The 59,687-nt window shown below is 35.8% G+C and overlaps 1 protein-coding gene and 2 pseudogenes across 1 annotated transcript; 2 read left to right on the top strand and 1 right to left on the bottom strand.

Annotated features, from left to right (window-relative positions):
* Positions 1 to 2,813: 2,813 nt before the first annotated feature.
* Positions 2,814 to 23,388, bottom strand: LOC110573980 (complement factor H-related protein 2-like). The gene is made up of 5 exons (XM_021682595.1): positions 23,189 to 23,388; positions 20,125 to 20,319; positions 18,908 to 19,084; positions 4,115 to 4,297; positions 2,814 to 3,660 (listed from the first exon to the last, which is right to left on the bottom strand). Exons 1-5 carry the CDS (start codon positions 23,244 to 23,246, stop codon positions 3,464 to 3,466), a joined length of 810 nt encoding a protein of 269 aa, XP_021538270.1. The 5' UTR covers positions 23,247 to 23,388; the 3' UTR covers positions 2,814 to 3,463.
* Positions 8,044 to 8,485, top strand: LOC110573981 (annotated as a pseudogene).
* A 15,631-nt stretch (positions 23,389 to 39,019) lies between the features above and the next one.
* On the top strand, positions 39,020 to 47,252 carry LOC110574206 (annotated as a pseudogene).
* The last annotated feature ends 12,435 nt before the right edge of the window (positions 47,253 to 59,687 follow it).

The following is a 59,687-nucleotide window of genomic DNA, read 5'->3' on the forward strand; positions in this document are numbered from 1 at the left end:
ATTAAAGTTATACAGAGGTCCATTTATTATCTACTAAACAGGAAAGATAGTCAAAAGGTTGACAATATTCTCAGTTGACAAGGCCAAGAAAAAGTAGGCTCTCTAGAACATTACAGGATACCATACAACATCCCTGTGAAAAATAATATGAAATACCTAAGAAATTATCTCATGATCCATTAATTGCACTTTGAGCAGCATATCCTGACAATATGTCCACAAAGTGTATTCATCATATTATTTGTTATCTGTAATAGTAAAAATATCAGAATGGTCTGAGTGAGATACATTCTAAAATGAAAATAACAAGGGACAGATAAATGTGTAAAATAATCTCTATAAAAAAGAGATTAATAGGGCACCTGGGTGGCTTAGTCAGTTAAGTGACCAATTCTTGAGTTCAGCTCAGGTCATGATCTAAGTGTTGTGAGATGGAGCCCCGCGTTGGGCCCCACGCTGAGCATGGAGCCTGCTTAAGATTTTCTCTCGCTCTCTCTCTCTCTGCCCCTTGACATCTATTTGTGTGCTCTCTCTCCTTCTCCAAAGAACAAAGAAAGAAGAAAGGAAGAAAGGAAAAAGAAAGGAAGGAAGGAAGGAAGAAAAGAAAGAAAGAAAGAAAAGAAAGAAAGAAAGACGAAAGAAAAAGAAAGAAAGGAAAGAAAAAGAAAGAAAAAAAAGGAAAGAAAGATTAGTCTTTCTTTTCTGACACTGGGTAGGATGTCAGAAACTAATAAAATTATAACCTTATTCAATGAGGGAACAGATAGGAGAGAAGGAAGACTACTCTGCATAAAGACCCTTCTCATATCACTCTGCCTTATAAAACACGTAGATGTTTTCCATTGTTTAAAGTTAGATTAGAGAGGCACCTGGGTGGCTCAGTCGTTAAGTGTCTGCCTTCGGCTCAGGTCATGATCCCAGGGTCCTGGGATCCAGCCCCGCATCGGGCTCCCTGTTCGGCGGGAAGCCTGCTTCTCCCTCTCCCACTCTCCCTGCTCATGTTCCCTCTCTCCTGTGTCTCCCTCTGTCAAATAAATAAATAAAATCTTTAAAAAAAATAAAGTTAGATTAGAAAAGTAAGAAGGAGCAAAATCTAAAATTGAAAAAATTGAAAAAAAAACTAACGCAAATAATTGTAAAACTCTTAATTTGGTAAGAGAGCCAATCAGAGATAAGAATCATTTCAAGTTGCTTTTTAAGAAAGTACTTATACTCAGAGTCAAGCATCCTGGGACAAAATAAACACAAGACATTTTAACCTTCATCTGATAGTTTAACTGGTGATAGTAATGTTTGCATGACACTTTTGATATTGTTTTCATGGATATTGAAATATAAGAATATATAAGTAAAGAGAATAGGGGAAAATGTGTTAAAAAGGTTTTTTTTAACCCTATATTATTAAACTTGAATTGGAAAATCCAATAGGAACTAATGAATTTGAAATTTCATTTCTATTTCGAATTTCTGACAACTGAAAGACCCTGGAAATAAAGACACGTCAACAGTATTGAACACTCCCAACTACCATGAATAGTACAACTTGGATTCTAAGCACTGCTCTCCAATAAAAAGAATCAGAACTTCTTGGAAAGATATGTGATTATGGGTGTTGCACAGTGGAAATAGACAGTGAGCCTGGAATGTCATGTTGTGCTAAAAAGAAGAGAAATACTCAAAGACTAATGGGGATATAACAAAGCAATCAAGAGCCAGTTGCAAGGCACTCACTAGTCAAATGTGGGATCATTTGTGCTTCAAAGAATAATGATTATAATTGATTGTGAAAAACTGAGCAAATAAAAATTCATGAATCCAGGCTGATACCATGTTTAAAAAGTCTTTAAAGCGATCACAGAAGGTCACTGATACATCAAGTCCTTACTCCAAAAATTGGAAATAAAGGGCAAAAATAAAGATTTATCAAATCTTTTTAGGTGAAGGTTTAATTTAAACAGAGTTGATAAATTAACACTCATCCTTACACAAGAATGACAATAAGTGCAAAAAAACGATACGATTGATCTTAAAAATCACTATTTTGAAATAATTGATTATATACAAGTATCATAAATACATTCCACAAACATTAGGTGAAAGGTTTTGGAGAATAGTATATACACAAGCATTAACATTAACAGCAAACATAACTTGCCAATTCTAACAGTGTTCCTTTATATGTGAGAAAACTGGCTGTCACCAATGATTCACATTTAGATAAATTGACTCCATTGGTGACAGCCAGGTTTCTCATTCTAAGCAAGAATGCCACTTGATTTGATGCAATGCAAAGTTACAAGATATCACCTTAAAATATTTTTATCTTAATTATGTATATCTTGATTTTCATCTTAAAGTTGTGTTTTTGTAGAAATTTAAAATGTTTATAGTCAACTGATTTTAATTATGCTGTTCGAAATGTATGAACATAAAAATCATATATCAGACTCTTGTCATTGAATGTTTCCAAAGCCCTCCATACCAGCAAAATCATGAAAATGTTTTTAGATCTGGAGATAATCACCAGAGGTCTTTATAGTTCTTGATATGTTTTGTCTTACTTTTTACATATCTTTATTTTAAAATAACATATCCTATGGTTCAAAGGCGATACATATTAAAGATAGAAAAATTGGAGAATACAGGTAAGTGTAAAAGGAGCTAAAGAGCCACTCTTCCCTCTATTATCTCTAAATTCAATTATAGTTATTATAAATTTTTGTGCTTTCTGCCAGCTTTTATTCTATAAACATTTATTCAGTGTTCAAAGCATAGTGTGTGTGTGTGTGTGTGTGTGTGTGTATGTGTCTATACTTGATATTGGACTTTTGAAATCACTTTTAATGTAATAATAGTTATGCACCTAATTAGATTTGAATTCCTCTTTATGATTTGTTTGAATTATTATGTTTGCTAGATAGACATCTTATAGGAGATCATGCATTTCATCATTTTTTGGCATATATATCTATTGAGAGATAAATAAAAGTAAATGATAATTTCATTTATCTTATTAATAACATAGGTATGACACACTTAGGTTTCTATGTGTTTGTGAAGTGATATGATTTTGAAGATGGATGCAAGCATTTTTTTCCCCCATTTCCTCTGAAATGGAGGGCCTCAGGAAGCCTCAGGAGTTATGAAGAAACCTTTGAGAAAGTTAGGAGGATGGAAAGAAGCAGGCATGGAAGTGATCACAACTAATTTCTTGACACAGATATTTTATGAATAGGACACATAGCATTTTGGTTCACCAAGTTTTAATATGGTGCTTTTTAAGAAGTGATTCATTTGTCTCTCAGGTTATATCATCCACATTCTATTTAACACAAATTCTGATTTATGAATAAAAATGAGTTAAATAATAGTTGAAAAAATAACTGAGAAGAATTGGATTCATAATGAAAACTTGGGATAAACGTACATATTTTAATTTTAGGACTGCATCTTAACCATTGCTTTATACACAAGTGGGATACATCAGTTTCCCTTCCCAACAGCTTACTCGAAATGCATGACCTGGTGACTTTCTATGATATCCAGCTTTACATATAAATTCAATATTATCCCCTGTTTTAGAATAAAATTTTTTCACATGTCTCCATCGTAATTGTATGTTATGCTTTTCCATGATTTCTTCTGATACCACACATGCATCTGAAAGTACAAAATGAACATAAAACATTAAGTAGCATACAAATATTTGCCACAGAATTTCAGACTTTCAAGTAGATTATTCTACATTGGCCTAGCACTTCATTCTCAAACCTTGTTCCAAACCAACTCACTGAAAATCCATCATGTAGATTTAAGTCATTTTAAACAAAGGATGTAAAAATGAGGTACTGGGTTTAATGTATAATAATTAGATATTATAATCAAAATGCAAAATGTCCGCTATCACATGAAGAACTTTTATTAAAGAATCTTTTGTTGCTGTTATTGCTTGAACAAGAATTTTTCCAACTTGATTTCCTCATATATTAATATTTGGTAGTCAAGAATTCAACAGAATTGTTGTTTGTTAATCCATGAAAATTCTATAAATAGGAAAACATCATATTCCATACACAAATTTTCCCAGGATCTATGAGAATATGAAAATATTTACCCAAGCATTTTGGTGGTTTTGACCACTGTCCATTCCTACATATTATAGTCCTGTTTCCCTGAAGTGTGTAGAAGTCCTGGCATCGGTACTCAACTGATGATCCTGGAGCATAAGCTGGTAATGGGAATGAGGTAATGTCTCCATTGTCAATAGGCGGAGGGGAACCACATTTTCCTTTAGGGTCTAAAAAAACATTACTTGATTTATTGAAAGACCAAAGGAAAACACAGGCAAGCAATAAAGATATAGCACAGTCCTTCATATTAAGACATGTGATTTCTGCTAACATAAATGATTCATTGAAGAAATTTTAATCACATAAAATGAGAGTTACATTTTTGAGCCTTTCCTTTTACCCCACATGAAAGCACACATAAGGCATTAACAAATATGTCTGCTTTGCATTATTTCAGTATTAAAAAATGCTTTGCTTAGAGAATATATGCTGAACAGATGGATAGCTTAGACACAGAAATGTTGTTTTTATATACAACTTATTGTAGTATCTACTGGATCTCTCGTCATTTTTTTTTTTCATTATGTTCAGTTAGCCAACATAGAGCACATCATTAGTTTTTGATGTAGTGTTCAACGATTCATTAGTTGTGAACAACACCTGGTGCTCATTACCACACATGCCCTCCTTAATACCCATCCCCCAGTTACCCCAATCCCCCAACCCCCTCCCTTCTGAGACCCACAGTTTGGTTCCAGGAGTCCAGAGTCTCTCAGGGTTTGTCTCCCTCTCTGATTTCTTCCCATTCTGTTTTCCCTCCCCTCCCCTGTGGTTCCCCATGCTATTCCTTATGTTCCACATATGAGTGAAACCATATGATAACTGTCTTTCCCTGACTGACTTATTTCACTTAGCATAAACCCCTCCAGTTCCATCCATGTCGATGCAAGTGGTAGGATCTCTAGTCATTTTTTATTGATTTTCATTTTTATTACAAAATAAATATCCCCCCTTTCCTAAATTCAAAGAATTACGTTTGTATAAAGTGAAAGGCAACTGCTAGCTTCCTGTTCTGGACAAGATCTGGTCAAAACATTTCTGCTTCCAACATAAAAAGAGATTGTCCAGAGGCATTTCTTACAACACCTGAACTACTCCAGAGAAACACCATAGAAGAAACCTAAGACCACCCCTTTCTCCACCTTGATCAACAGAGGCCAGGTGAGGAGCCTAGACTTCTACCCACACTCCTAGAGAACAAGACACCACTCCCTTTTCCCGTGATGTTGGTGGTAGCCAAGTGGGAAGTCTGGACTGTACCTTCCATGGTAGTAATGATGGCCTAATAAATAAAACATTTCCAAAAAATGCAGAGTTTTGTTTATTTATTTTAGGATTTTATTTATTTATTTGACAGAGAGAGACACAGTGAGAGAGGGAACACAAGCGGGGGGAGTGGGAGAGGGAGAAGCAGGCTTCCCGCCAAGCAGGGAGCCTTACACAGGGCTCGATCTGAGGACCCTGGGATCATGACCTGAACCAAAGGCAGGCGCTTAACGACTGAGCCACCCAGGTGCCCCAAATGCAGAGCTTTAAAACATAATACTCAAACTGTCCGGAATATAATTGAAAATCATAGCACGGACCAGGAAAATCTCAAAAGAGAAAAGAAAATCAACAGAAGACCACACTGAGATGACACAGATATTGGAAACATTTGACAGTGGCTTTTAAAAATTCAGTGGGAAGTATAGAACTGAAAACTGTAACCATTTCTTTTTGAACTCACTGGATGGGCTCAATAATAGATTACAGACGCCAGAAGGATACATAAACTTGAATTTAGAGCAATACAAATCACTCACTTTGAAAATAGACTGAAAACAAGCAAACAAACAAACAAAAAGGGACAGAGCTTCAGGGACCTGTGGGAAGATAACAGAGTAGACACTCAGAAAAAGAAAGAGGAAGGGATTGGAAATGAAAAAAATATTTCAAAAAAGTGGCTGAAAATTTCCCAAATTGGTCATAAGACATAAATATGTATGCTAAAAAAGCTGAGAAATCTCCCAACGGGTTACACCCAAAGAAATTCATGCCAAGATACATCATAATCAAACTGCTGAAAACTATTAAGAAAAGGAAAAAAGTATCAAAAGCTAGATAGAAATTATGCAAACCAATGGGGGAGAAAGGACTCAAATATCAGTGGGGTGCTCATCTGTGACCATGGGGTCAGAAAGAACTGTCAACCCCAAATTCTACATGCAGTGACACTGTCTTGTAGGATTTAAGGGAGAAAGGAAGACATTCTGAGGCAAAGAAAACAGAATTTGTCTCCAGCAGACCTGTTCTTAAAGAATTTATAAAGGAATTCTCTAAGTAGAAAGGAAAAGATAACAGAAGAATTAAGACTTCAGGAACGAAGAAAAAAATGGAACTAATAAAAATAGGGTAATATAACAGACTCTCTTTTTCCTAGTTAGTTGGCTAAATTATGTTTGATGTTTGTACAACATTAAATCATTTGATATGATTTGATGTCTGAGCAAAACTATATCACATGCTAATTAATGTATGTGGAGGAAATACCTAAGAGCTTTAGGTTAAAAATGTGGGGAGAGTAAAAGGACCTAAATGGAAGCAAGGTTCCCACATTTCACTTGATGTGGTAAAATGTCAATCCTGGCAGGAGTAATAAGCTATATATGTGCATTTTCATACCTACAGAAACACTAATAAAACTACACAAAGAGATACACTCAAAAACAATATAAATATATCAAAATAAAATGATTTTTAAATGTTCAAAAAATCCACAGGGAAGGCAAAAAAACAGGAATGAGAAACAGAGGAAACACACATAAAACAAATAATAAATGGCTGATACAGTCCCTAATCTATCAATAATTACTTTAATTGTAAATGGTTTAAATACTTCAGTTAAAAGACTAAAAATGGGGCACCTGGGTGGCTCAGTCGATTAAGCATCTGCCTTCAGCTCAGGTCGTGATCCGAGGGTCCTGGGATCGAGCTCCGCATCGGGCTCCCTGCTCGGTGGGGAGCCTGCTTCTCCCTCTCCCACTCTCCCTGCTTGTGTTCCCTCTCTCGCTTGTCTCTCTCTCTCTGTCAAATAAATAAATAAAATCTTTAAAAAAAAAAAGACTAAAAATGGCAGGATGACATAAACAAGACCCAGCTATATGGCATCTATAAGAAACTCTCTTCAAACATGAAAACATAGGTGGGTTCAAAGTAAAAGACTGGAAAATATATATGCCAGGCAAAAGTTTATTTGAAATACTACAAAGGGTTAATATAATTACACTTTTGTTGATTCCCTTTATTTCCTGAACTCTAAATACTAGAGAGTTCTATGACGAAATACTCAGACTTTTTTTTTTTTTCCTGTATTCACTAGTCCCTGGGATAAACTCAGGTAGTAAGTAAGCTACCTTGAAATATAATCCACATGCTGAAGAAACCCAAATTTATATCACCTTCTATGATCACACCCCAGCTGCCTATTCCATGTTTCAAAGTGGAATTTCTTGGGTTGTCAAATGTATTTCTGGTAGCTTTAATACATTTGTTTCTCAGGAAATAACTCAGTGTCTAATGCTTATGACAGGGAATTTTCCATGATTCCAGCTGTTCTTTTAATCTGGCCAAATCTTTCATGAAACAAATATACTCCATTACTTAGTTCAGTCTGCCCCCCAAAAGTTGAATTTTAAGTACCATCATTTTATTTGTATTTTAAAAAATATTCCATAAAAGAGAAATGGCAGCTGATGGTGACAGTGGTTCAGATGAGACTGAGGACCAGAAAGGGAATATGGCCTCCCCAAAGTCACAGAGTAATAACTGGTAGAGCTGGACAAGAACCCAAGCCTGTAACTGAAGAAACCAGAGGTCTTTCTGTTATACTCTTGGGAAGCAGATGATCTTTGCAAATTATCTTGTGGGAAAAATGCCTAAAGTCAAAAGAAGCCAGGAAGCTCTCCCAGATGGTTGGGAGTTGATGGAGCCAACCCTGGATGAATTAAATCAAAAGATGAGAGAAGCTGAAACAGAACCTCATGAGGGAAAGAAGAAAGTGGAATCTCTGTGGTCTATCTTCAGGATCCACCACCAGAAAACCCACTATATTTCTGACCTCTTTTAGAAGCAGAAAGCCATAAGCAGAGAACGATATGAATATTGTATTAAAGAAGGCTATGATAAAATCAGATAAAAACCTGATCGCAAAATGGAAAAAGCAGGGGTATGAGAATTTATGCTGCTTGTGCTGCATTCAGACACGGACACCAATTTTGGGGAGGAACTGCATTTTCCGGGTCTCCAAAAGCAAGCAGGAAGTGGGCCGGATCATCGCCTGTACACACTGCAGCAGCTGGGGCTGCTCAGGCTGAGGACCTCAGGCCCTGACCCCTGCTTACCCTGAACTTTGGACTTCCCAGGTTTCTGCCTCTTGCGCCACCCTCTTTCCTGGGAGCGTAGCTCTTCTCACAGAGCGAAGCTCCCAGCCTGAGTTGGAGCATGGTCTCTACAGGTAAAGACTTTGGTGTTTATCAGTTGTGATTTGTAGAAATAAAACTTTAAACCTTTAAAAAAAATTCCATAAGTACTATTTCATGACATATTTATAGCAACATACTTTATCTTTAAAAATAAATAAAACTTGGGGGGAAATGAGATAAACTTCCTTCACACTGAGGTGGTTCTGTCCAGTTCCATTTAAACATATCACTTTGGGGTCACCTGAGTGGCTCAGTTGGGTAAACATTTGACTCTTGATTTCGGCTCAGGTCATGATCTCAGGGTTGTGAGATTGAGGCCCACATGGGGCTCCCTGCTCAGCAAGGGAGTCTGCTCTCTCCTTCTGCCCCCTTTCATGCTCTGTCTCTCACAAAACAAAAACAAAATCATATCACTTCTCCTTCACCAAACAAATCTAAAGGCTTGATGAGTTCATAATGTACTGTCTTACTAGAAGGATACCACCCAGGCATCTTATTTGGTAGAATAACATTTTCCACTATGGGTGGAGTCACACCAGAAACATCGATTAGAAAATAAATGTATATCCAATGTAATGATAATTTGAGTAGCCGTTCAGCAAATGGGATTCCAAGTCTATTTCTTTTTTTTTTTTTTTAAAGATTTTATTTATTTATTTGCGAGAGAGAGAAGGAGAGAGGGGAGGGTCAGAGGGAGAAGCAGACTCCCCGCCAAGCAGGGAGCCTGATGCGGGACTCGATCCAGGGACCCCGGAATCATGACCTGAGCCAAAGGCAGTTGCTTAACCAACTGAGCCACCCAGGCGCCCCCCAAGTCTATTTCAAGCAGGATTTAAAATCAATAATTAAGCCGTCATTTTAAAAAACTGCTAATTTTAATAAATTTACATGTAAGATTGAGGAAAAGGAGATAAAACAATATTTTTTATAAGATTTAAGTTTCTATACCTTAAATTTCTCTCCCATCCTTCACTAGAAGTTTGATAGACTTTTTTTTTTTTTGGTAGAGATCCATTAAAAATGAGAGTTTTTCTGGATATTTCCCTTTGGGTTTAATAACATAAATATTATAAATTATATAAACTTTAAATGAATTATAAACCACAAGAAAATTATTTTAATAAAGGCTGTAGCAACTGGTCTGGCTTTGCAGGGTTGAGAAGGTATACAAGCTTAATATTTCTGTCACAGGGAGAAGCAAGAAGTGTGAAGTAGGCACAACCACAAAAAGATCTGAGAAATCATCAGAATCCCTAAGATGGCTGACAGAAGGTATTCCTCAGCTGAAATCAATCACTAAAGGCGACAAAAGGTGAATGCTACTTCAAATGTAAAGGCAACACCTTAAAACTTCAAGAAACATAAAAAAATCAAGGAAACATGACACCACCAAAGGGACACAGTAATCTTCAACCCTAAAGATTGGAGATCTGCAATTTACCTGATAAAGAACTCAAAGCAGCTGTCTTAGAGATGCTTAGTGAGGCACAAGAAAACACGGAAAGACAATTCAATAAAATCGGGAAAACAATACACAAACAAAATGAGAAATTTAGCAAAGATATAGAAATCACAAAAAAGAACCAGACAAATTCTGCACTTGAAGAAATGAAATTGAAAATGCAATGGAGAGCATTGACAACAAAATAGATCAAGTGATTTTTTTTCTAATCTTTCACTTTGAGTGTAAATATGTTTTCATATTAGAAGTGAGTTTCTTGTAGACAGTACATAGTTGAGTCTTGTTTCTGTGTTCACCCTGCCATTCTCAGTCTTTTAACTGAAGTATTTAGACCATTTACATTTAAAGTAATTATTGCTGTGTTAAAGGCTGTGTCAGTCATTTTATTATTTGGGGGCTATATGTGTGTGCGTGTGTGTGCGTGTGTGTGTGTGTTCTCTGTTTTTAATTCCTGTTTCCTTTTCTTGCCTTCCCTGTAGGTCTCTTCAACATTTTAAAATAATTTTATTTTGATACATCTATATTGCTGAGTATACTTCTTGTATAAGTCTATTAGTGGTAGCTCTAGGTATTAAGATGTACATATATAGCTTAGCATTCCTTTCTGGTATTCACACATTACCACTTCAAGTAAAATATGGAGACTTTACTCCATTTGGGTCCATTTACTCTCCCCACATCTTAAACTTTGCATATAATGAATAGGTTCTTTCTGTTATCACTTATTGAGTTAGACACATTCAGTCACATTCAGCCAGAAACCAATCTAGCTATTTCTCCCAGTGAAAATTAAATATAGGTAATTAGTTGCAAAGGTATAGAAAGGTCTGCCAGGCCAAATGGGAAAATGAAGAAGCTGGAGGACATAAAGAGCAATAAGTATAATATCAAAAAGCAAAAGATTCTATTGCTTTCAAGATGGCACCTAAAACTTACACATGTTGCTCTGTTATTGGAAGGAGTTTTGCAGTTAGTTCTGGGTCTAGGGAAGAACGGGAACAAATAGCAGGACTTCCAAAAGTAGTATTCCCTCTGGATCACCCAATCTCCACTTGAATACATCTGTTTCTAACTACTGTTGGGAACTGCCACACTGGTAAAGCCAAAATGATCTTCCTTGTTTCTGATTTCTGACTACTCCTTCTATGGGTGAAACTCAATGAAAACCAACAAACAAAGAATAATAGGAAATGTAGTTTATATGCTTTAAATCTTAAGAAATTTGGATGTGGTGCTTGATGACATCAATGAAATAATCAGCGTAATCCACCACTGTCCATCACAATAACAGTAATGATAGCTCCACATAGCAAGATCAAATTTGCCTTCCTATAATGAAGATGTCTTTGTTCTCTTCCTATAAATGGGAGTCAGAACTTTCAAGTCATCCTATTGATATTTGGTGATGTTATTACCTTATTTTAGTCACAAGCCCACAGAGGTATTCTGTATCTTAAAAGCTAAATCATTTCTTTTCACAAAAGCATAAGGTCAAGCAAGAGAAAACAGCTAAAAATATGCAAATATATCTATAAGAATCAAAACAGAAGTATATTGTCATAGTCCTCATGTAAGTTATTGATCATTAGGCTGTGGTTGATATTATAAATCTTTTTCTACACCCCATTCACTATATGTTTCCTTCCTCTTCAGCCAGCATCCAAACTAGTCCAGGTCCTCTACCTGATGGGGTTAACCACACTTCTCCAAATTGTCGGAATCCACAGCAACCTTATATTTAGTAGTTTGCTGATGTCTTCTATTAACCTTTATTGATACACAGAGAAGTGCAAAAGGAGGAGCCTCAGAGAATTTTCTGCATTCAAATATAATTTCCCTGCTCTCATCAGGTAGTAGTAAACAATAACCCTTTGGCAATTCAGTTTAATATCCCAGCCTGTGTACACAATCCACTCGTATGCCTGTTAGTTCAATGACATGAGAGGCCCAAGATAACAACAGAGTTACCATCAACTTCCAGTAAAGGGAAATATTGATTTGGTCCTGGTGAAAGCATTTTATCTTATGACCTACCTTCTAAACTAGCAGCGTACAAACTTGTAAACCTGGAGAAAGAAAATTATTAGTGGTTAAGCATCTTAACAGATGTAGATAAAGTGATAATCCAATACAATTCAAGACAAATAGTCAAAAAAGAAAATACAATAAACAAAATTCTTGCAAACACAAAAAGAAGGAAATTTCTTTAAGCAAACAAAGCAGAGCTGTTGAGATACTATGCTGCCAATATGCTACAATCCCAATTTACTTGCAACAAAGTTAACAGTGGTGATATTATGATTTATAATAAATATATATTTAGTCCTTGTCCCCACATCTAGCACAGAGCTCCTAAAATGCTTGGAATTTCCTAAGTGATGAGTGTGATAAAGGTGTCTTTCGTTATGTTAATGAGGTGACTTCTAGAAAACTCCAAGGATAGGGTCTTCTTGCCAGAGAGGAACCAGCCCTATCTTTAGAGAGTTGGAACTTGCAGTCCCACCATCATGACCTCCAGAGAGGGGAGAGGGACTGGAGGTTGAATCAATTGCTGATGCCCAATGATTTAATCAACCATGCCTATGTAATGAAGCCTCCATAAAACCCAAAAGGACAGGGTTCTGAGAGCTTCCTGGGTGGTAAGCACATGGAGCTGCTGGGAGGGTAGTGAACTCAGAGAAGGCAAAGGAAGCTCCATGCCCCTTACCATATATCTTGCCCTGCGCATCTCTTTCATCTGGCTATTCCCAGTAATATCCTTTATAATAAACTAGTAATCTAGTAATCTAGTAAATAAAATGTTTTTGTTTGTTTGTTTTGTTTTGTTTTTTTAGTTCTGTGAGCTGCTCTACTAAATTAATTGAACCTGAGGAGAAGGTCCTAGGAACCTCTGATCTATAGCTATTTGGTTAGATGACACACTGAATTTTTGCAATTGTCTTGTGAAGGGGATAGAGGCAGTCTAGTAGGACTGAGCCCTTAATCTGTGGAATTATGCAATCTCCAGGTAAATAGTGTCAGAATTGAGTTGAATTGTAGGACACCCTCCTGGTGTCAGATAATTGTTTGGTGGTGTGGAAAAAACACACATCATAATAGGAAAGATCATCATACCAGTTGAATAGCAAATTTCAGTCAGGATTACAAATAGACATCTTCAGTGGGCCTAAAATAAAAGTCATATATGATAACTGAAAATTTTCAGTTTTACAACTTGGTTTTGCACAATTAAAATAAAGCTAGTTTTCTCCCCTCCCTTTATTTTGATAGGCCTTAAGGAATTGTTGGTAGTCAGGGACCTGGGCTGAAGCGAGTTTGCACAAACATCTGTGGGTCAAGCTTTCCATGCCTAAAACCGGACAAACAGCCACTGAACAAAGAATCCACCAAGGGACCTAAAGAAGATAAAAAAAAGTTGACAATAGACCATGTAAGGCTAAACAATGGCCCCAGATAACAGGAAGCTAGGACATAGCACTATGCCCACCAAGTCCATAGCGCCATAGTCTTATATAGAAAAGTTCTTAAACTGACCAATGGGACAACTGTTGGAGGAGGGGGTCACAAACTCTGCCCCTTGCCCAGGTAAAACCCGTAAAGACCCCTAGACAACATCATTGCCCCGGCTTAACTCCCCTAAACCCCTCCCGTGCCAGAGTCTTTCTTTCTGCCCAATAAAGCTCTTGCTTCTCACCCTCTATTTAGTTGCCTTGTCTGTGAGTCTCGTGCTTCAGGCGAGCTCTCTCCAATGAGAATCTGGTAAACATGGACGCAAGTAACAGTTTCCTTTCTATACACCATCCACTCCTGACAACTGATCTTGTCAGAGTAATCAAACTGTGCCACCTTTTAAAAGTATTATGATAGAACCCTACTTTGACTTGCTTCTTTTAATGTATTGGTATGTTATGTGAAATTATTAGGAATTATATACAAAATATCCTGTATATCTGAGAAGCAGCACAATAGGTAATTTCAGGACTTGTGTGATTCTGAGGAAAGAAATAATTTATTGGTGAAGTTCTAATCATATAAGGTGAGGATTGCAATATCTTGTAGCCCTTCCATTCATGCCACATTAAATCACACATACACTAGAAATAAATATTTCTGCTTTGCCATATTCCGGTATAAAAATGATGTTTGCAATGACTAATGATGGGCAGTTGCATAGTTAGCCATCATATAAAGTTCCCGTACCTTTTCTTTTTTAAAAATATTTTATTTATTTATTTGACAGAGAGCACAAGCAGGGGGAGTGGCAGAGGCAGAGGGAGAAGCAGACTCCATGATGAGCAGGGAGCCCAATGTGGGGCCCAATCCTAGGATGCTGGGATCATGACCTGAGCCAAAGGAAGCCACTTAACCAACTAGCCACCCAGGCACCCCTAAAGCTCCTGTACTCTTATACAACCTACTACAATGTCTCTTGGGACACTAGTCATTTAATTTTTTTTTGTTTTTAAAAATCAACTCCTTGCAAAAATTAAAGAAACAAATTTATAGAAGGTAAAAAGGGTATACTAACTTCCTGTTTCAGAAAGATGGAATCTAGAAGCATTTCTAACTCCCTCTGCTAAGTATAACACAAAAGTCTGACATATTATATAAAACAAACTTAAGGAAACTCTGAACAATGTAGAGAAGTCAGATTTGCTAGTGATATAGAAACAAAAGGAGCAACACAGCTGTGAATTGCTTGGGTTTCTTTTTACTTCTTGCATATCCCAGACATGTGATGAGAGAAACTTTCAACCTAGAGCCATAAAATTTACACCAAAAAAACAAAAAAAACAAAAAGCCCCCAAAAGAATAAAGAAAGAGAACGGTCTCTTTCTAGGCAAAAGCCAAGAAAAACAGCCTACAAAGACAGATGCTTTTTTTTTTTTTTAAATAATACCTAACTTATCCTAGAAAAACACCATAGAAACACTGCAGTCTGCCTATCAGGAAAGGCTAAGTGGGTAGATTAGATTTTCAACCTGCCCTACCAAACAAGGTGCTCCTTGCTCTTCCCATGATGTGAGCAGAGGCTCACTGCTTATGCTATACTTATGTCCACAGTTGCAGCAATAAATTACCTCTTCTCTCCCATGGTATCAGTGGAAGGCAAGTGCATAGTTGGAAATGCACCTTGCTTGGTAATAAGGTGGCACCCCAACCCCAGTCCAGGGAGATGTCAGCAAAGACAAGTGATAGGCCTTTACCATCCAGCACTAATAAGGCATTGCTTCCTTTACCTGCAAGAGTTGTATCAGTGGAGGCCTGATCAAATAGAAGGTTTAAATAAATTCCCAATTCTTATGACATTACACCCCAATGGTCCAGGATACAATTGGAAATTACTCATCACACCAAGATTCAGGAAAATCTCAAAAGAGAAAAGAAAATGAACAGATGCTAACTTCGAGATCACTCAGATTGTGGAACTCTTTGATATCTAATTTAAAGAACCAAATAAGAATTATACATTGAAAAATACAATAAGACAACATTTAAAAAACCCTCATTGGAAGGAGCTCAGTAATAAATTAGAGATGATGGAAGAATGAATCATTGATGTTGAAGATAGATGAATAGAAATGATCTAATCTAAAAATAAAATGTAAATGTACAAAATTAACAGACTGCAGGGACTTGTGGGAAAATAAATAAGACTGGCATTCCATAAAGGGGAAAGGGTATAGAGCTAAAAAAAATATTTAAAGAATTGTGGTCAAGAATTTCTCCAAATGCATGTAACATATAAATATACCTCTTCAGGAAACTGAAAGCTCTACTCCATGTCAAGATACATCATTATCAAATTGCTGAAAATTAAAGGAAAAGAAAAAAAATTCCTAAATGCAGCTAGAGAAAAATAATGCAGAACCAATAGGCAAACAATGATTCAAATGAGAGTGAACTACTCATCCAAAACTAAGGAAGCCAGGACAAGTGGCCCAATATTTTAAAAGTGGTGGAACAAAAGAATTACCAACCTCAAATTCTATATCCTTTAGGAATATAGGAAAATAAGATAGTCTCAGACAAAGGAAAACTGAATTTGTTGCCAGCAGAATTACCCTTAAAGTATGACTGAAGGTGAAGTCTCTAAGAAGAAAAGAAAATATAACAAAAAAGAGAATCAATGGACTTGAAGGTAGGTCAAAAAAGAAGCAGTAAGAAAAAAGAATGAAGAAAAATGAGCAGAATGAAATGATGAAAAAATGAACCACTATTCAAATTAATTGGTGAAACCTTCCCAAATTTGATAAAAGGTATTATCTTCACATCCAAGAATCTCAACAAACTCCAAGGAGAAAAAAACTCAGATGCAGAGGTCTATACTGAGATACATTAGAATCAAAGTATCAAATCCAAAGATAAAGAGATAATCTAGGAAGTAGCAAAGAAGAAGCCGCGCATCGCATATAAGAAGTCCTAATTAACATCAAGAGTCAATTTCTCCTTAGAAACCATGGAGGCCAGGAGGCAGTGATAAGAAATATTTAAAAGGGAAAAAAAAACTATCAAGCAACAATTTTATATTGGGCCATAATATCCTTCAAGATTGAAGGAGAAATGAAGACATCCTCCAATAAACAAAAAGTGAGGGAATTTGTTATAAGTAGACATGACCTATAAGAAATGCTGAAGGCTGAAGTATAAGGACATCAGACAGTAACTTGAAGCTAAATGAAGACATAGAGGACAATGGTAAAAGTCACTATAGGTACCATTAGGTAACTATAGGTAATAAAGGAAAATATAAAAGCCATTATTATTGTGTTTATGTTTTTAAATTATTTTTCTTATATGATTTAGAAGACAAATGCATGAAACAATAATTCTAAATCTATATTAATGGGAACACAATGACAAAGATATATTTTGTGACAATAACATATAAAGGGGAAGGAATGAAGATGTACAGGAGCAGATTTTTAGATGCTACTTCAGCTTGGCTGGTACTAATTCAAACTAGGTAATTGTAAATTTAAGATGTGATTTGTAATCCCTGGAGAAACCACTAAAATAAATCACTAAAGAATAGAAAGAAAGGCAAATGAGAAGGGAATCAGATTGGTTCACTACAAAAAAATCCATTAAACATTAAAAAAAGGCATTAATGGAAAACTGAGGACAAAAAGATATGAGACATACAGAAAATAATTAAAATGGCAGTGGTAAGAACTTCGTTATCAGTAATTACTTTAAATGAATTAAACTCTCCAATTAAAAAGCAAAAGTTTTGGAGAAAGAGGTCTAAAAATGTTTGGAATCATGTATATGCTGTCTACAAGAGACTTGCTTCTTTTTCCCCCAGCTTTATTGAGATGTAATTGACAAATAACATTACATAAGTTTAAGGCATTAAGATTCTTCTTGATTTTTTTTGTTTTCCGTTTATTTAAAAGTATGCTTGGCATACTGTAATATTCAGCCTGTATCAGACAGTTCAATTCTCTCCTTTTCTACATTGCAAATAACATAAACTGCAACTCCAGAAAAATGCTTCTTTTCTCCATTTTATTGTACCCCAGAACATGCCACATCTAGATGATGGTGATGTTTTTACTGGCACTCCTCCCTTCTTCTCTTCTTGGTCACTTCAGATTCATTTTCAAAATAGCATTCATAATGATCTTGTTTTAAATTCATTTTGTGTCATTTGCCTGCTGAAAATCTCCCAGAGGTTTCTAATTGCACATAGACTAAAGTCCAAAATATGTGGTATGGTTTATAACTTCTAAATTAATTCAACACTCTGCCTCATCATGAGCCAGCCACATTGGCCTCCTTGTTTTCTTTCATTGAGTCCAAGCCTTTTGATGCCTTCAGATGATTGATCTAACTCTTCTTCAGGTGCCATCCTTAAGGTTGGAGAAGATTCAAAAACTATCTCGTGAAATATGAACTCCTTCCAGTCACTTTATTATTATTATCTTTTATAATGTGCATGATTCATCATCTTTTTCTATTTTCTTCTTTGTAAAATTATTATTTTTACCATCAGTTTTCCACTTGACATTATAGTCTATGAATAAAGATACACTGACTCTTGTAGAGCACTAATCTCCAACAGTTGTGGTACCGCTTGGCATACACAAGTTCACAATACTGATTAGATGAATTAATAATGAGTGGGAAAATATGGAGGGCTAGAATAGACACTGTTCCCTTAGAGGCTTTGACTATGCTTTAGGAATCTTATTATTCCTGAGACCCTTATTCACATCTAGCAACTGCTTTGTTTCCATTAAAAGTATGAGAAACTCCAACTCAACTTCAGTTCCAATATATTCCTGTTTTTGATGTGGTTTTTTATGAAGGAGTTTTCCATGTTCTAAATTATACCCTGGAAATCTGAATTTCAGAAATACAAAGTTCTAACAATGTGGAAATTATCAATACGTTTGTGCTAGTCTTTAAATGAGATCAATTTAGCACTTGCCAAAAAAGATAAGTGCCAAGTAGCTATGTTTCCTAGCAATAAGATCTTGCACATGCAGTATTTTAACAATTACACTATGTAAAATTTAATTTATCCTCATGCTGTGTCAACTGATTTTGTCTAATTTCACTCTAAACATTAAATTTGTGTTACTAAAACATGCAAGGATCTTTCAAAGATTTTCATTGTGTTCTTGACTAGTGTTTTCTAATATTGCCTACATTTAACTCATGTAAGGGGACAAAATGATTTTCTAGTGATTATCCAGACTTTCATACCTACTTAGACACAATTGGAACCCTAAACCTAAAAGGGGGATAATCACAACAACAGCAATGCTGCATATCTTTCCTGCTGCTAAGTCTTTATAAAATAGAAAAGAATACAGGATCTCAAAGGACAGTATTTTACTTACCTCGCTGACTGCATTTAGGAGGAGTGGACCAGCCACTTTCTGTGCACTGGATGCTGCTCTGATTGTATAGAACGCTGTAGCCCGTATCACAGACAATTTGTACGGTGTCACCTTCCTGGTGTGTCTGTCCTGAAGATGCTGAATGACCATTTTCCACCCAAGGGAAAAAGCACTGCCCTAAAACCCGAAAAGATGACAAATACAAATCTTGCAAGGAAGAGTAGTACATTTTGCAAACTTCAAAAGAGAAATCAAGCGCAAAAAATTCGATTCTTAAAAATTAGTTCATGCAAGTTAAAAAGAAAAAAACATGTAATGTCATCAATCACCACATGCATATATAAAACTTTTTACATTTGTAAAATTCCTCTAGATATCAGAAAAATTAGTTTTTATTTCTCATTTGATTGTCTAAATTGATTTTTGAAGGAAGAGATGACTTTTCTCTCCTTTGCCTTTGTTACTTTTCTATTTCATGACACTGTTTTCTTCTCTGCTTTTTCTCTGTACTCATTGAGAGGGTAAGACAAATATAATTTTAAAAAACAAAGATATAATCAGTAAAAAACACAAAATTAAGGAAAATAGCTTAAAAATGCTTCTTGAATATTTGAAGGAACAGCACATTTTGAATCAGATATTACACATACAAATAAACTCTTTTTTAAGATTTTTCATTTTATTTTTTTAAAGATTTTATTTATATATTTGACAGAAAGCAAGAGAGCACAAGCAGGGGGAGCAGCAGGCAGAGCGAGAGGGAGAAGCAGGCTCCCTGCTGAGCAGGGAGCCCAATGCAGGACTCGATCCCAGGACCCTGGGATCATGACCTGAGCTGAAGGCAGTTGCTTAACCAACTGAGCCACCCAGACGCCCCACAAATAAACTCTCTTGAGACAATCTACATTCATACAATTACCAAATGAGTGTGTTTGAATTAAATAGTAGCAGTTAACAGTATTGACCATTAATATTTAAAATGAAAAGATCTAGATATTCCACAAAAGTTTGTACTTGTTTTTTTTTTTTTTCTGATTTGTTTCCACAAACAGCTTCTTACAAAAGAGGAATGACTATCTTGCCTTTGCTGGATCCTCCAGTCCCCAACTCTGTGATTGTCTAAACTCTGTGAGCCCCCCTGACATCCCCCTCATCCCCATCTGCCTCACTGAATGCACTGAATAATTCATCCAGATAATGACCAGGTATTTACTCACTGATACAGTTTGGTGTTGGTGACCATCCTTCCTCTGTGCAGATTATTTGAGTCCAGAGTGATTGTGAAGGAGACACAAAGCTGTGATCACAGGAGTAGTAGAAATATTTTCCTATAGCAACAGGGAAGCTTTGTTTATATGTGTCTTCATCATATATGTTTCCATGTTTTATTTCTGGAAAATCACAAGTTCCTCCTTAAGAAAAAAACAGTATCATACATGAATAATTATATTTTATTTTAATAATCATATTGATGAATTTATTATTCTATTTAAGTTAATTGTTCCACTTAGGTTTGTGATTCAAGAACTGGGACAATCTATAACTAAGAGTATAAAGGTATTTGAGACATTTGTGATGTTTAAGTTCTTCAGAAGTATTTCCAAGATTAAAATGTAAACACTGAGGAAAGAATAAAAGTGGTTCTATCCAGTAGGCTTCTCAGATCTAAGAAATTCACTTGGGATGGGTTGGTCAGATTATTTATGGTTCTCTATTCACTTTCTGTGTCTCTTCTTTCTGTGTCTTCTACAGATCTCCCCTCAGAAATCTTGGCCCTTTCCATCCCTCTTCTCCTACTCTAGACAACACATTACATAGGATATATGAACATATACACATATGAAACTATAATTGTAGAACAGGTGGCTTAAATATCTGAAATTTATTTTCTTGTAATTCTAGAAGCTAGAAGTCAGAGATCAGGTGTCAGCAGGAATGGTTTCTTCTGTGGCATCTGTCCTTGGCTTGTAGATGGCCTCTTCTCCCTGAGTCTTCCCTTTATGTGTCTCTGTCCTAATTTCTTCCTCATACAGGGACACCAGGTTTATTGGGTTAGGATCCACCCTAATGACCTTGTTTTAACTTAATTTCCTTTCTAAAGACCCTATTTCTGTATGCAGTCACACTCTTTGGTCCTGGGAGTTAGGATTTCAGCATGTGTATTTGCAGGAACGCAATTCAACCCATGCTAATAAACACACAAAGATGTCTTCTGTATGCAAAACAGTGTGCTTCCACCAAGTGAGTTCATTTCTCCTTTGAGAAACATTGGTGCAACCCAAACTTACAGGGCATTCATCTCAAAGGCTGCTTTCAGAAAGAATTCACTGAGGAAGGATAGTTTCAAACTAGATGGGATGTTTTGTTGTCTTGTTATTATTGTTGCTAGTAAAGGGAATTACCTGGATATAGTCTTAAAGAGCATATAAAACTCTGTGTACAGCAAATTACCAAAATGAATTTTAGTAAATTCAGGAGTAAGGCACTGTGATTTATATTCTATTCAAAAATGGTGCAATGAAGTATCTTAAAGCACTTTAGAGATTTCATTTATAATAATTTGGAAATGAGAGTTTTTGATTTTAAAAGAAAGAGCCTTTAAAAAGATATCATAATGAAGAATTTATAAAGACATTAAGAAAGGAGAAAAATGTAATTGTATAAATAAAAACCTTAAAGATTTTACACATGCAGCAAAAAGCTATTAGAACTAGTACACAAAAATAAATTGCTCTCTAAAGTTTAAAAATCTACCAATTATATTTGTTATGTCATGAGATATAATTTTTAATATACAAGGACTGAATTCAGAGACATAATCTAAAAAATATATTACTCGAAAGGTGAAAACAAATCAGTGAGCAATGTGCTACAGCTAATGCTCTGAAAATTATTTATTTACTCAATATTTACCAGTGGACTCAGAAATGTAAATTAAAATTTATTGTTTTGATGCAAATTTTGTTGAAATATTAAATTGATCATAATTGCTTGTAACAGCTTTAGTTTTGTTAAAGATTTATTTATTTATTTATTTAGTTAGTTATTATTTATTTAAGAGAGAGAGTGAAAGCAGAGGGAGGGGGCGGGGGAGAGGAAGAGAAGCAGACTCCTTGCTGAGCCCAGAGCCAAACATGGGGCTTGATCCCAGGACCCTGAGATCATGACCTCAGCTGAAACAAAGAGTTGGAGGCTCAACCAACCGAGCCACCCAGGTGCCCCTCGTAACAGCTTTATTAAGGTATAATTGAAATACGGTAAACTGCATATATTTGAAATGTCTGATTTAATAAGTTTCTTTGTGTGAGTGAATTGAGAAAGCAGTTTTCACAAAATAAAACATCAATTACTTTATTTAACTAAACTACTAGCTTAGGACAAATACATATTATGTACTATAAAGATAGATATTTTTATGTTTTAAGTAGTTTTAGTTAAGTGATATGTATATAAATGTATACTTAAAAAATTATATACCCACATATTATAAATAACAACACAGACTTTACACTATTTCAAATCCAAAACATTTTTTAAAGATTTTATTTATTTATTTGAAAGAGAGAGAGTGAGAGAGAGAGGATGAGCAGAGAAAGGGGGAGAAGCAGACTCCCCTGCTGAGCAGGGAGCCCAATGAGGGGCTTGATCTCAGGACCTTGGGATCATGACCAGAGCCAAAGGCAGTCGCTAAACCAACTGAGCCTCCTAGGTGCCCCTACAAATCCAAAATATTTTAGAATGACTTTATCTCAACCAAAAAGCATCCTCTTGCATTAATAGAAATTACTATTAAGTGTTGATCATTACTGATTAATTCAGATTTTTAAGTGACTCTCAATAGTTAAAAAATATGACAAATATTCTACTTCTGCTAAACTTAAGAAGTTTTGACATACAAAGTCATAAAACCATCACCATATACAAGATTATGTAGATATCCATTTCTTGCATTAAAAATAAGAAACCTCCATATATTTTGAGGTCAGAATCCCACTTTTCTTGTGACATATTTCCTAAAGTTGTGTGAGCATACTCACACATCTCCATAATCAGCATTGTGTGTCCTGTCAAATTTAGGAAATAGAAAACAGAATTTATTTTATTTTCCCGTTAGATAAACACAAGATAATTTTCCTTTATAAAGTTATGCTCCATTATGGTATCACAATACAGACTATTTTTACTAGTAAATTCATTAAAAAATATAGATACATGAAAGTAGATATGATATGAAGTTACGTTTAAGAGAGAAGGTAAGTGTTCAGATCTGTTTCAACTTACCTTGTCCATGAGCACAGGAAACCCACAAGATGAAAATAATACTGATTAGTAACAGCATGTTAGTTATTCCAATGCTATATTAATACAAATATTCCAGTTGTGCTGTTTGGGGTTGTAAATCTGGTTATTAGCGGTTATCAAGTGTGATCCTGAATTTAAGTGCACTACCATGAAGCTCGTTAATTGTGGTTGCTCAGTAAATATCAAAGTTCAAAGAACTTTGCAAAATCCCTCAATTCCTATTGGTTAATTGTTTCACAATGATTTCTTGAATTCATTCCCTGATACATACTGTACAGCTTTCTTTACGGACAATAACAGGCTGGCTCCAAAAGTGATGTAAAACACTAAGTTAAACACCCATTGAAAATCAATACAGCTCTTTCTCAACCAGGTGAATCATACGCAAACAACTGAATCCCTGTCATTATATTTTTCTCTTGTCCTTTACTTACCTTCATTACTTCATTACTTAAGGGTTTATGAAAACCAATGTGTATATTTGGACCCCATTCCATTATCTGTATTTTCTTATGCCTAGGGAAACACTGCTTTACTTTTTTTTATTATTATGTTATGTTAATCACCATACATTACATCGTTAGTTTTTGATGTAGTGTTCCATGATTCATTGTTTGCATATAACACCCTGTGCTCCACGCAGAACGTGCCCTCTTTAATACCCATCACCAGGCTAACCCATCCTCCCACTCCCCTCCCCTCTAAAACCCTCAGTTTGTTTTCCAGAGTCCATAGTCTTTCATGGTTCATCTCCCCCTCCGATTGCTTTACTTTTAAATTCACATTAGGTTATAGTACTAAGTACAAGAGCTTCAGCATATTCTTGCACTGAAATATTTTTCAACTAATGTGCTTTGAGGCACCTTTTCTTTTAGGGTACAATATATTCAGATGCATGCAATGATTTCCCTTTTCATGTAGGAACATAGCTCAAATGTCCTCACAGCTGTCCTTTCACTGATTTATTAATTTTATTCTTTATTTTTTAGCTATACATGTATATTTACATATATGTAGCCAACTATATTTGTCATCTTCTAAAATACAATTACTTAAGAATTGTTTTCAAGCAGATAATGAATATGGAAAATATTATTATAAAGGTGGAGAAAATAAATCAGTCACTAATGTCATAGAGTTAATGCATTTAAATTTATTTCCTTACTATAACTACATAGTTCTAAAATATTAAATAATTTAGTAATATAATAATTAATACTTCCAGAATAGCAAAAGAGCTTGTATTAAAGTAACAGATATAAGCTTAACATGAATTATAAAAATGAACTGCTTGAGTGAGTAAATGCAAGCAGAAAATGGATAGTGTCCAATCTTTGAAAGAATGGAATTAAACTGTGAGGTCCATATTTATCCATTTTATGAATTTAGAACACACCCACATCTATTTGGTGCATGGATGATAAGCTCAGGCAGAAAGCAGGAGTCTCACTTGTGGGACAATTTAGAGATCTGGGTATGCAGCTGGGAGAACCTCTGCCAAGTGAGAAGAGAAATGTATGCAGCCCCATCAGGGAAATCCCCAATAATCTCCATATTTCCTCTTAAATTATTTCCTAATCTATATGAGCCTGCAAACTCAAAGCAGCCCAGTGGGGAGAAATTGCTGCAAGGCTGAAAACTTTAAAAAATTCAAGTAGTACCTAGTGTGGAAGAAAACAAGTTTGGAGTTCAAGACCAGCACAGTTTATTAAATTCCTCACATTTTACCACCCAGACAGATATGTCTTAGGAGTAAATACTATGTCCCAGGAGCTGACTAAGGGCTATATCCTTGTATTAAGGCAACACTGAAATAGACCAACCTTAAAAAAAAAAAAAAAAACTTAAAATGAAGACCTCACAGAATTATAGTATTCCACCAGGAACATAACTTCTGTTTTATATTCTTTTATGAGATAGTCAGCTAAATATGGCCATAAGAGGAGACAGGGGATAGGTTTAGGAAAAAAACAAAGTTTATTATACTCACAAGTCCTAGAGACAGAGGCAGAAATAGGAATGAGGGGAAGGTTGAGGGGCCAGATAGAAGAGGTATGGCTCTGGTTGGTTAGTTTGCAGATCAAAGACAGGCTTCTGGCTGGGCTCTTTGCTATCTCTAAGATTTAGTAGTCTCTCCTCAGCCAGAAGGTTTTGTAAGATATCAAACCATCATAATATATGGAAAATGAAAAATATTTACAACAGAACTTTTATTAGAAGAAGAATCTATATTATTCAGAGGCAAATGCCAGAATCTATAAATCTCTACAATGTGCTGTTGGTGATGTTTAGTGTAGAATAAAACTTACTGGACATGCAAAGAAGCAGAAAATATGAGCCACAGTCAGAGGAAAAGAGCTATCAAAAGAAACAGACCTAAAGATAAATAGTATGCTAAAATAAATAAGATAAACATAACTTTTCAATGATTATGAAATACAAGTTAAAGAATCTAAAGAAAAGTTATATATACATATAATTGTTTAAGAGTTGTCAAGTTTCAGAATAGAGGTATATCTAAGTTTCTAAAAAAATACCAAATGTGAATCCAAGAATTAAAATTATAATATTCATGAAAACTGGAGAAAAATAATAACAGAATGAGAAATGAATAAGAAGAAATAAATGGACTTAAAGATAGGTTAATAAAAATTATCAGAAATAAATATCTTAAAAATAAGAATAGAAAATTAAAGACTCAATGACCTGTGGGGTAGTATCATGTGATCAAACAAGAAGAAAGAGAAAGTTTAAGGCAGAAGACCAATTTGAAAAATTATAGATAGCAATCTTCCAAATGTTATTAGAGACATGAAGCCACAGAACCAAGAAGCTCAGCTAACATCAAGAATGACAAATACACACAAAACTGTAATTTAAAAAAAAAAAACCTGCTAAAACCAACATTAAAAAGAAAAATTTGAAAGCAACTGGAAAAAGGATGGAGAAGAACATATATAATACATAGATAATGCCAACACAGAGACAGAACTAATACTGTCAACAGACTTCTCATCAAAAACAATGGGGCCAAGAAATAATCCAAGATGGTGGAGGAGTAGGAGACTTTAGTTTTATCTGGTCCCAGGAATTCAACTAGAAGCTATCAAATCATTCTGAACACCTGTGAACTCAAACAGACATCTAAGAAAATAGCTTCAATTCTACAAATAGAAAAGGAACCACTTTCTGCAAGGATGACAAGATGGAAAAACTCACCTCAAAAAAGAAAACAAGAGGCATTACTACTGACTGCCAGGGACCTAACCAGTATGGATATAAGTATGATGTCAGAACTAGAGTTCAGAATAACAATTATAAAGATACTAACTGGGCTTGAAAAAAGCATAGAAGATACTAGAGAATCCCTTTTTGGAGAAACAAAAGAACCAAAATCTAATCAAGTCAAAATAAAAAAGGCTATTAATGAGATGCAATCAAAAATGGAGGCTCTAACTGCTAGGATAAATGAGGCAAAGAGAGAGAACTAGTGATGTAGAAGACAGAATAATGGAGAATAAAGAAGCTGAGAAAAAAAGAGATAAACAGCTACTGGCTCACAGGGAGAGAATTTCAGAGAATGTGATAAAGTGAAACAACAATAGAATAAGCGGGAACCCAGAAGAAGAGGAAAGGGGGGGAGCAGAAGGTATATTGGAGCAAATTATAGCAGAGAACTTCCCTAATCTGGGGAAGGAAACAGGTATTCAAGTCCAGGAGGCACAGAGAACCCCCCTCAAAATCAATAAAAATAGCTTGACACCTCAACATACAATAGTGAAACTGGCAGCTCTCAGACAAAGAGAAAATCCTGAAAGCCCCTCTGGACAGGAGGTCCATAACCTACAAGGGTAGAAATATTAGACTAGCAGCAGACCTATCCACAGAGACCTGGCAGGCCAGAAAGGACTGGCATGATATATTCAGAGCACTAAATGAGAAAAATATGCAGCCAAGAATACTTGATCCAGCAAGAATGTCATTCAAAATAGAAGGACAGATAAAAAGCTTCCAAGACAAACAGAAACTAAAAGAATTTGTGTCACCAAACCAGCCCTACAAGAAATATTAAAGGGAATCCTTTAAGTGAAGAGAGAGCCCTAAAGTAACATAGACCATAAAGGAACAGAGACAATATACAGAAACAGTGACTTTACAAGTAATACAGTGGCACTAAATTCATATCATTCTTTTTTTTCCCCCCACCTACAGGAAACCCACTTTATTTTTTGCTTGCTTTTTTGTTTTTGTTTTTGTTTTTATTTTTTTATTTAATTAACATATAATGTATTATTTGTTTCAGGGGTACAGGTCTGTTAAATTCATATCTTCCAATAGTTACTCTGAATGTAAATGGATTAAATGCCCCAATCAAAAGACACAGGGTAGGGGCGCCTGGGTGACTCAGTTGGTTAAGCGACTGCCTTCAGCTCAGGTCATGATCCTGGAGTCCCAGGATCGAGTCCCACATCAGGCTCCCTGCTCGGAGGGGAGTCTGCTTCTCCCTCTGACCCTCCCCCCCCCATGCTCTCTCTCAAATAAATAAATAAAATCTTTAAAAAAAAAAAGACATAGGGTATCATATTGGATAAAAAAGTAAGACCCATCCATATGCTATATGCAAGAGACTCATTTGAGACCCAAAGACACCTCCAGATTGAAAGTGAGGGGGTGGAAAACCATTTATCATGCTAATGGATATCAAAAGAAAGCTGGGTTGGCAACACTTGTATCAGACAAATTAGATTAAAATCGAAGACTTAATAAGAGATGAGGAAGAACACTATATCATAATCAAAGGGTCTATCTAACAAGAAGATCTAACAATTGTAAATATTTATGCCCCTAAGATGGGACCAGCCAATTATATAAGCCAATTAATAACATAATTAAAGAAACACATCAATAATAATACAATAATAGTAGGGAACCTTAACACCCCACTCACAGTAATGGACAGATCATCTAAGCAGAAGATCAACAAGGAAACAAGGCATTTGAATGACACACTGGACCAGATGGACTTCACAGGTATATTCAGAGCGTTCCACCCTAGAGCAACAGAATACACATTCTTCTGGAGTGCACATGGAACATTCTCCAGAACAGATCACATACTGGGTCACAAATCACATCTCAACCAGTACCAAAAGATTAGGATAATTCCCTGCGCATTTTCAGACCACAATGTTTTGAAACTGGAACTCAATCACAAGAGGAAATTTGAAAAGAACTCAAGTACATGGAGGCCAAAGAGCATCCTACTAAAGAATGACTGGGTTGGGTGCCTGGGTGGCTCAAATGGTTAAGCATCTGCCTTCGGCTCAAGTCGTGATCCCAGGGTCCTGGGATTGAGCCCCATATCAGGCTCCTGGCTCAGCGGGGAGCCTGCTTCTCTCTCTGCCCCTGCCTCTCCCCCTGCCCATGCTCTCTCTCTCTCTGTATTACAGTGTCTCAAATGAATAAATAAAATCTTTAAAAAAAATGAATGGGTCAACCAGAAAATTAAAGAAGAATTTTAAAAATTCAGGAAACAAATGAAAATGAAAACACAACTGTTCAAAATCTTTGGGATGCAGCAAAGGCAGTACTAAGAGACAAGTATATAGTAATATAAGTCTTTCTCATGAAACAAGAAAGTTCTCAAATACACAACCTAACCTTACACCTAAAGGAGCTAGAACAGCAAATAAAGCCTAAACCCAGCAGGAGAAGAGAATTATTAAGGTTAGAGCAAAAATCAATGAAATAGAAACTAAAAGAGCAATAGAATAGATCAATGAAACTAGGAGCTCATTCTTTGAAAGAATTAATAAGATTGATAAACCCCTGGCCAGACTCATCAAAAAGAAAAGAGAAAGGACCCAAATAAGTAAAATCATGAATGAAAGAGGACAGATCACAACCAACACCAAAGAAATACAAACAATTATAAGAACATATTATGAGCAACTATATGCCCACACATTAGGCAATCTGGAAGAAATGGATGATTCCTAGAAATGTATAAACCAGCAAAACTGAACCAGGAAGAAATAGAAAACCTGAACAGATCCATAACCAGCAAGGAAATTGAAGCAGTAATCAAAAATCTCCCAACAAACAAGAGCTCAGGGACAGATGGCTTCCCAGGGGAATTCTACCAAACATTTCAAGAAATTTTAATACCTATTCTTCCAAAGCTGTTTCAAAAAATCCAAATGGAAGGAAAACTTCCAAACTCTTTCTATGAGGCAGTATTACCTTGATCCCAAAACCAAAGACCCCCACCAAAAAGGAGAATTACAGGCCAATATTCCTGATGAACATCCTGATGAACATGAATGTAAAAATTCTCTCCAAGAAGGAACACACCTCAATATCATAAAAGCCATATACGAAAATCCCACAGTGAATAAATCATTCTCAATGGGGAAAAAATAAGAGCTTTTCCCCTAAGATCAGGAACATGGTAGGGATGTCCACTCTCACCACTGTTGTTCAACATAGTACTAGAAGTCCTAGCCTCAGCAATCAGACAACAAAAAGAAATAAAATGCATCTGAACTGTCAAAGAAGAAGTCAAACTCTGACCCTTCACAGATGACATGATACTCTATGTGGAAAACCCAAAAGACTCCACCCCCAAATTGCTAGAACTCATACAGGAATTCAGCAAAATGGCAGGATATAAAATCAATGCACAGAAATCAGTAGCATTTCTATACACTAACAATAAGACAGAAGAAGAAGAAATTAAGGAGTCAATCCCATTTATAATTGCACTAAAAGCCATAAAATACCTAGGAATAAACCTAACCAAAGAGGCAAAGGATCTGTACTCAGAAAACTATAGAACACTCATGAAAGAAACTTAGAAAGACACAAAGAAATGGAAAAGCATGCTCTTGGATTGGAAGAACAAATATTGTTAAAATGTCTATGCTAGGGGCGCCTGGGTGGCTCAGTCGTTAAGCGTCTGCCTTCGGCTCAGGTCATGATCCCAGGGTCCTGGGATTGAGCCCTGCATCGGGCTCCCTGCTCAGTGGGAAGCCTGCATCTCCCTCTCCCACTCCCAGGGCCCTTGCTCAGTGGGAAGCCTGTTTCCCCCTGCTTGTATTCCCTCTCTCACTGTGTCTCTCTCGGTCAAATAAATAAATAGAATCTTAAAAAAAAAATGTCTATGCTACCTAGAGGAATCTATACATTCAAGGCAATCCCCCTCAAAATACCAGCAACTCTTTTCACAGGGCTGGAACAAATAATCCTAGAATTTGTATGGAACCAGAAAAGTCCCCAAATAGCCAAAGGAATGTTGAAAAAGAAAACCAAAGCTGGCAGCATCACAATCCCGGACTTCATGCTCTATTACAAAGCTGCAATCATCAAGACAGTATGGTACCAGCACAAAAACAGACACATAGATCAATGGAACAGAATAGAGAACCCAGAAATGGACCCTCAACTCTATGGTCAATTCATCTTCAATGAAGCAGGAAAGAATATCCAATGGAACAAAGTCTCTTCAACAAATGGTTTTGGGAAAATTAGACAGCCATATGCAGAAGAACAAAACTGGACCATTTCCTTACACCATACACAAAAATAGACTCAAAATTGATGAAAGACCTAAATGTGAGACAGGAATCCATCAAAATCCTAGAGGAGAACATAGATAGCAACCTCTTTGACCTCAGCCACAACAACTTCTTGCTAGACACATCTCCAAAGGCAAGAGAAACAAAGGCAAAAATGAACTATTGGGACTTCATCAAGATAAAAAGCTTTTGCCCAGCAAAGGAAGCAGTCAACAAAACCAAAGACAGGCTACAGAATGGGAGAAGATATTTGCAAATGTCTTATCAGATAAAGGGGTAGTATTCAAAATCTAGAAAGAACTTATCAAACTCAACACCCAAAAAGCAAATAATCCAATCAATAAATGGGCAGAATACACAAACAAACATTTCTCTGAAGGAGACATCCAGATGGCCAACAGACATATGAAAAAATGTTCCACATCACTTGGCATCAGGGAAATACAAATCAAAACCACAATGAGATACCACCTCACACCAGTCAGAATGGCTAAAATTAACAAGTCAGGAAATAACAGATGTTGGCAAGGATGCAGAGAAAGGGGAACACTCCTACACCGTTGGTGAGAATGCAAGCTGGTACAGCCACTCTGGAAAATAGTATGGAGGTTCCTCAAAAAGCTGAAAATAGAGCTACCCTATAACCCAGCAATTGCACTACTGGGTATTTACCCCAAAGATACAAATGTAGTGATCTGAAGGGGCACGTGCACCCCAATGTTTATAGCAGCAATGTCCACAATAGCCAAACTATGGAAAGAGCCCAGATGTCCATTGACAGATGAATGGATATACACGCAATGGAATACTACTCAGCCATCAAAAAAAAAAAAAAAGGAAATCTTGCCATTTGCAACAATGTGGATGGAACTAGAGGGTATTATGCTAAGCAAAATAAGTCAATCAGAGAAAGATAATTATCATATGATTTCACTCATATGTGGAATTTAAGAAACAAAACAGAGGATCATAGGGGAAGAGAGGAAAAAATAAAACAAGAAATCAGAGAGGGAGACAAACCATAAGAGACTCTTAATCATAGGAAACAAACTGAGGGTTGCTTGAGGGGAGAGTGGTGGGGGGATGAGGTACCTGAGTGATGGACATTAAGGAGGGCATGTGATGTAATGACAACTGGGTATTATATAAGACTGATGAATCACTTACTCTACCTCTGAAACTAATAATACATTATATGTTAATTAATTGAATTTAAATTTAAAAATTAATTTAAAAAAGGAAATAGAACAAGATTGGAAACCCAAATATTCATTGTCAAATGAATTCACAAAATGTAGTATCCCCATACAATGGAATACTACTTAGTGCTAAAAAGGAATAAACAATTGCACACAACAGCATGAATAATTATGCCCAGTGAAAAATACCATACCAAAAAAATAGTATATACCATATGATTCCATTTATACACAAGTCTAGAAAATGTAAAATAATCCATAGTGATAGAAACCAGATCAGTGGTAGCCCGGAAGAAAGGGTGATGAGAAAGGTGTGGAAGAAGAGATTACAATGAAGCATGGGAAAAATTTGGGGGTGACTGGTGTTCATTTTCTTAATTGCAGTGAAGGTTTCAGAAGTATAAACAGATACCAAAACATATCACATTAATACTATATATGTGGGTAATTATTCTATGTTAATTTAACCATCATAAAGCTGTTAAAAATTTAAAACATTTAAAAAAAACAATGGGGCCAGAAAACTGTAGAATAATATCTTTAAAGTATTAAGCAAAAAATAAAAATAAAGTGTTAAACACACATATACATGCACGCACACACATGCACATACCCTGTCAAATGAGAATACAATACTCATGAAAAAGATTCTTCAAAGACAAAAGGGAAATAAATACATTTTCAGATTAACCCAAGCTCAGAGAATTTGTTGCAAATGATCCATGCACTTGTAGCATGGTATTTTTCACTGGGATAATTAATATTCCATTGTAGGGGTATACCACAGTTTGTCAATTCATTTGACAATATGAAAAGAAATTATTCCAGAGAAATAAGATTGATACTAGCTAGATATGTGGATCCTAAAAAAGAGTGAAGATCACTGAAAATGATAAAAATGTGAATGGTTAACACATATGTTCCTATTCTTAAATTTGTTAAAACACGAAAGTTTAAAACCAAGCTGTAAGAAAAACAATATAGGAAAAAATATGAGAGAAAATATATGATTGCAAGGTTCTAACATTTTAGATGAAGTGGTGAAAAATTAATTACAGTTGGTTTGTGATTGGCCAAAGACATATATTATAAGCCCTAGATCAACTATTGGAACAATGGATAATAACCAACCAATGATATAAAATAAAATGCTAAAAGCATGAGATTAATCTAAAAGAATGCAGGAAAGGGTTCTAAACTATACTACATAATAGATGGGACAAATAGAAGAAACTGGTAAATGGTATAAATATATCTATCAATATTAGTTATTGCTACTAAGTAAAAATTAACTAGGCCAATGAAAAAGAAGATAAAGTAGGATTGGATAAAAATGGTAAACCCAAGTATTTGCTGTTTCCAAAGATAGCAATTTAAATATAAAGACACAAGTTGAAAGCAAAAGTTTGAAAAACGTGTATCTTGCATAAAAGAAGCATGTGAAAGATGGAGTACTTATGTTAATTTCACATAAAGTAAAATTCAAAAGAGAATTACCAGAAAATAATTAAGAGTATTTCATAATTTAAAAGATTGATCAGTTCAGGGCACCTGGGTGGCTCAGTTGGTTAAGGGGCTGCCTTCCGCTCAGGTCATGATCCCGGAGTCGTGGGATCGAGTCCCACATCCGGCTCCCAGCTCAGCGGAGAGCCTGCTTCTCCCTCTGACCCTATCCCCTCTCATACTGTTTCTCTCTCTCTCTCTCAAGTAAATAAATAAATAAAATCTTTAAAAAAAAAAAAAGATTGATCAGTTCAGATGATGTTGAATTCATTAAGGCAAGAGAAAAAAGGCATGAAAATTGTAAGAAAAGAATAAAACATAATTATGTAATTTAAAAATTTCTTAAAGATTCCACAAAAAAGAGCTATTAGAACTAATACACACAAAAAAATAGTTTCTTGGGGCGCCTGGGTGGCTCAGTTGGTTAAGTGTCTGCCTTTGGCACAGGTCATGATCCCAGAGTTCTGGGATCAAGTCCCACGTCAGGCTCCCAGCTCAGTGGGGATTCTGCTTCTCCCTCTCCCTCTGCCCCTCCCCCTGCTCCTTCTCTCTCTCTCTCAAATAAGTAAAATCTTTAAAAAAAAATTTCTTGGGCGCCTGGGTGGCTCAGTTGGTTAAGCGACTGCCTTTGGCTCAGGTCATGATCCTGGAGTCGCGGGATCGAGTCCCGCATCGGGCTCCCTGCTCAGCAGGGAGCCTGCTTCTCCCTCTGACCCTCCCCCCTCTCATGTGCTCTCTGTCTCTCTCATTCTCTCTGTCTCAAATAAATAAATAAAATCTTTAAAAAAAAATAAAAAATCTTTAAAAAAAAATAAAAAAAATTTCTTTATATTAGGAACAAAAAATGGAAAATGAATTTTTTGAAGACACCATCATTTATAAATATTAAAAAACTTAAAATATTAAGGGATAAATTCAAGAAAATATTTGTAAGCTCTCTGCACTGAAAATTGCAAAACATTACGAGAAAAATTTAATAGACTGAGAAAGGAAAAATGTTTATGGATGAAAAGACTTTACCCCATTAAGATGTCTATTCTACCCAGCTAATTTGTGCTTTGAACATGACCCAAGTAAAACCCTCTTACTCGACCAAAAAACAATTAACCATGTAATTCAAAAATAATGTGGAAATAGACAAATATTGAAAAAGAAGAATTGGAATATTTGTAATACCAGAATCCTAGATATATAATAAAGATATTGTTTTCACTGTGCAGTAGTATCATAATGAGACAAATTGATCAGTGGAAAAAAGGGAGCCCACAAATATACCCACACACAGATCACTTGTTTTATGCACCAACACAATTCAATGGAGAAAAAAAATTTCCCTAGAAATGATGGGATAACAACTGGATTTTAGTATGGTAAAAAAATGGAAAATTGGCCTGTTCCTTATACCAACTAAATCAGTTAAAGTTGGATCATAGACCTAAATATAAAGCCTCTAAAAGAAAGAATTGTATTATACTTTCAGTCATTCATGATAGACCAATAGTTATTTACTAGACTTCAAATTAGTTTTCAGGAATAATTTCAATTTCCAACCCCCCCAAAAAAAAAATCATCACAAAAAGGAAAAAAAAGCCATAGATCGGGAGAAGACATTTGCAATACATATATTGGATAAAAGGCTCATATGTATTCTACATAAAGCAGTTTCATAAACCAAGAGAAAAAATAAGCAACCCAATTTAAAAATTACAAAAATCACCTCACAAACCTATACACCATGTGTTCTGTACCACTACTCACCAGTGAAACTCAAAAGAGAAATACATTAAGTATCATATTACTGTACCATCAAAAAGAATAAAATCTTGCCATTTGCAATGATATGGATGGAACTAGAGGTATTATGCTAAGCGAAATAAGTCAGAGAAAGATAAATACTATATGATTTTAGTTATATGGGGAATTTAAGAAACAAAAAGATGAAAATAGGGGAAGGGAAGGAAAATAAAATATAAACGGAAAGAGAGGCAAACCATAAAAGGCTCTTAAATATAGGGAAAAAGTTGAGGGTTGCTAGAGGGGAGGAGGATGAGGGGATGGGGTAACTGGGTGAAGGGCATTAAGGAGGGCATTGGATGTGATGAGCACTAGGTGTTATATACAACTAATGAGTCACTGAACTCTACCCTGAAACTAATAATACACTATATGTTAACTAACTTGAATTTTTTTAAAAAAGAATATATTAGGTTTCTATTACATATGCTGAGGGTGTAAAATATTTCTAAAGTAAGAAAAATACATAAATAATGCAATATCTATATAAATTATATATCAAATGAAATCTTGTATCAAATAAAAAGTAGCTTCTATGATAAAAAATAAATTAAAAAACCCTGCCATTTCCGTGTTTTTTAAGGATTAGGATCAACAAGATCTTCTATACATTACTGCAAGAATATTAAAATGGTACTTTGGGAAATTCTTTGGCAACTGATTCCACACATAGGTAGATTTTTAAGAAAAATAAGTATGTCTATACATCAAGAGCTATAGACTAGATTGCCCATAGCAGAAAATGTTGAAACTAGGAGAATAGATGAATATTTTTTTGCTATATTTATCCAATGGAAACTACTTGGCAATAAAAAGGAGGACCTATTGCCACATGCAACAGCTTGGATGGAAATCACAGACATTTTCTTGAGAGAAAAATGTCTGAAGCAAAGATGTTAATAGAGTATAATTCCACTCATATGAAGTTAGAAAACAGTGAAAATTAATCATGCTCTATAAGTTCAGAACACTAGTTATACCTTTGGAGATGAGTAGTATATTAACTCGAAGGTATCACAACAGGGTTGCTTATGGGGTGCTGGAAATTTTCTGTCTTGATCCGGGTGGTGGCTTATATGGGTTATATATATGATTATATGAGTTACATATATAAACATGTAAAAAATTAGCTAAGGTTACTCTAAAATTAATCCATCTTTTTACATGATTATATGTATGTTAAGTGTCAGAAAAAAATCAACTGTAATCATCTAAGTTGTGAAATTGTGCTTCATTGATTTTGTTGAAAATGCTTTGTGTCTGGGCGCCTGGGTGGCTCAGTTGGTTAGGCGACTGCCTTCGGCTCAGGTCATGATCCTGGAGTCCCGGGATCGGGTCCCGCATCGGGCTCCCTGCTCGGCAGGGGGTCTGCTTCTCCCTCTGCCCTCTTCCCTCTCGTGCTCTCTGTCTCTCATTCTCTCTCTGTCAAATAAATAAATAAAATCTTAAAAAAAAAAAAAGAAAAGAAAATGCTTTGTGTCAATAAACCTAAGTTCCCAACTCTTTTGCTAATGAAGCAATGAAATAATTAATAGTAAGTGAAATTAAAGTAAAACACTGGCAGCTTTGTTGATATGCATTTGATACTTGAAGAAACTATTTGAAAACTGCATTCTGTCACATAGTGTTTACAAACTCTAATAAGAATCATCTCACTATGTTGTTTCCTACATAACAACACAAAATTGAGAAGCAACACCATATTTTTAAGCTATAGCACTGTTTTTAGTATAACGATAAGAAGAAATTAAAAGGAGATAACATTTGATCAAGTGATCAGTTCAAAGTGTCTGAATGGCAGAAATCAGCTGGGCAATGAACTTTAGCCAAGAATGACAAGTGAATAAAAATGTCCTCCAGGCTCCTGGCTGACTCAGTCAGTAGAGCATGCAACTCTTGATCTTAGGGTTGTGAGTTTGAGCCCAATGTTGGGTGTAGAGGTAACTTAACGTCTTTAAAAAAAAAGTTACAATGAAATTTTACTCTTTCTATAAGTAATTTTGTAAAGAATTTAAATATTAATCATTTTCCAAATAACTGATAGTATTTAAAATGGAGTTGTCACTTTTTGAAATCCAAAAAAAAAATTCTTGAAAAAAATATTTCCTTTTCTGGTATCATTGCTTATGTAACCAGCTTGGGTCGGTCATAAATATGGACTATAGTTAACTTTTAAAAGTAGCACAAGGTGTTTTCAGAGTTAATTGCATAAAATGTAAAGAGCAGTTACCCAGAATCTTGGTGAAGGACATCAGAAATATATCAATATTGTTAATTGTGCTATTAAAATTAAGAGTAAGCCATCCTTATTGATTAATTTTTAAGGTATGGCAAAGGAAAGGATATGGAATTATGCATGAAGGTAAAAAGGTTCTTCAAAGGATATTGTTTTAGAAACTTGTACACATTATTTGGTATTTTTATAGTTTTTTTTAATTTAATGAAAACAGTAAAATATTCAAAGTGGAAATTTTTTCTTATTTTTATGTTTTTTTTAAATAAAGCTTTTTTATGGGATAATTTTAGATTTAAAGAAAAACTGCAGTGATCATTTAGATGAAGTCTTTGAAAAGTTAATGTAAAAATAAGTGAAGGAATTATGATTAGGATTATTACATAAACATTGAATAAATATAATTTTTGTAAAATAAGTATGTTTACAACAAATTTTTAGTTTCTCTGTATTAGACAGATGAGACTTAAGTATATGAAATAGAAAATAAATGGCTGTCATTTACATAGATAGGATTTTTAAGTAGAAAAATGAAAAAAATCACCCAGTGATTCATTCAAACATAAAATATTAAATAAAATATTACAATGAATAATTATACATTTCAAAGTAGATTATATTGCTCAATTTTGGTAGGATTAGTTGATTGAACAAAAGATCAAATAAAATTTAATTAGTATAATCAAAATTCATTGAGGACTCATAACCTCTGTTTCTGAGAGAAGGTAAATTCCTCATTAAAGCATTTCTAACTGCATTTTTTCTTGAAAATAGTGTTCAGGAGGTAATTCAGCTATAGCTGTGGTAATAAAGTTGATCAGAAATAAACAACAGAATAGATTTTATACTAGACAGAGAACCAAATATCATTCTTAATTAATTAATTCAGATATTATTGTTCTGATGGAAGTATTTCTTCCTTTGGAACTAAGAACTTCAGACCAGCAAACCATAAGGCCACAGGTTCAGGAAAAAAAGAAAAATTGCTAATGGATCAGTAGGGGTAATATGAACAGTGTCATTCCCATTTCTACCCCTTGACTCTTGGACCTGCCAATCCTGGTCAAGACAAAGACACCACCATATATTGGATGCTGACTTGGAGCATCTACAGCCTGGAGAATCTTGCCACAGCTCACTGAAACTGAGTTTTCAAAAAGCCATGCCACTGTTCTATCAATTCAACTGCTTCAGGGTGCTGAGGAACATGAATAGACTAGTGAATTCCAAACGTGTAGGCCTACTGTTGCATTTCATTTACAGTGAACTGAGTTCCTTAATCAGAAACAATGCTGTGTGGATTACCATGATAGTGGATAAGTTCACAGATGGTTGTTTTGGCAGAAGCATTGTGTGTAGTGAAGGCCTATCCACACCCAGGTGGTCTATCCCAGTAAGAACAAATGGAAGTGTCCAATGTAATCACCCCACCAGCAGATAGCTGGCTGATCACCCCCAGAGACTGTCATGTCAGGAAATCAAGTTGGTCTCTGCTGCTAGCCAAATGGGTACTCAGCAGTACCTGCAGTCAGATAGGCCTTGGTGAGTGGAAGTCCATGTTTCTGACCCCTGCATAACTCCATTCCTGTCCCCATGGCCCTTTTGTTCATGAACCCATTGGGAAATGACAGGAGGGACTGGGGAAAGAGTCTGACTGGTATCCACCAAACAGATCACCCTGTCTACCTGATTTTTTAAATCTGAATCGGGTGATTCAGATGTGTCCTGAGCATTCACATAAGACATAAATATCCTCACTTTTTTAGCTCACTCAGAGATCCAGCCACATATCTCTTCCCTTGACCTCACTGTCACCAATTTTCCAATCATGTTCCTTCTAAGTCCCTACACACATACACACACACACACACAGTGACAGAGATACAGAGAGATAGACGGACAGACATAGAGAGATTATTTTCATGAATTAGCTCACATGACTGTGAGGCTGGCAAGTCTGAAATCTGCAGGGCAGGTGGCAGACTGGAAATCCAAGAAGGGCATATGGTGGAGTCTTGAGGTTGAAAGCAGTCTGGAGACAGAGTTCCTTCTCCCATGAAGGATTTTATCTTTTCTCTTAAGGCCTTCACCATATTGTATGAAGTACATCTACATGCTGGAAGGTAATCTGCTTTATTTAAAGTCTGGACTTAAATATTAATCATATCTTAAAAACATTTTCACAGAAACACCTATACTGGTAATTTGACAAAACACCTAGGTACAATAATCTAGCCAAGTTGACACAAAATGAATCACCATGGTGATGAACTTGGATATTTCACTGAGGACATTCCCAACCAAATGATGGAGAAAAAAAAAAAAAGATGGAAAATTCGCCTGATTTCTTCTTGCTGCTTATAGTAAGATGCAACCGAGAAGAGATAAATTGAAGAATGAACTGTTGGGCAAGAAGGAACCGGCACTAGATGATTTGAAAACTCTCAGCCTGTCCAGATAGTGTACTCACAAACAGAGCCAAGGGTGAGGCTAGACAATCATTTGCTAAAAACGTTAAGCAAGTGACTCATGGATCCAAATGAAATCATCTCAGCCTAAGCCAGAAATAGAGATGCTGTTATCTAGGAAATACCTGTAATGTCCCATCTTGTCTGAAAGCTTGTACCCTATTAAGGCACTAGAGACTGACAAGACTTTTGATAATGTTATACTAGCAGAAATGCTTCCAGACTGGACTGAAAGGGACAGGGACCATACAAAATGAAGAAAGGATGTCTCCAAGGGTAGAGCTGTGGACAGAGAGGCTTGGGCCACGAGGATTTTACATATAGTAATAAAACATATGACTAACAGAAGTCGGCTGATAGAAACAAAAATCTAATCTTTAACAAACAGTAAAATGTTGGGGAATAAACAGGGAAGGATCGTTTGAAGTATTCCACAGATGACTAAAAATAAACTACTATTGCTTCCTGCCCCCAAATTAAACAAAACGCACAATGCTCATCAGGTCATTTGAATTTTGTTGAACCCATGTTCATATCTGGAAATATTGCTAGCTCCTATCCACATACTTGTCTGAAAGAAAGTCATATTTGAAAGAGGACTAGAACTTCATCAGCCTGTGAATTCCATAGTATCATATTTGATAAAGCCTTCATCTGTCATTCTTTGGAAACTAAAAAGTCTGTAAATCCTTTTAGGGTAATTATTGAGGAAAAAGGCAGAATGAGGTTGTGAGTTGGATGCTTCTTGCTTCATTTATGAAAGACACCAAAGGGAGAAGAGAAAGAAACTCAGGCTAGAGATGGCCAGTTTATATGGAGTTTGGGGAGGAATATAGCTTTGAAAAGTGAATTGAACACTGTCTCTGGTCTTCAGTCTAAATTGACTGAAGGCCTAACAATATGTAGTAGACACATAGGGTTGAAAAAGCCACTGTTCCCGTATTCTGAACCGATATTAAAACTTGCATGGCTTATTATACACATTTATTTGCTTCCTAAGTTTGGATGGTAAGAGTGATCATGGCTGTGGCCCATTTGATAGGTACATGTTTATCTCCTGGATAGCATGTCACTAGAGTTTAGATACTGAGGAATTTCCTAGAAATCTATGCAAATCCATTAAGTTTCTTGTCAACCAGCAATCAACAAACAATTGATGATATAAAATGAGATAATATGTTTAATGTATGATGATTAAATGTTATAATCAAAGATTCATAATGTCAATTATCATATGTAACAGACATATAAAACTCAAACCTCTATGGCCAGAGTTCAATTCTCCTCCCTAACAGCATGTTTATTATTAACCTTCTTTTATTAATTATCCCTATCCTACTTGCCATAGCATTTCTTACACTAATTGAATGAAAAGTTTTAGGTTATCTACAACTCCATAAAACCAAACATCATCAACCCTTAGGACCTGTGACAACCTGTCCTTAACTATTCATTAAAAACCACTATGACTAGTATGTCATCAATACCCAGATTTATTATTGCACCAATCCTAGCCCTCACTTTAGCCCTAACAATATGAATTCCATTACTGTTGGGGAAGGTCATCAGAAGATGTGACCATTGGTTGACCAGTGAGCTGGACCCCAGCACTTAGAGGCTCCACATCCCCTCTCCTGTCCTTGGAATGTAGGTTTCTACTTGCCTTTTTCATCACCAGAGGCTTCTCCAAAGGCAGCATAGCCTTGAGATAATGATGAGAACACCTACACAGTATACATGACTGAACCCAGTTTGGGCCTCTTTATAAACTTTTAAGATTTGGCAGGCAGGTGCGGGGATCTATTCATCTTATAGCCCCACAAGACAAGTCTCATATGTAAGTTCCTTTGCTTATTAAAACTGCCACCTACCAACCTGGAGTGGCCTGACTCTTCAGTCTTTCCCCGCCCTCCAAGTACAGGGGCCAGTTTCAGATGAGCCCAGGGAAGCTGATGAGGAGCTTGTCAACCAGCAATCAGTGAGTCAGCCAGGAGACTGAAGAAATGGGCCTTGGGAATGAGACACCCATGGGAGGAAAACTCAAGTTGGCCATCAACCTCTATGTGGGGAGGGGTGACCCCTATGTCAGATGCCTGTGGATCACCGCATGAGTACGAGGATGCCCCAAAAATGCCAGCCAGTCTCATGCATTTGTTGGAGGAACCACGCAGAGCTCACTGTGGCAGACAAGGGAAGTGAACGGTAACTGCAGCGAGCTGGCCTCTACTGTGGCCACTTTGGCTGGAGGCTGAAGCTCAAGTTTGAAAGTTAGAGGAAGAGCTGAGATTAGAGAAGGAAGTGGTTGTGTCCACTACTCTGCGAGCTTCGGGGCTGGCAGAGCAGATGGCAGACCAGGATCATAATAAGTTAGAGGCTTCAGCGCGCAGTTCTGCAAAGGTAGGAGGGTCCAAAATGCCTCAGATTAAGATCCAGGCACTTGTGACAGAGCCTGATTAGGACGCCAAGAGCTAGCAATCCCTGGGAAAGTGATGAGAATGAAGAAGAGGATGTTGTGTTGATTGAAATGCTCCATGACTTCTGACCCCTAATACAAAGGAAAATTTTAAACAGTTATTGCCCCATAACTCCTAGGAGAAAACTTGCATTCTTTCTCTGTCCCCTGAAGTTGCAAATCTTATCATGTCTTTGAAGTGTATCCTGGTTACCCAGGAGATAACCAAAATATTGCCCACAGAGACTGACAAAAGCGTGGGGTGTGGGAGGGCTTTATAAAATACAGACTGCCGTAGGATTTCCCTTGCCCCAAATCCAGTCTCCAGCCTCCACAAGATCACGAGTATCAGTCACAAGCCATGTGAGTGGATGCCAGACTCACATCTAGAGTCTGGGAATAAAAGCTGAATGGATATAGAAAGTTGCAGAAGGTTTGTGGAAAAAGAACATTGAGAAAGGAATTTTATGTGTAGTCAAGCTATAATTGGAATGAATTTATGTAATTTAAACAGAAAAAAAGGGGAGAGTTTTAATATCAAAAGTACACTGGTGTAAAATTAAAATTTGGTTTTCTTTTCTCTTAAAAGAAAAAAGTTTTCTTAGATTATTGACCTGTTCTTCATAAAAAATTGTAAGCAAAGGTCTCTTCTTTACCTTTAATGTAATCTTCCTAGAAAACACTGTGTTTTGTCTTTATCAGGTTTTGATTACTTAAGAAAACCAGGTTTTCTCTATTAAAAGAGCTAAGATTTTTTACAAATATGTAACTTTTTGTGCATGTTAAATTTCATGGGAAGTATTACCAAATACAAAGTGATGCTAAACATTTTTTAGGCTATATTTCGATGAAATGTTTAAAATCTCCTATGTCCTGGTATAATGGTATCAGTCATAATTTTAAAATCTGTCACAAAAATAACCAAATTCTCCTGTCAATTGCGTTATAATGAACTCTTGTCACATCTTTAATCATGGCCATTTTAAGTCTTTTGTCATTTGAAGACAATTACTGTTTTACTGTTCTTGCTTTGGCAAAGTGTTGCTGCAAAAGTGCTTCATCTTCAAGGAAATTCATGGAAAAGACTGACAAGTTTCTGATAACTGAGATCAATTTGCCTTCATGTGGGAGGGACAATAATAAACCTTTCAAATGCTTCCCCAAGGCTATCTGCATAGCCCCACCACTGGCTGGAGACCTGCCCCTGTTCTCCTTTCCCACATTGATAAAATGGGCCTATTACATTGGTGATATAATGTTAACAGGTGAAAATTTGCCTCTGCTGCTAGGATGAACATCTGCAAGGGAGAAGGTGGGCAATAAACCTACAAAAAATCCAAGGCCCAGGTTCCACCATCTGGTTTGGGGAGTCATCTGGTCAGTAAGATGCATGTTGTCCCCAAAGCTGTGATTGATAAAGTACAAGGTCATCCAAACCTTAAGAATGTGAAAAGGATTCAAACCTTTGTAGGGATTTTGCAGTTTGGGAGGACTTCTATCCCCCCTCCCCCCTGCCCCCCGGCATGCTGCCTCCATCCCTTATATGGCCTGGTAAAGAAAGGGTGTATATGGGACTGGGGATCAGAGCAGCAAGCCACCTTTGAGAAAGCAAAAATACTAGTGAGGCAGATTAAAGCTCTGGACATCTCCTAAGCAGGGTTAGATGTGTTTAAGTTAGATGTGTCTAGACACTCTGGAAGATATGGGTCAGGCACTGTGGCAGAGACAACAGAGGGGGAGAGTACGCCCAGGATTTTGGTCCCAGCTCTGGAAGAGGGCAGAAGCCCAATATACCCGCATAGACAACAGCTTCTAGCAATGTACACAGCGCTCCTCAAGGTAGGACCTCTACACAGCAGCCAATACAGCAACCAGTGGGCTGAGCTTAGAGCAGTTTGGCTGGTGATTACTCATGAGCCTTGGTCATTAACCCTTTGTACTGACCGCTGGGCTGTTCTAAAGAGATTAATCCTATGGCTTGGACAATGAGAAACTGAGGGATGGATAATCATAAAATAAGCCCATGGGGGGTCAGGATATGTGGAAAGACATCTGGGGACATCTGCAAGAGGCTGAAGCAGCCCTCCTTGTTTTCCGTGTCCCAGCTCATGAGGCACTGACGCTTCCAATCAGGAAGCTGATGTCCTACCCCAGGTGTCAGGCACGAGCTACTGACCCTTCAGTAGGTACAGCAGGTTGGGTGCCTAGAAAGAATGGCCACCATAGTGCCTCAATAAAATGGCATATTGCTAAGGATGCCAGATGGCCCTTAAAGTACTTGGTTAGTACAGTAAAAGCATGGCCTGTGTGTTCTAAACAGCACCCAAAGCAACTGTTGAAGGAACCTGAAGCCATCCACCAGAGTTCCCAACCAGTGAGGGATTGTCAAATTGGTTCTATTGGCCCCTCCCTCTGAGTGAGAGTTCTAAATATGCCTTGGTTTGTGTAGATACTGCATCTGGCCTAACCCAAGCTTTCCCCTGCTGTCATATAAATCAGGCTGCCACCATTAGGGGATTAGAGAAGGTGAGTACCATGTATAGATACCCTTGTGGAAAAGATAGTGACCGGAGGTCACATTTCAAAAGCCATGATGTGTAAGACCGGGCAACAGAACATGACATTGAGTGAAGGTTCCATCTCCCCTTTAATCCACAAACAGCAATGTTAGTAGAAAGAAAAAATGGAGTATTAAAACAGCAGATTAAATTATTAACAAGTAAAACCACCTTGGCTGGGTGGACTCAAATACTGTCCTTGGCTTTAATACATTTGAATGACCAATCAGTAGGGCCCATGGCCCCATATGCCAGGCTGGGGACCCCTGCCAAGACACTCAATACCGTAAAGTATGGAAGTCGTGGGAAACAGCCGTTACTGAGCTACCATATTACGTCATATTCTATAGTAAGGTCAGCTAACTAGGCTATCAGGCTCATACCCCAAAATTGTTGATTTATATCCTTATTGTACTAATAAATCCCCTTATCTTCATCATCATATTACTGGCCATCATCTCAGAAACCATAATTATAATTATAATAATAAGCTCACACTGAATGAGCTTTGAAATAAATATAGAAGCCATTATTCCAGTCTTAATTAAAAAATTTAATCCACAAGACATGGAAACATCTACTAATTATTGTTTTAACAAAAGCCACTGCATCAATACTTCTTACAATAGCCATTATTATTAATCTAACATATCCTGGCCAGTGAATAATTACAAAAAATTTTAATCCAACAGCATCTACCTTTATAACAATGGCCCTCACTATAAAACTTGGACTTTCCCCCTTCCACTTTTGAGTACCCACAGTTACACAAGCTATCCCATTAATATCAGGTGTAATTTTATTAACATGATAAACACTTGCATTGATATCAATTTTTATCATCCATTAATCTAATTATATTATTAACCATAGCTATTTTATCAATCATACTAGGAGGATGATGAGGAGTTAATCAAACTCAATCATTAAAAATTATAACTTATTCATCAATTGCTCACATAGGATGAATAACAGCTATTATAATTTGTAACCCGACTATAACAACCCTAACTTTATTAGCTTACATTATAATAAAACATACTATATTTATATTACTTATATATAACTTATCTACCACAATACTATTGCTCTCATAATATGAAATAAAATACCTTGATTACCATATTCATTCTTATTATTATATTAGCATTAGGAGGCCTCCCACCACTTTCAGGATTCTTACCCAAAAGAACAATTATTCAAGAAATAACAAAAAATAATAACATTATTTTGTCAACATTAATAGCTATCATAGAACTACTTAATCTATATTCCTATATACAATTAATTTACTCCACTAACTATTTCCATCAATGAACAATATAAAACTAAAATGACAATTGGAAAACATGAAACAACCTTTTTATCACCACTAATCATAGTTCCAACATTATTTCTCCCTTTAACACCAATATCATCAGTGCTGGGCTAGGAATTGAGTTAGTATAGACCAAGAGCCTTCAAAATCCTAAGTAAATATAATTTAATTCCTGAAAAATAGGGATTGCAAGACTTGACTCTGCATCAATTAAATGCTAATCAGACACTTTTATTAAGCTAAATCCTTTCTAGATTGGCAGGCTTTCACCCCACAAATTTTTAGTTAACAGCTCAACACCCTAGTCAGCAGGCTTCAGTCTACTCTCCCTCCGTTTAGGGGAGAGAGCCGGAAGGAGTCCAGCAGAATTGAAGCTGCAACTCTCCATGGAAATAATATTATATGACCACCTACCATATTATGAGCCTTAGGTTTTATTTTCGTACTTACAATAGGAGGTCTAACAGGGATTGTTCCGCTAATTCATCCTTGGATGTTGTTCTCCACAATACATCCTATGTAGTAGCACAGTTTTGTTATGTCTTATTGATATGAGTAGTATTTGGCCATTATAGGAGGATTTGTTCACTGATTCCCATTATTCTCATGTTATACACTCAAGTCAACCTGAGTGAAAAATCCACTTCACAATTATATTTGTAGGTGTTTACATAACTTTCTGTAATACTTTCTTGGCTTTTCAGGAGTACCAAGATGTTACTCTGATTACCCAGATGTATATATACAAGAAACACCATATCATGCGTAGGTCCTTTTATCTCATTAACAGCAATAACTGAATAATTTTCATAATTTGAGAAACATTTTCATCTAAATGGGAAGCATCAATAGAATTAACTACTTAATCTTGCATGACTTCATGGAATCCCCGCCCCCCCCCATATCATACATTTGAAGAAACCAATAACCTACTTACATAAACTTAAAATAAGAAAAGAATCCTCCAACTGGTTTCAAGTCAATATTATAACCACTATGTCTTTCTCAAATGAGAAATTAGTAAAAATTACATAACTGTCAAAGTCAAATTATAGGTTCAGACCCTTTATATCTCTATGGCATATCTATTCCAGCTGAGTTTTCAAGATGCAACATGACTTATCATAGAAGGACTTTTACACTCTCATGATCATACACTTAATCATTGTTTTCCTAATTAGCTCTTTAGCCCTTTATATCATTTCCCTAATATTAACAACTAAATTAATTCACACAAGCACAATAGATATACAAGAAGTAAAACCAGTCTGAATTATCCTATCAGACATTATCTTAATCTTAATTGCCCTACCATCACTACAAATTCTTTACATAATAAATACAATCAACAACCCTTCCCTGACTATATATTGAAGGTATAAATATACAAATTATGAAGACTTATACTTCAATTGCTATATAATTCTTATATCAGACCTAAGACCAGGAAAATTATGACTACTCAAGGTGACAATTGAGTAGTTTTACCTACAGAAATAAACGAAGTATTCATTTCATCCAAAGACTTCCTACAGTCATGGGCTGTCCCCTCTTTAGGCCTAAAAACAGATGACATCCCCAGACATCTAAATTGAACAGCCAGCATATCTACATGACTGGGCTTATACTATGGACAATGTAGGTCAAACCAGTTTTATACCTATTGCTCTTGAATTAGTTCCACTAAAATATTTCCAAAAATGGCCTGCCTCTATACTGTCAAGTCATCAAGAAGGTAAATAGCATTAACCTTTTAAGTTAAAGACTTAGAGTTTAAACCTCTCTTTAATGATATGCCACAACTAGATACATCAACATAATTTATTACCATTATGTCAATAATTATAGTATTATTATATTTCAACAAAAAATTTCAAAACATTTCCATCCTTCAAACCCAGAAGTAAAAACAGTTAAAACATAAGAACATTTCACCCCTTGAAAAACAAAATAAATGCAAATATATTCCCCTCTTTCACTATTCCAACAGATTACCATTATTCTAATTATTAGATTCCCAAGCATTCTATTTCCCACACCTAATCAGTTAATTTATAACCGTCTAATTTCTACTCAACCATGATTAATTCAACTTATATTTAAACAAATAATAACTATACACAATCATAAAGGACAAATTTGAACCCTAATACTTACATCATTTATTTATCAGCTCAACAAACCTATTAGGCCTTCTACCACACTCGTTTACACCTACCACACACCTCTCAATACATTTAGGAATGGCTATCCCTCTATGATGAGCAGGAACAGTAAATACTGACCTCCACCACAAAACAAAAGCATCCTTGGTTTATTCCCTACCCCAAGGAACACCTATTCTACTTATTCCTGTACTAGTTATTGAAATCATTAGCCTGTTTAGTCAACCAATAGTCTGACCATATGATTAACAGCTAACATTACTGCCAGATATCTAATTCACCTAACTGGGCTAGCAACCCTAGCCATTTTATCATATTTATTATTCTTATCCCACTTACTATCTGTGAATTCACAGTAGCCTTAACTCAAGCTTGTGTATTTATTTTACTTACATGATAATACTTAAAGATACTTAAAGATCCACAAATGTATGCATATCACATGGTAAATCCCAGTCCTCTCTGGGAGCCCTCTCTGTTCTTCTCATAACTTCTGGTCCAGTAATATGATTCCATTTTAACCCAATATTCCTATTATCCTTAGCCAATGTACTAACCATATACCAGTAGTGACAGGACATCATTCAAGAAAGTACATTTCAAGGCCATCACACACCAACTGTCCAAAAAAGACTATGCAATGGAATGATCCTATTTATTATTTCAGAAGTCTTTTTTACTGGTTTCTTCTGAGCTTTTTATCTTTCAAGGTTAGCCCTGAAACCTGAATTAGGTGGTTGTTGACCACTCACCTCTAAATCACCTAGAAGTATCACTTCTTAGTACTTCAGTTCTATTACTTTCTAGAGTCTCCATTACTTGAGCTCAACACAGGCTAAAAGAAGGAAATTGAAAATGTATCTTCCAAGCCCTCTTTGTTACAGTTTTCCTAGGAATTTATTTTACATTACTATAAGCCTCGGAATATTATGAAACATCATTTACCATTTGAGATGGAGTTTATGGCTCACCATTCTTTATAGCCAGGCTTAGGCAGATTGTACGTAATTATCAGTTCTACTTGTGTCATTGTCTGCTTTATACGTCAACTAAAGTTCCATTTTACATCTAATTACCATTTTGTATTTGAAACAGCTGCCTGGTACTACATTTCACAGACCTATGTGTCTCTATCTATTGATGAGGATCTTATTCTCTCAGTATTAAGTAGTAAAATTGACTTCCAATCAATTAGTTTCTGTATAACCTGAAAGGATTAACAAACCTCATACTGACACCATTTACCAATACACTATTAACATCATTACTTATATTTATTGCATTCTGATTTCCTCAACTAAATGACTATTGACTATGCAGAAAAATCAAGCCCATATGAATGTGGATTTGACCCCATAGTATCAACACACCCACCCGTCTCCACACAATTTTTCTTAGTAGCCATTCCATTTCTATCATTTGATCTAGATATTGCCTTCTTCCTACCCCTACCCTGAGCATCCCAAACAACCTAAAAATTATACTTATTATGATGGTAGTTCTGATTTTTTTTTGTTAGTTCTGATTTTATTACTAGCCATAAATTAAGCTTATGACTTCAAAAAGGATTAGAATGAATATGATAATTAAATTAAAGCAAGTAATTTTGGCTCATTAAATTATGATTAATTTCATAACTATCAAATTTTCTTAGTTTTTAATATTATTTTAGCATTTGCAGTATCCATTGATCCCACTTATGCATAGAAGGTGTAATATTATCATTATTCATTATAGCAACCGTAATAATGCTAAACATTCACTTTACTTTAGCTAGCATAACGCCTATTATCTTATTAGCATTCACAGCCTATGAGGCTGCACTAGGACTGTCATTACCAGTTACAGTATCCAATATCTATGGTATTGACTTAGCACAAAATCTTAACCTTCTTCCATGCTAAAAATTATTATTCAAACCATAACACTAATGTCATTAACATGATTATCAAAAAATAACATAATCTGAATTAATATAGCAACTTATAGCCTATTAATCAGCTTTATCAACTTATTCTCCTGGATCAACTTAATGATAATAGCCTTTTCACTAATCTTCTGACTCTCCATCAGCATCTCCGCTAACATTAACAACATGACTTCTCCCATTACTACTTACAGCCAGCCAATGTCATCTGTCCAAAGAATCACTAACCTGAAAAAAATTATATATACAATACTAATTACATTATATTCTTTTTTTTATTATGTTCAGTTAGCCACTGTATAGTACATCATTAGTTTTTGATGTAGTGTTCAATGATTCATTAGTTACGTATATTACAAATATTCTTAATTATGACTTTCACTGCTAAAGAATTGGTCCTATTTTACATTTTATTCAGAGCAACATTAGTCCCGACCCTAACATTATTACCAACTAAAGAAATCAGACAGAACGATTAAATGAAAGACTTTATTTCTTATTTTATATATAGTAGGATCACCTCCACTTCTCATCGTGCTAATTTTAATCCAAAATCATATAAGTTCATTATATTTTCCAATACTTCAATTCTGAAACCAAACAATACTCAGTTCTTGATTCAACATTTTCCTATGACTGGCATGCATATTAGTATTTTTGTAAAAATATCTCTTTATGGTTTGTACCGCTGATTACCAAGAGCACATGTAGAAGCCCCAATTGCTGGATCCATAGTATTTGCAGCCATACCACTCAAACTAGGTGGCCATGGTACACTACAAATTAAAATACTAAATCCCTTAACAAATTACATGCCTTTCCCTTTCCTTGTATTTTCCTGGTGAGGAACAATTACAACCAGCTTCATCTATTTACATCAAACAGACTTAAAATCACTCATTGCATAGTTCTCTGTCAGCCATGTAGCACTAGGGATTGTAGCCATTCTCACCCATGAAGTTACATAGGAGCTACAGTCCTGATAACTGCCCATGGCCTTACATCATCAGTACTATTTGTCTAGAAAATTCAAACTATGAATTAGTTCACAACCAAACTGTAATTCTAGCTCATGAACTGCAGATACTCCTTCCACTAATAGCAGCACGATGACCACTAGCAAGCCTTACCAACTTAGCTTTACCTCCAACAATCAATTTAATTGGAAAACTATTCATATTAATACCATCATTCTCGAATATTACTATCATCCTAATAGGAATCGATCTTGTGATTACTGCCCTATATTCCCTTTATATATTAATCACAAGGCAAATAAACATTTTATATCAATAACATTAAGCTATCATTTACACAAGAATATGCCCTCATAACCTTACATTTGTTACCCCTTCCACTTTTATCACTTAATCCCCAAATTATTTTGGGAACTATAAACCATAGAGTTAACTAAAAACATTAGATTCTGAATCTAACAATAAAAATTTATAGAAGTTATTTTATCAAGAAGTATGCAAGAACCACTAATTCATGCCTCCATATATAATAATATGGCTTTTTCAAGCTTTTAACCAATAGACGTATTCCACTGGTCTTAGGAACCAAAAAATGCGTGCAACTCTAAATTAAACTAATAAATCTATTCACCCCATCTCTATTAACTTTACTATTTATGTTAATTTTACCAATCATAGTAACCACCTCTAATATCTGCAACAATCTACATCCATACTATGTAAAACCTATCATTTCATATGCCTTCATCACCAGCTTAATTCCCACAATATTCATTTACTCATGCCAAGAAATAATCCAAACTGTTACTGAATAAATTCAAACCCTAAAACTACCACTTAGCTTCAAATTAGACTATTTCTCTGTAATATGTATATCAGTAGCACTTTTTGTTACATGGTCAATTATAGAGTTCTCAACATGATATATACATTCAGACTCCAACATTAACCAATTTTTCAAATACCTACTTATATTCCTTATGACTATACTAATCTCAGTCCCTGCAAACAATCTTTTCCAGCTTTTCATCAGATGGGAAGGAGTAGGAATATATCATTTCTATTAATCAGGTGATGCTATGGGCCAAGTTGATGCAAACCCTGCTGCCCTCCAAGCAATCCTATACAACTGTGTTGGAGATACTGGATTATTAGACCAATAGCATGACTTCTGTTTAATTTAAATTCATGAGACTTTCAACGAAGTTTTATACCCAACCTCAATCATGTTAATCATCCTTGAGTTGGCCTTTTTTTAGCCAAAACTGGCAAATCCACCCAATTTGGCCCTCACCCTTGACTTTCCTCGGCCACAGAAGGCCTGACATCCATCTCAGCCCTACTTCTTCATTCAAGTACAATAGTTGTAGCAGGTATCTTCTTACTAATCCATTTCCAGCCAGATAGAAAATAACAAAGCCATTCAAACCCCAACACTGCCTAGAAGCTGTCACCATGCTATTTACAGCAATCTGTTCTCTTACTCAAAATAAGGTTTAAAAAATTGTTGCTTTCTCTACTTGAAGTCAATTAGGCTTAATAATACTGACTATAGGCATTAACCAACTATATTTAGCATTTCTTCACATCCAAAGACATGTGTTCTTCAAAGCTATGCTGTTTTATGTTTTGGGTCCATTATAAAAAACCTAAATGATGAACAAGACATCTGATAAAAAATTTACTTAAACCTGGCAGCAATAGGTAGCATGATGAATAGGTATACCTATAGGAATAGGTAGACTTAATTTCACCATTACATTCAGGGTTTTTTAGTGCCAGAATTTTTAAAATGCCAGAATGAACCAATAATATTAATAAAAATAGGATGATTTGATCATGCAAACATTGTAATGGTAAAATATAAAAATGGCTCTATATATTTAGACATCGGAAGTATGCTGTATCTTTGATGACAATTGATTATTTTCAATGAATTGTATTGAAAATAGAATTTTAGTTTGCATCCTGTCCTCACCTACACACTGAGGTGGAGAACTCCATTTTCCCATGTAGCACATTATCCCATCTTCTTCAGATATCCTGAAACCATCTTCACAAATATAACTTAATTTAGTGCCATGTGCATAAAGCCTGGGTTTAAATGTTTCTTTCCTTTCTTCTGAAGAACTAGATGCTTTCACGATTCCATGTTCTATATGAGATGGTTGAGAACATGGAATCTTTTCTATAAGACGAACAGAGATCAAAGAGTCAAGCACCAATACAATGCTTACATTGAAAAATACAATCAAATACTACTTGGGATTTTAAAATAAGGACAATGTGAATAAATTAAATCATTTAAAACTGAAATATTTGCAACTTGCAAGGATATATGTCTCCATAATATCTATGCTTCTATTCTCTGAGTTTCAATATGTCCCTTCATTCTTGTCTTGCTCATCATAAGGAGTAAAATAGGCATAAAAGGAAATTTTATCTCATGTCTACATAGTAACCCAAAGTTTTTGTCTGTGTTCATTTCACAGAAGCAGTGAAAGAATGCTGATTGATTTGTGTACCTAGATTGTAATTTACTGTTTCAAGATAAAGTGGAATATAGAGAAAGGCTTCCTCTTGTTCATTTACAGAAAGCACAGGGGAGTGTTAACCTCATTTGAAAGAACATCATAAAGCAAGTTATGCACTACTAACCAACACAGCGTGGTATTGACTGCTGTCTTCCATCTTTGATTATGGGTGTTGGGTAGGGGAAGTATACCATGAGCCTGGAACATTGTGTTGTGCTATAAAGAAAAGAAATGTGGTGAGCACTGTGTATTGTGTAAGACTGATGAATCACAGTCCTGTACCCCTGAAACAAATAATACAGCATAGGGGTACCTGGGTGGCTCAGATGGTTGGGCGTCTGCCTTCGGCTCAGGTCGTGATCCCTGGGGTCCTGGGATCGAGCACCTCATTAGGCTCCCTGCTCAGTGGGAGGCCTGCTTCTCCCTCTCCCTCTACTGCTCCCCCTGCTTGTGCTCTGTTGCTCTCTCTGTCAAATAAATAAATAAAATCTTAATAATAATAATAATACAGTATATGTTAATAATAATAAAAATAATTTTAAAAAAGAAATGCTCGAAGATTAATGGGGATATAACAAAGCAATCAGGGGCTAGTTGCAAGAAGCACTCACTAGCCAAATTTGGCATAACTTAAGCTTCAAAGAATAATACTATAATTGATTGTTACAAATTGAATAAAAATTCATTAATCCACACTGATACAATATTTTTCAAAAAGAAAGAAAAGAATCTTTAATGCCATCATAGAAGGTCACCATTACATCAAGTCCTCATTCCAAAAATTGGAAATTAAAGAGCAAAAATAAACATTTATTAAATCTTGTTAGGTGAAAATTTTAAAAATATTTGGTACATTAACACTCATCTTTACACAAGAATGACAATGAGTAAGTGCAGAAAAATTATAGAATTGATCTTTAAAAATCACTACTTTGCAGCCAACAATGCAATAGTTGGTTATAGGCTATATACTAATTGTAGGTTAAGTGTTATAAACAGATTCCATAAGCATTACGTGAAAGGTTTTGGACAAATAATATATACACCAATGTTAATATTGACAGCAAAGATAACTTGCCATTTAAGTGTGAGAAAACTGGCTGTCATTTGTGAGTCAAATTTAGATAAATGATTCTATTGGTGATAGCCAGCTTTCTCATCCATTTTTTCCCCAAATTTTTATTTAAATTCTAATTAGTCAACATGCTTAGAGTGCCACCTGATTTGATGCAATATGAACAAGATAACACCATAAAATTTTTTTACCTTAATTATTTATATCCTTATTTTCATCTTAAAGTTTTCATGCTTTCATAGAAACTTAAAATGCTTATAGTCAAATGATTTTAACTAATTATGTAATGTGAAATGTATGAACATAAAACTCCTATTTCAGACTCTTGTCATTGAATGTTTCCAAAACCCTCAATACCAGCAAAATCATGAAAATGTTTTCAGATCTGATGATCATCACAAAGAAGTTTTCATAGGTCTCAACATGTATTATCTTAGTTTTTAATATATCTTTATTCTAAACTAATATATTCTCGTGGTCCAAAGGTGATATATGCTAAAGATAGAAAAAAAATGGAGAATACTGTTGAGTATTAAGGAATTAAATACCAACTCTGCCCACTAATTTCTAACCATAGCTAACCATAGCTTTTGTAAATATTCTATTGTACTTCTGCTGACCTTGTTCTGTAAACACTTATTCAGTGTTCAAAGCATGGGGTATGTGTGTATGTGTTTGTGTTTACACTTGATTTTGGATTTTTTGGTCACTTTTCATGTCATGTTATTATAGTTATACACACAATTAGATTCTACTTTCTCTTTATGATTTAATTTTTATGTGTGGTAGAGAGTCATCTTGTAGGAGATCATGCATTTCATCATTTTTTTGGTATATACATCTATTGATAAGCAAAAGTAAGTGATAACTACTTACGTCATATTACTAACATAGATATGACATAGTTAGGTTTTATGTGTTTTTGAAATATTATTTTGAAGATGGAGAAAAGCATTTTCTCCCATTTCTGCTGAAACAGGGTCTCAGGAAGCCTCAGAAGTCATGGAGGGAGCTTTGAGAAAGTTAGGAGAAAGATGGATAGAAGCAGGCCCTGAAGTGATTGAACCTAATTTCTTGCCATAGATATTTTATGAATAGGACACATAGCATTTTGGTTTGTCAATTTTTAATGTGGTGTTTTTTAAAAGATTTTTATTTATTTGAGAGGGGGAGAGAGAGAGAGTGCACATGAGTGGTGGGGGGAGGGGCAGAGGGAGAAGGAGAAGTAGACTCCCCGCTGAGCAGAGAGCCTGAGGCAGGACTAAATCCCACACCCTGAGGTCACACCCATCCCACTGAGCTACCCAGGCACCCCTAATGTGGTGCTTTTAAGAAGTGATTCATTTGTTTTTGTGCCAATACCATGCTGTCTTCATGATCACAGCTTTGTAATATAGCTTTGGTTTTCTTTTTCAACAATCCCCTGGTGATTCAGGGTCTTTTCTGGTTCCATACAAATTTTAGGATTGTTTGTTCCAGCTCTGTGAAAAATGTCAGTGCTATTTTGATAGGGATTGCATTGAATATGTAGATTGCTCTGGGCAGCATAGACATTTCCACAATGTTTATTCTTCCAATCCATGAGCATGGAATGTTTTTTCATCTCTTTGTGTCTTCCTCAATTTCTTTCATAAGTGTTCTGTAGTTTCTAGAGTATAGATCCTTTACCTCTTTGGTTAGGTTTATTCCTAGGTATTTTATGGTTTTTGGTGCTATTATAAATGGAATCAATTCCTTAATTTCTCTATCTTCACTCACATTGTTAATATATAGAAATGCAACTGATTTCTGTGCATTGATTTTGTATCCTGCCACGTTGCTGAATTGCTGTATGAGTTCTAGTAATTTGGAGGTGGAGTCTTTTGGGTTTTCCACATAAAGTATCATGTCATCTGCAAAGAGAGAAAATTTGACTTCTTCTTTGCCAATTTGAATGCCTTTTATTTCTTTTTGTTGTCTGATTGCTGAGGCTAGGACTTCTAGTACCATGTTGAACAAAAGTGGTGAGAGTGGGCATCCCTGTAATGTTCCTGACCTTAAGGGAAAAGCTCTCAGTTTTTTCCCATTGAGAATGATATTTGCTGTGGGCTTTTCATAGATGGCTTTTATGATATTGAGGTATGTTCCTTCTGTCCCTATATTTTGAAGAGTTTTAATCAGGAAAGGATATTGTATTTTGTCAAATACTTTTTCTGCATCAAGTGAGAGGATCATATGGTTCTTGTATCTTTTCTTATAAATGTGATCTATCACATTGATTGATTTGCAAATGTTGAACCACCCTTGCATCCCAGGAATAAACCCCACCTGGTCATGGTGAATAATCCTTTTAATGTACTGTTGGATCCTATTATCTAGGGTTTTGTTGAGTATTTTGGCATCCAAGTTCATCAGGGATATTGGTCTGTAGTTCTCCTTTTTGATGGGGTCTTTGTCTGGTTTTGGGATCAGGGTAATGTTGGCCTCATAGAACGAGTTTGGAAGTTTTCCTTCCATTTCTATTTTTTGAAACAGCTTCAATAGAATAGGTATGATTTCTTCTTTAAATGTTTGGTAGAATTCCCCTGGGAAGTCATCTGGCCCTGGACTCAGTGGAACAGAATAGAGACCCCAGAAATGGACCCTCAACTCTATGGTCAACTAATCTTTGACAAATCAGGAAAGAATATCCAATGGAACAAAGACAGTCTCTTCAGTAAATGGTGCTGGGAAAATTGGACAGCCACATGCAGAAGAATGAAACTGGACCATTCTCTTACATCATACACAAAGATAAGCTCAAAATGGGTGAAAGACCTCGATGTGAGACAGGAATCCATCAAAATCCTAGAGGAGAACATAGGCAGTAACCTCTTCAACATTGGCCACAGCGACCTCTTTCAAGACATGTCTCTAAAGGCAAGGGAAACAAAAGCAAAAATGAACTTTTGGGACTTCATCAAGATAAAAAGCTTTTGTACAGCAAAGGAAACAGTCAACAAAACTAAAAGGCAACCCAGAGAATGGGAGAAGATATTTACAAACGACATTACAGATAAAGGGCTGATATCCCAGATCTATAAAGAACTTCTCAAACTCAACACCCAAAAAACAAATAATTCAGTCAATAAATGGCCAGAAGACATGAACAGACACTTCTCCAAAGAAGACATACAAATGGCTAACAGACACATGAAAAAATGTTCAACATCACTAGCCATCAGGGAAATCCAAATCAAAACCACAATGAGATACCACCTTACACCAGTTAGAATGGCAAAAATTGAGACAGGAAACAACAAGTGTTGGCAAGGATGTGGAGAAAGGGGAACCCTCCTACATTGGTGGGAATGTAAGCTGGTACAGCCACTCTGGAAAACAGTATGAAGGTTCCTCAAGATGTTAAAAATAGAGCTACCCTGTGACCTAGCAATTGCACTACTAGGTATTTACCCCAAAGACACAAATGTAGTGAAAAGAAGGGGCACATGCACCCCAATGTTCATAGCAGTAATGTCTACGATAGCCAAACTGTGGAAGGAGCCGAGATGCCCTTCAACAGGTGAATGGATAAAGATGTGGTTCAGGTATACAATGGAATATTATGGAACTGGAGGGGATTATGCTAAGTGAAATAAGTCAAGCAGAAAAAGACAATTATCATATGGTTTCATTCATATGTGGAACATAAGGAATAGCACGGGGGACCACAGGGAGGGGAGGGAAAACTGAATGGGAAGAAATCAGAGAGGGAGACAAACCATGGGAGACTCTGGACTCCAGGAACCAAACTGAGGGTTACAGAAAGGAGAGAGGTGGGGGGATGGAGTAGCCGGGTGATGGGTAGTAAGGAGGGCATACGTGGTGATGAGCCCTGGGTGTTAGACACAACTAATGAATCATTGAACACTACATCAAAAACTAATGATGTACTATATGCTGGCTAATTGAACATAATAAAAAAATAAGAATAATTAAATTTAAAAATAAAAATATCAGATAGATTCAAATGAGCGTATAACATCCTGTAAATGCATGCTCCTAGCATACATACCTTTCAATAATTATCTGCTAGGCTACCAAGTGGTCTAAACTATCAATGAAAAAACTGATTTATTTTTATCCTTTTTATTTATTCATTAAATATTTTAATGTAATATTTTTCCAACTTTACGAAGATATAATTGACAAATAACATTCTGTAAACTCAAGTTGTAAAACATGATGATTTGATACACATATACAGTGCTAAATGATTACCATAAGATTAGTTAACATCTCTATCACTTCACATAATTCCCATTTTTGTGTGTGTGGTGAGAACATTTATGATCTACTCTCTTAACAACTTTCAAATATATAACACAGTTTTGTTAACTAAAATCATCATCATACGGTACATTAAACTCCCAGAACTTAATCATCTTATACCTGAAGTTTGTACCCTTTGACGAACATCTCTCCATTCCTTGGATTTATTTTTTAATGGAGCATATGTGAGACCTGGTTAAAAAGGTACACATGTATCCATTCAATAGACCCTAACTGAGTGCTTACTATGTGCCAGGAAATGACCTAGACATGATTCCATTTGTTATTTAACTTAATTTGTTTATTTCCCACATTATACCTCATTTTAAAAATATTTACTGGGGCGCCTGGGTGGCTCAGTTGGTTAGGCGACTGCCTTCGGCTCAGGTCATGATCCTGGAGTCCCGG

The sequence above is a fragment of the Neomonachus schauinslandi genome, chromosome 6 (assembly GCF_002201575.2).
Source record: "Neomonachus schauinslandi chromosome 6, ASM220157v2, whole genome shotgun sequence".
In the NCBI taxonomy this organism is placed as follows: Eukaryota; Metazoa; Chordata; class Mammalia; order Carnivora; family Phocidae; genus Neomonachus; species Neomonachus schauinslandi.

Bases quoted from the DNA above. Each gene is read 5' to 3' on its own strand.
- LOC110573980 (XM_021682595.1), bottom strand. From the start codon at position 23,246: ATGCTGTTACTAATCAGTATTATTTTCATCTTGTGGGTTTCCTGTGCT. The intron at 20,320-23,188 runs GTAAGTTGAAAC...TTTTTTCTTAAG, and splicing joins TTCCTGTGCTCATGGACAAG to GAGGAACTTGTGATTTTCCA. The intron at 19,085-20,124 runs GTGAGTAAATAC...TTCGGGTTTTAG, and splicing joins ACCAACACCAAACTGTATCA to GGCAGTGCTTTTTCCCTTGG.